Source organism: Oncorhynchus keta, chromosome 27 (genome assembly GCF_023373465.1).
Source record: "Oncorhynchus keta strain PuntledgeMale-10-30-2019 chromosome 27, Oket_V2, whole genome shotgun sequence".
In the NCBI taxonomy this organism is placed as follows: Eukaryota; Metazoa; Chordata; class Actinopteri; order Salmoniformes; family Salmonidae; genus Oncorhynchus; species Oncorhynchus keta.
This window is the reverse complement of record NC_068447.1, coordinates 8439644-8511732: the sequence shown is the minus strand read 5'-3', so window position 1 is coordinate 8511732 and position 72089 is coordinate 8439644. Positions and strand designations below refer to the sequence as shown.

The 72089-nt window shown below is 41.5% G+C and overlaps 12 non-coding genes across 12 annotated transcripts; all 12 read right to left on the bottom strand.

The window, feature by feature from the left end:
- Window positions 1-732: 732 nt before the first annotated feature.
- Window positions 733-806, bottom strand: trnat-agu (transfer RNA threonine (anticodon AGU)). The gene has a single exon. It is a non-coding gene; the product is annotated as a tRNA-Thr (tRNA).
- Window positions 807-17189: 16383 nt separating this feature from the next.
- On the bottom strand, window positions 17190-17263 carry trnat-agu (transfer RNA threonine (anticodon AGU)). The gene has a single exon. It is a non-coding gene; the product is annotated as a tRNA-Thr (tRNA).
- Window positions 17264-22089: 4826 nt separating this feature from the next.
- Window positions 22090-22163, bottom strand: trnat-agu (transfer RNA threonine (anticodon AGU)). The gene has a single exon. It is a non-coding gene; the product is annotated as a tRNA-Thr (tRNA).
- Window positions 22164-23356: 1193 nt separating this feature from the next.
- On the bottom strand, window positions 23357-23430 carry trnat-agu (transfer RNA threonine (anticodon AGU)). The gene has a single exon. It is a non-coding gene; the product is annotated as a tRNA-Thr (tRNA).
- A 1142-nt stretch (window positions 23431-24572) lies between these two features.
- Window positions 24573-24646, bottom strand: trnat-agu (transfer RNA threonine (anticodon AGU)). Its single transcript has one exon. It is a non-coding gene; the product is annotated as a tRNA-Thr (tRNA).
- A 1191-nt stretch (window positions 24647-25837) lies between these two features.
- trnat-agu (transfer RNA threonine (anticodon AGU)) lies at window positions 25838-25911 on the bottom strand. The gene has a single exon. It is a non-coding gene; the product is annotated as a tRNA-Thr (tRNA).
- A 1204-nt stretch (window positions 25912-27115) lies between these two features.
- On the bottom strand, window positions 27116-27189 carry trnat-agu (transfer RNA threonine (anticodon AGU)). The gene has a single exon. It is a non-coding gene; the product is annotated as a tRNA-Thr (tRNA).
- A 1203-nt stretch (window positions 27190-28392) lies between these two features.
- On the bottom strand, window positions 28393-28466 carry trnat-agu (transfer RNA threonine (anticodon AGU)). Its single transcript has one exon. It is a non-coding gene; the product is annotated as a tRNA-Thr (tRNA).
- A 4812-nt stretch (window positions 28467-33278) lies between these two features.
- Window positions 33279-33352, bottom strand: trnat-agu (transfer RNA threonine (anticodon AGU)). The gene has a single exon. It is a non-coding gene; the product is annotated as a tRNA-Thr (tRNA).
- A 1212-nt stretch (window positions 33353-34564) lies between these two features.
- trnat-agu (transfer RNA threonine (anticodon AGU)) lies at window positions 34565-34638 on the bottom strand. Its single transcript has one exon. It is a non-coding gene; the product is annotated as a tRNA-Thr (tRNA).
- Window positions 34639-35563: 925 nt separating this feature from the next.
- Window positions 35564-35635, bottom strand: trnah-gug (transfer RNA histidin (anticodon GUG)). The gene has a single exon. It is a non-coding gene; the product is annotated as a tRNA-His (tRNA).
- Window positions 35636-35909: 274 nt separating this feature from the next.
- trnat-ugu (transfer RNA threonine (anticodon UGU)) lies at window positions 35910-35983 on the bottom strand. The gene has a single exon. It is a non-coding gene; the product is annotated as a tRNA-Thr (tRNA).
- Window positions 35984-72089: the final 36106 nt, after the last annotated feature.

Genomic DNA, 72089 nt, shown 5'->3' with positions numbered 1-72089 from the left:
GTTGGCAACACTGGTGAGACGTGGGTAGCGAGATATCAGTAATCAATTGTAATCACATACTATTTCTTCTTAATTATGGTCATTCGAGGACAGTACATTTTTCATTTGGGTCTCGAGATGAATAAACTCAAGAACCTCTGACATGGATTCTTAAACTATGATTTGGGACCCAAAGCGGTTATTAACATGTCATAGGTGGGTCACAGATGATATGAGTAAACATTCAGAATCATACACTATTTCTTCATAATGTTGAGATCGAGGACACTGCATTTCTCATTTGGCTCTCGAGCTTAAAAATTGAGTTTAAAAATGTCTGAAACAGCATAGTAAGTCTTAACTCGTTAAAAAAACTTCTAAAATTACATTGCAGTGCCGTGACCCGGGATTCAGAACCGGGGTTGCTGCGACCACAACGCAGAGTACTAACCACTATACAATCACGGCTGGCTTCAAGAGCTGGCTTTGTAAAGCCTACATAGGCTGTGAAAGTGACCTGCACAAGCTGGCTAAACTCTTTTCATTTTGGTCTCGATAATGAATAAACTGAAGAAACAGTGGAGCTTTACACAGTCGGTAGGTTTTTTCTCATTCGAAAAGTGACCTTTTTCCGTGACATTGGAATATCTCAATTGCATCCTCCTCACGTCATCTCTAATTCTCTAAACCCATTGGTTGAAAAAACCTGAGAACCCTCCCCTCTGACCTTCTCCACCAATATGAACAATAAAAAGGTACTGCTGAGATTCGAACTCAGGATCTCCTGTTTACTAGACAGGCACTTTAACCAACTAAGCCACAGCACCCATAAATGTCATATATGTCGCAGATGTGAACACCCACACCTATTTGAATCAAACCAGTCTCATTAATTTAACCCACATCTCTGTCTTGCAAAATCGCATCACAAAAGAGATGTATTTTACTAATATTGGAAACAATACAGACAACTTCAATTGTCTAGCAACAGGGTTTCTTAAGCTACGTTTTGGGACGCAAAGTGGGCCTGAGCATGTGAGAGGTAGTGTTGCCAAATCCTCATCAGGAAAGTAGCTATTGGTTCCTAAAAGTAGCTAGAAGCGCTAAATGACGTCATCACATAATTTTCATAATTGGCCAAGTGGATGTAATTGTGATTGACGCTGTAGGACAGTACATTTTCAAGGGAGAGACAAAAAGTGAGAATAAACCCTAAGTATGTTTAGAACTAAATTGAACTTTCTTCTGTCGATTCTTGTCTTTTTTCTAAATACTACTGGTTTGGGTGACAAAGTCGCTAAGTTGGCAACACTGGTGAGATGTGGGTAGATATCAGTAATCAATTGTAATCACATACTATTTCTTCATAATTATGGTCATTCGAGGACAGTACATTTTTCATTTGGGTCTCGAGATGAATAAACTCAAGAACCTCTGACATGGATTCTTAAACTATGATTTGGGACCCAAAGCGGTTATTAACATGTCATAGGTTAAGATATGAGTAAACATTCAGAATCATACACTATTTCTTCATAATGTTGGGGAGGACACTGCATTTCTCATTTGGAAGAGCTTAAAATTGTAAAAATGTCTGAAACAGCATAGTAAGTCTTAAACTCATTCAAAAAAAAACTTTTAAAATTACATTGCAGTGCCGTGACCCGATTCAGACCGGGGTTGCTGCGACCACAACGCAGAGTACTAACCACTATAGGATCACAGCTGGCTACCAAAGCTGGCTTTGTAAAGCCTACTCATGCTCTGACAGTGATGTGCACAAGCTGGCTAAACTCTTTTCATTTTGGTCTCGATAATGAATAAACTGAAGAAACAGTGAGCTTGAGACAGTTGGTAGGTTTTTCTTTGAAAAGTGCCCTTTTCCGTGACATTGGAATATCTCAATTGCATCCTCCTCTCATCATCCAAATTCTCAAACCCATTGGTTGAGAAAAAGAACCCTCCCCTCTGACCTTTCCACCAATATGAACAATGACAAAAGGTCTGCTGAGATTCGAACTCAGGATCTCCTGTTTACTAGACAGGCACTTTAACCAACTAAGCCACAGCGCCTGTAAATGTCATATATGTTGCAGGTAAGAACACCCTACACCTATTTGAATCAAACAGTCTCATTAATTTAACCCATATCTCTGTCTAGCAAAATCACATCACAAAACAGATGTTATTTACTAATATTGGAAACAATGGACTCCTTCAATTGTCTAGCAACAGGGTTGGTTAAGCTATGTTTGGGACCCAAAGTGGGCCTGAGCATGTGAGAGGTGTGTTGCCAAATATCAGTAAACATTTTGTGGTCCTAAAAAGCTATTTCTTCACATAATTTTCGGTCATCCAAGACAGTACATTTTTCATTTGAAGTCTCGGGAGAGACAAAAAGTGAGAATAAACTCAAGATACTAAATTGAACTTTCATGGATTCTTAAACTACTGGTTTGGGACCCAAAGCAACACTGGGAATATAGCGAGATATCAGTAAACATTCAGAATCACATACTATTTCTTCATCATTTTGGTGTTTCGAGGAAACTACATTTTTCATTTGGATCTCGAGATTAAAAATGGTAAAAACCTATGATTTGGGAAAAGCAGATGAATGTCAGTTAATGTAAGTAAACATTTAACACTATTTCTTCATAATGAGATGGGGACTTTGTCAATTTGGAAGAGTTATTGAAAAATTTCTTAAACAGCAGTAAGTTTAAACTCATTCAAAATACAACCCTTTTGAAATTACATTCTTTGCCGTGACCCGATTCAGACCGGGGTTCCTGCGGCCACAAGGCAGAGTACTAAACACTATAGGATCACAGCTGAGCTACCAAAGCTGGCTTGTAAAGCCTACTCATGCTCTGACAGAGACCTGTGCACAAGCTGGCTGAACTCTTTTCATTTTGGTCTCATAATGAATAAACTGAAGAAACAGCTGAACTTGAGACAGTTGGTAGGTTTTTCTTTGAAAAAGTTCCCTTTTTCCGTGACATTGGAATATCTCAATTGCATCCTCCTCACATCTTTTCTCCTCTCATCATCCAAATTCTCAAGACTCATTGGTTGAAAACCAGAACACTCTCCACTCTGACCACCAATATGTTCAATGACATGTTTGAAAAGGCTCTGCTGAGATTCGAACTCAGGATCTCCTGTTTACTAGACAGGCGCTTTAACCAACTAAGCCACAGCGCCTGTAAATGCCAAGTATGTTGCAGGTAAGAACACCCTACACCTATTTATTTCAAACATGTCTCATTCATTTAACCCATATCTCTGTCTTGCAAAATCACATCACAAAACAGATGTTATTTACTAATATTGGAAACGATATGGACTCCTTCAATTGTCTAGCAACAGGGTTGGTTAAGCTATGTTTTGGGACCCAAAGTGGGCCTGAGCATGTGAGAGGTGGTTGCCAAATCCTCAGTAAACATTTTGTGGTCAGCAAGCTAAATTTCTTCATAATTTTCATCCAAGTGGACAGTACATTTTTCATTTGAGTCTCGGGAGAACAAAAAGTGAGAATAAACTCAAGATACTCTGACATGGATTCTGTCTTTTTCTAAACTATGGTTTGGGACCCAAAGTGGGAATAGGTGGGTAGCGAGATATCAGTAAACATTGAATCACATATTATTTCTTCATCATTTTGGTGTTTCGAGGACAGTACATTTTCATTTGGGTCTCGAGATGAATTAGAAAATGGTAAAAACCTATGATTTGGGAAAAAGCAGATAAATGTCAGTTAATGTAAACATTAATTAACCTATTTCCATGAGATGGGGACTTTGTCAATTTGGAAGAGTTATTGTAAAAATTTCTTAAACAGCATAGTAAGTCTTAAACTCATTCAAAAAAACCCTTTTGAAATGTACATTCTTTGCCGTGACCCGGATTCAGACCGGGGTTGCTGCGACCACAACGCAGAGTACTAAACACTATAGGATCACAGCTGAGCTACCAAAGCTGGCTTGTAAAGCCTACATGCTCTGACAGAGACCTGTACAAGCTGGCTGAACTCTTTTCATTTGGTCTCGAAATGAATAAACTGAAGAACCAGTGGAGCTTGAGACAGTTGGTAGGTTTTTCTTTGAAAAAGTTCCCTTTTTCCGTGACATTGGAATATCTCAATTGCATCCTCCTCACATCTTTTCTCCTCTCATCACTCCAAATTCTCAAGACTCATTGGTTGAAAAAGCAGAACACTCTCCCCTCTGACCTTTCCACCAATATGTTCAATGACATGTTTGAAAAGGCTCTGCTGAGATTCGAACTCAGGATCTCCTGTTTACTAGACAGGCACTTTAACCAACTAAGCCACAGCGCCTGTAAATGCCAATATGTTGCAGGTAAGAACACCGCTACACCTATTTATTTCAAACATGTCTCATTCATTTAACCCATATCTCTGTCTTGCAAAATCACATCACAAAACAGATGTTATTTACTAATATTGGAAACAATATGGACTCCTTCAATTGTCTAGCAACAGGGTTGGTTAAGCTATGTTTTGGGACCCAAAGTGGGCCTGAGTATGTGAGAGGTGGGCAGCCGATATCAGTAAACATTTTGAGTCAAAAGCTATTTCTTCTTAATTTCGGTCATCCAAGTGGATGTACATTTTTCATTTGAGTCTCAAAACTGAGAATAAACTCAAGATAGAACTCTGAACATGGATTCTTTTTTAAACTTACTGGTTTGGGACCGCAAAGTTGGGAATACTGGTGAGATATGAGTAAACATTCATTGTAATCACATACTATTTCTTCATCATTTTGGTCATTCGAGGAAACTACATTTTTCATTTGGGTCTCGAGATGAATAAAAATGGATTCTAAAAACTATGATTTGGGAAAAGCAGATTAACATCAGTTAATGTATGAGTAAACATTCAGAATAACACTATTTCTTCATAATGAGATGGGGACTTTGTCATTTGGAAGAGTTAAAAATTGTAAAAATGTCTGAAACAGCATAGTAAGTCTTAACTCATTCAAAATACAACCCTTTAAAATTACATTTTGCCGTGACCGGGATTCAGACCGGGGTTCCTGCGACCACAAGGCAGAGTACTAACCACTATAGGATCACGGCTGGCTACCAAAGAGCTGCTTGTAAAGCCTACTCATAGGCTCTGACAGTGATGTGCACAAGCTGGCTAAACTCTTTTCATTTTGGTCTCGATAATGAATAAACTGAAGAACCAGCTGAACTTGAGACAGTCGGTAGGTTTTTTCATTGAAAAAGTGCCCTTTTTCCGTGACATTGGAATATCTCAATTGCATCCTCCTCACATCATCTCTAATTCAAATTCTCAAACTCATTGGTTGAAAAAACCTGAGTGCCTCTCCCCTCTGACCTTTCCACCAATATGTTCAATGACATGTTTGAAAAGGCTCTGCTGAGATTCGAACTCAGGATCTCCTGTTTACTAGACAGGCACTTTAACCAACTAAGCCACAGCGCCTGTAAATGTCATATATGTTGCAGGTAAGAACACCCTACACCTATTTGATTTCAAACCATGTCTCATTAATTTAACCCATATCTCTGTCTAGCAAAATCACATCACAAAACAGATGTTATTTTACTAATATTGGAAACAATACAGACAACTTCAATTGTCTAGCAACAGGGTTTCTTAAGCTACGTTTTGGGACCCAAAGTGGGCCTGAGCATGTGAGAGGTGTGTTGCCAAATCCTCAGTAAACATTTTGTGGTCAAAGTAGCTATTTCTTCTTAATTTTCATAATTGGCCAAGTGGATGTAATTTTTCATTTGAGTAACTCGGGAGAGACAAAAGTGAGTAAAAAACACCCTAAGTATGTTTAGAACTCTGACATGGATTCTTTCTTTTTTTAAACTATGGTTTGGGACCCAAACTGGGAATATCGTGGATATGAGATATCATAATCAGTAATCACATACTATTTCTTCTTAATTTGGTCATTCATCATTTTTCATTTGGGTCTCGAGATGAATAAACTCAAGAACCTTTGACATGGATTCTTAAACTATGATTTGGGAAAATGGTAAAACCTCAAGAAAAAGCAGATGAATCAGTTAATTCAGAATCATTACACTATTTCTTCATGAGATGGGACTTTGTCAAATGGAAGAGTTATTGAGTTTCTTAACTGTAAAAATGTCTGAAACAGCATAGTAAGTCTTAACTCATTCAAAATACAACCCTTTTGAAATTAAATTTTGCCGTGACCCGGATTCAGACCGGGGTTCCTGCGGCCACAACGCAGAGTACTAAACACTATAGGATCACGGCTGGCTTCAAGAGATTGCTTGTAAAGCCTACTCATGCTCTGACAGTGATGTGCACAAGCTGGCTAAACTCTTTTCATTTGGTCTCAAAATGAATCAACTGAAGAAACAGTGAACTTGAGACAGTTGGTACGTTGTTTTTCTCTTTGAAAAAGTTCCCTTTTTCCGTGACATTGGAATATCTCAATTGCATCCTCCTCACATCTTTTCTCTCTCATTCTCTAAATTCTCCATTGGTTGAAAAACAGAACACCTCCCCTCTGACCTTTCCACCATATGTTGAACATGTTTGAAAAGGCTCTGCTGAGATTCGAACTCAGGATCTCCTGTTTACTAGACAGGCGCTTTAACCAACTAAGCCACAGCGCCTGTAAATGTCATATATGTTGCAGGTAAGAACACCCACACCTATTTGAATTTCAAACCATGTCTCATTCATTTAACCCATATCTCTGTCTTGCAAAATCACATCACAAAACAGATGTTATTTACTAATATTGGAAACAATACAGACAACTTCAATTGTCTAGCAACAGGGTTGGTTAAGCTATGTTTTGGGACCCAAAGTGGGCCTGAGCATGTGAGAGGTGGTGTTGCCAAATCCTCAGTAAAAATTTTGAGTCAAAGTAGCTATTTCTTCACATAATTTTTCGGTCATGGCCAAGTGGATGTACATTTTTCATTTGGGTCTCGCGGGAGAACTGAGAATAAACTCAAGATACTCTGACTTTCATGGATTCTTTTTTAAACTATGGTTTGGGACCCAAAGTTGGGAATATGGTGAGATATGAGTAAACATTCAGAATCATTGTAATCACATACTATTTCTTCATAATTTTGGTTGTTTCGAGGAAACTACATTTTCATTTGGGTCTCGAGATTAAAAACCTCTGACATGGATTAAAAACCTATGATTTGGGAAAAAGCAGATGAACAGTTAATGTAAGTAATTAACCATACCATGAGATGGGGACTATTTCTTCAAATGGAAGAGTTATTGACACTGTTTCTTAACTCGAGCTTAAAAATTGTAAAATGTTAAACTCATTCAAAATACAACCCTTTTGAAATCTAAAATTCATTTGCCGTGACCCGGATTCAGACCGGGGTTCCTGCGGCCACAAGGCAGAGTACTAACCACTATAGGATCACAGCTGAGCTACCAAAGACTGCTTTGTAAAGCCTACTCATGCTCTGACAGTGACCTGTACAAGCTGGCTAAACTTTTCATTTGGTCTCGAAATGAATCAACTGAAGAAACAGCTGAACTTGAGACAGTTGGTACGTTTTTTTCTTTGAAAAAGTGCCCTTTTTCCGTGACATTGGAATATCTCAATTGCATCCTCATCTTTTCTCCTCTCATCTCCAAATTCTCAAGACTCATTGGTTGAGAAAAAAACACTCTCCCTCTGACCTTTCCACCAATATGTTCAATGACATGTTTGAAAAGGCTACTGCTGAGATTCGAACTCAGGATCTCCTGTTTACTAGACAGGCACTTTAACCAACTAAGCCACAGCGCCCATAAATGTCAAGTATGTTGCAGGTAAGAACACCCACACCTATTTATTTCAAACATGTCTCATTCATTTAACCCATATCTCTGTCTTGCAAAATCACATCACAAAACAGATGTTATTTTACTAATATTGGAATCGATATGGACTCCTTCAATTGTCTAGCAACAGGGTTGGTTAAGCTATGTTTGGGACCCAAAGTGGGCCTGAGCATGTGAGAGGTGGGCAGCCGATATCAGTAAACATTTTGAGTCACAAGCTATTTCTTCATAATTTTCATAATCCAAGTGGACAGTACATTTTTCATTTGAGTCTCGGGAGAACAAAAAGTGAGAATAAACTCAAGATACTCTGACATGGATTCTTAAACTATGGTTTGGGACAAAGTGGGAATAACACTGGTGAGATATGAGTAAACATTCAGAATCATACGATTTCTTCATCATTTTGGTCATTCGAGGAAACTACATTTTTCATTTGGGTCTCGAGATGAAAAATGGTAAAAACCTGACAGATTCTTAAACTATGATTTGGGAAAAGCAGATTAAATCAGTTAATGTAAACATTAATTAACCTATTTCCATGAGATGGGGACTTTGTCATTTGGAAGAGTTATTGAGTTTGTAAAAATGTCTGAAACAGCATAGTAAGTTTAACTCATTCAAAATAAACCCTTTGAAATTACATTTTTGCCGTGACCCGGATTCAGACCGGGTTCCTGCGGCCACAAGGCAGAGTACTAAACACTATAGGATCACAGCTGGCTTCACCAAAGCTGCTTTGTAAAGCCTACTCATGCTCTGACAGTGATGTACAAGCTGGCTGAACTCTTTTCATTTTGGTCTCAAAATGAATAAACTGAAGAACCAGCTGAACTTTAGACAGTCGGTAGGTTTTTTCTCATTGAAAAAGTTCCCTTTTTCCGTGAAATTGGAATATCTCAATTGCATCCTCCTCCTCTTTCTCCTCTCATCACTCCAAATTCTCAAACTCATTGGTTGAAAAAACCAGAACCCTCCCCTCTGACCTTTCCACCATATGTTCAATGACATGTTTGAAAAGGCTCTGCTGAGATTCGAACTCAGGATCTCCTGTTTACTAGACAGGCGCTTTAACCAACTAAGCCACAGCCCCATAAATGTCATATATGTTGCAGGTAAGAACACCCACACCTATTTATTTCAAACATGTCTCATTAATTTAACCCATATCTCTGTCTTGCAAAATCACATCACAAAACAGATGTTATTTACTAATATTGGAACAATACATGGACCTTCAATTGTCTAGCAACAGGGTTTCTTAAGCTATGTTTGGGACCCAAAGTGGGCCTGAGCATGTGAGAGGTAGTGTTGCAGCGCGATATCAGTAAACTATTTAAAAGTCACAAGCTATTTCGTCATCACATAATTTTCATAATTGGTCATGGATGAATTGTACATTTTTCATTTGAGTCATAACTGAATAAACTCAAGATACTAAGTATGTTTGAACTAAATGAACTTTCTTAAATTCTGGTTTTTTCTAAATACTTACTAAGTATGGGAAAATCGCTAAGTTGGCAACACTGGTGAAACGTGGGTAGCGAGATATCAGTAATCATTGTAATCACATACTATTTCTTCATAATTTTGGTCATTCGAGGAAACTACATTTTCATTTGGATCTCGAGATGAATAAAAAAATGACATGGAAAAACTATGATTTGGGAAAAAGCAGATAAATGTCAGGTTAATGTAAGTAAACATTCAGAATCAACCTATTTCTTCATGAGATGGGGACTTTGTCATTTGGAAGAGTTATTGTAAAAATTTCTTAAACAGCATAGTAAGTCTTAACTCATTCAAAAAAACCCTTTAAAATTACATTGCAGTGCCGTGACCCGGATTCAGACCGGGGTTCCTGCGGCCACAAGGCAGAGTACTAACCACTATAGGATCACGGCTGGCTACCAAAGACTGCTTGTAAAGCCTACATCATGCTCTGACAGAGACCTGTACAAGCTGGCTAAACTCTTTTCATTTTGGTCTCGATAATGAATAAACTGAAGAACCAGCTGAACTTGAGACAGTCGGTACGTTGTTTTCTCATTGAAAAAGTTCCCTTTTTCCGTGACATTGGAATATCTCAATTGCATCCTCCTCACGTCATCTCTCAATTCAAATTCTCAAACTCATTGGTTGAGAAAACCAGAACACTCTCCTCTGACCTTTCCACCAATATGTTGATGACATGTTTGAAAAGGCTACTGCTGAGATTCGAACTCAGGATCTCCTGTTTACTAGACAGGCACTTTAACCAACTAAGCCACAGCGCCTGTAAATGTCATATATGTTGCAGGTAAGAACACCCTACACCTATTTAATCAAACATGTCTCATTCATTTAACCCATATCTCTGTCTTGCAAAATCACATCACAAAACAGATGTTATTTTACTAATATTGGAAACAATACAGACAACTTCAATTGTCTAGCAACAGGGTTGGTTAAGCTACGTTTTGGGACCCAAAGTGGGCCTGAGCATGTGAGAGGTGGGCCAAATCCTCACGAAGGAAAGTAGCTATTTTTAAAAGTCACAAGCTAAATTTCTTCATAATTTTCATCATTGGCCAAGTGGATGTACATTTTTCATTTAGGAGAAAAGCATCTCAGGAGAGACAAAAAGTGAGAATAAACCCAAGATAGAACTCTGACATGGATGTCTTTTTCTAAACTATGGTTTGGGACCCAAAGTGGGAACTGGTATGGGTAGCGAGATATCAGTAAACATTGTAATCACATACTATTTCTTCATAATTTTGGTCATTCGAGGAAAGTACATTTTTCATTTGGGTCTCGAGATGAATTAGAAAATGGATTAAAAACCTATGATTTGGGAAAAGCAGATTAACATGTCAGTTAATGATATGAGTAAACATTCAGAATCAACACTATTTCTTCATAATGTTGGGTTCGAGGACACTTTCTCATTTGGAAGAGCTTAAAAATTGTAAAAATGTCTGAAACAGCATAGTAAGTCTTAAACTCATTAAAAAAATAAAATTACATTGAAATGTAAATTCTTTGCCGTGACCCGGATTCAGACCGGGGTTGCTGCGACCACAAGGCAGAGTACTAACCACTATAGGATCACGGCTGGCTCAAAGCTGGCTTTGTAAAGCCTACATATGCTCTGACAGTGACCTGTACAAGCTGGCTAAACTCTTTTCATTTTGGTCTCGATAATGAATAAACTGAAGAAACAGCTGAACTTAGACAGTGGTAGGTTTTTTCTCATTGAAAAAGTCCCTTTTTCCGTGACATTGGAATATCTCAATTGCATCCTCCTCACATCTTTTCTCCTCTCTAATTCTCAAACCCATTGGTTGAAAAAACCAGAACCTCCCCTCTGACCTTTCCACCATATGTTCAATGACATGTTTGAAAAGGTCTGCTGAGATTCGAACTCAGGATCTCCTGTTTACTAGACAGGCACTTTAACCAACTAAGCCACAGCGCCCATAAATGTCATATATGTTGCAGATGTAAGAACACCCACACCTATTTGATTTCAAACAGTCTCATTAATTTAACCCATATCTCTGTCTAGCAAAATCACATCACAAAACAGATGTATTTACTAATATTGGAAACAATACAGACAACTTCAATTGTCTAGCAACAGGGTTTCTTAAGCTATGTTTTGGGACCCAAAGTGGGCCTGAGCATGTGAGAGGTGTGTTGCCAAATCCTCAGTAAGGAAAGTAGCTTTGGTGGTCAAAGTAGCTAGAATTTCGTCATCACATAATTTCATCATTGGCCAAGTGGATGTAATTTTTCGCTTAGGAGAGAGGAATAACTCGGGAGAGACAAAAAGTGAGAAAAAAACCCAAGTATGTTTAGAACTAAAATTGAACTTTCTTCTGTCGATTCTTGTCTTTTTTTAATACTACTGGTTTGGGACCTAAGTTGGCAACACTGGTGAGATGGGTAGCGAGATATCAGTAATCAATTGTAATCACATACTATTTCTTCTTAATTTTGGTCATTCGAGGACAGTACATTTTTCATTTGGGTCTCGAGATGAATTAGAACCTCTGAATGGATTCTAAAAACTATGATTTGGGAAAAGCAGTTATTAACATGTTAGGTGGGTAAGATATGAGTAAACATTCAGAATCATACACTATTTCTTCATAATGGGGACTTTGTCAAAGGAACTGCATTTTATTGAGCTTTTTAAAAATGTCTGAAACAGCATAGTAAGTCTTAACTCATTCAAAAAAAAACTTTAAAATTACATTGCAGTGCCGTGACCCGGATTCAGACCGGGGTTCCTGCGACCACAAGGCAGAGTACTAAACACTATAGGATCACGGCTGGCTTCAAAGCTGGCTTTGTAAAGCCTACATAGGCTGTGACAGTGATGTGCACAAGCTGGCTAAACTCTTTTCATTTGGTCTCGATAATGAATAAACTGAAGAAACAGTGGAGCTTTAGACAGTGGTAGGTTTTTTCTTTGAAAAGTGCCCTTTTTCCGTGACATTGGAATATCTCAATTGCATCCTCCTCACATCATCTCTAATTCTCTAAACCCATTGGTGAAAAAACCTGAGTGCCCTCCCCTCTGACCTTCTCCACCAATGTTGAACATGTTTGAAAAGGCTACTGCTGAGATTCGAACTCAGGATCTCCTGTTTACTAGACAGGCACTTTAACCAACTAAGCCACAGCGCCTAAATGTCATATATGTCGCAGATGTGAACACCCTACACCTATTTGAATCAAACCAGTCTCATTAATTTAACCCATATCTCTCTTGCAAAATCGCATCACAAAAGAGATGTATTTTACTAATATTGGAAACAATACAGACAACTTCAATTGTCTAGCAACAGGGTTTCTTAAGCTACGTTTGGGACCCAAAGTGGGCCTGAGCATGTGAGAGGTAGTGTTGCCAAATCCTCAGTAAGGAAAGTTTTGTGGTCCTAAAAGTAGCTAGAATTTCTTCATAATTTCGGTCATCCAAGTGGATGTAATTTTTGACGCATTTGAGTCTCAGGAGAGACAAAAAGTGAGAATAAACCAAGATAGAACTAAATTGAACTTTCATGGATTCTTAAACTATGGTTTGGGACGCTAAGTTGGCAACACTGGTGAATATAGCGAGATATCAGTAATCAATTCAGTAATCACATACTATTTCTTCTTAATTATGGTCATTCGAGGACAGTACATTTTCATTTGGGTCTCGAGATGAAAAATGGTAAAACCTCTGACATGGATTCTTAAAATGATTTGGGACCCAAAGATTAACATGTCATAGGTTAATGTATGAGTAAACATTCAGAATCAACACTATTTCTTCATAATGAGATCGGGGACTTTGTCATTTGGGAAGAGCTTAAAAATTGTAAAAATGTCTAAACAGCATAGTAAGTCTTAACTCATTCAAAAAAACCCTTTAAAATTACATTGCAGTGCCGTGACCCGGGATTCAGACCGGGGTTGCTGGACCACAAGGCAGAGTACTAAACACTATACAATCACGGCTGGCTACCAAAGAGCTGGCTTTGTAAAGCCTACTCATGGCTGAAAGTGATGTACAAGCTGGCTAAACTCTTTTCATTTTGGTCTCGATAATGAATAAACTGAAGAAACAGTGAACTTTACACAGTTGGTAGTTTTTTCTCATTGAAAAGTGCCCTTTTCCGTGACATTGGAATATCTCAATTGCATCCTCATCTCTCCGTCATCTCCAAATTCTCAAACCCATTGGTTGAAAAAACCAGAACCCTCCCCTCTGACCTTTCCACCAAATGTTCAATGAATGTTTGAAAAGGCTCTGCTGAGATTCGAACTCAGGATCTCCTGTTTACTAGACAGGCACTTTAACCAACTAAGCCACAGCGCCCATAAATGTCATATATGTTGCAGATAAGAACACCCACACCTATTTATTTCAAACCATGTCTCATTAATTTAACCCATATCTCTGTCTTGCAAAATCACATCACAAAACAGATGTATTTTACTAATATTGGAAACAATACAGACAACTTCAATTGTCTAGCAACAGGGTTTCTTAAGCTATGTTTCGGGACCCAAAGTGGGCCTGAGCATGTGAGAGGTGGGCAGCCAAATCCTCAGTAAAAATTTTGTGGTCTAAAAGTAGCTAGAATTTCTTCTCACATAATTTTCATAATTGGCCAAGTGGATGTACATTTTTCATTTGAAGTCTCAGGAGAGACAAAAAGTGAGAATAAACACCCAAGTATGTTTAGAACTAAATTGAACTTTCATGGATTCTTTTTTCTAAACTATGGTTTGGGACCCTAAAGCAACACTGGTGAATATAGCGAGATATCAGTAATCAATTGTAATCACATACTATTTCTTCATCATTTGGTCATTCGAGGAAACTACATTTTCATTTGGGTCTCGAGATGAATAAATGGTGACAAAAACTATGATTTGGGAAAAGCAGATTAACATGTCAGTTAATGTAAACATTCAGAATCAACACTATTTCTTCATAATGAGATCGGGGACACTTTGTCATTTGGAAGCTTAAAGTTATTGAGTTTCTTAAACAGCATAGTAAGTCTTAAACTCATTCAAAAAAAAAACTTTAAAATTACATTGCAGTGCCGTGACCCGGATTCAGACCGGGTTTGCTGCGACCACAAGGCAGAGTACTAACCACTATAGGATCACGGCTGGCTACCAAAGATGGCTTTGTAAAGCCTACTCATGCTCTGACAGTGATGTGCACAAGCTGGCTAAACTCTTTTCATTTGGTCTCATAATGAATCAACTGAAGAAACAGTGAAGCTTGAGACAGTTGGTACGTTTTTTCTCATTCTTTGAAAAGTGCCCTTTTCCGTGACATTGGAATATCTCAATTGCATCCTCCTCACATCATCTCTCAATTCAAATTCTCAAGACTCATTGGTTGAAAAAACCAGAACCCTCTCCACTCTGACCTTTCCACCAATATGTTCAATGACATGTTTGAAAAGGCTCTGCTGAGATTCGAACTCAGGATCTCCTGTTTACTAGACAGGCACTTTAACCAACTAAGCCACAGCGCCTGTAAATGTCATATATGTTGCAGGTAAGAACACCGCACACCTATTTGATTTCAAACCAGTCTCATTAATTTAACCCATATCTCTGTCTTGCAAAATCACATCACAAAACAGATGTTATTTACTAATATTGGAAACAATACAGACTCCTTCAATTGTCTAGCAACAGGGTTTCTTAAGCTACGTTTTGGGACCCAAAGTGGGCCTGAGCATGTGAGAGGTAGGGCAGCCAAATATCAGTAAAAAGTTTTGTGGTCAAAGTAGCTATTTCTTCATAATTTTCATAATTGGCCAAGTGGAGTACATTTTTCATTTGAGTCTCGGGAGAGACTGAGAATAAACTCAAGATGTTTAGAACTCTGAACTTTCATGGATTCTTGTCTATTTTTTAAATACCCTAAATATGGGAAAATCGCTAAGTTGGCAACACTGAGTAAACATTCAGTAATCAATTGTAATCACATACTATTTCTTCATAATTTTGGTCATTCGAGGACAGTACATTTTCATTTGGGTCTCGAGATGAATAAACTCAAAACCTCTGACATGGATTCTTAAACTATGATTTGGGAAAAGCAGATAACATGTCATAGGTTAATGTATGAGTAAACATTCAGAATCAACACTATTTCTTCATAATGAGATGTTCGGGACACTGCATTTGTCATTTGGAAGAGCTTATTGTAAAAGTTTCTGAAACAGCATAGTAAGTCTTAACTCGTTCAAAAAAAAACTTTTAAAATGTACATTGCTTTGCCGTGACCCGGATTCAGACCGGGGTTCCTGCGACCACAAGGCAGAGTACTAACCACTATAGGATCACGGCTGGCTTCAAAGATGGCTTTGTAAAGCCTACATAGGCTGACAGTGATGTGCACAAGCTGGCTAAACTCTTTTCATTTTGGTCTCGATAATGAATAAACTGAAGAAACAGCTGAGCTTTACACAGTTGGTAGGTTTTTCTCATTGAAAAAGTGCCCTTTTCCGTGACATTGGAATATCTCAATTGCATCCTCCTCACATCATCTCTAATTCTCTAAACCCATTGGTGAGAAAACCAGAGTGCCCTCCCCTCTGACCTTTCCACCAATGTTGAACAATGAAAAGGCTACTGCTGAGATTCGAACTCAGGATCTCCTGTTTACTAGACAGGCACTTTAACCAACTAAGCCACAGCACCCTAAATGTCATATATGTTGCAGATGTGAACACCCACACCTATTTGAATCAAACCAGTCTCATTAATTTAACCCACATCTCTGTCTAGCAAAATCGCATCACAAAACAGATGTATTTTACTAATATTGGAAACAATACAGACTCCTTCAATTGTCTAGCAACAGGGTTGGTTAAGCTACGTTTTGGGACGCAAAGTGGGCCTGAGCATGTGAGAGGTAGTGTTGCCAAATCCTCACGAAGGAAAGTAGCTATTGGTGGTCCTAAAAGTAGCTAGAAGCTAAATGACGTTCACATAATTTTCATAATTGGCCAAGTGGATGTAATTTGATTGACGCTTTGAGAATCTCGGGAGAGACAAAAGTGAGTAAATAAACCCTAAGTATGTTTAGAACTAAAATTGAACTTTCTTCTGGATTCTTGTCTTTTTTCTAATACTACTGGTTTGGGACCGCAAAGTTGGCAACACTGGTGAGAGGTGGGTAGTAGAACAGTAATCAATTGTAATCACATACTATTTCTTCTTAATTATGGTCATTCGAGGACAGTACATTTTTCATTTGGGTCTCGAGATGAATTCAAGAACCTCTGACATGGATTCTTAAACTATGATTTGGGAAAAAGCAGTTATTAACATGTCAGGTTAATGATATGAGTAAACATTCAGAATCATACACTATTTCTTCATAATGTTGAGATGGGGACACTGCATTTCTCATTTGGAAGAGTTATTTTTTCTGAAACAGCATAGTAAGTCTTAACTCGTTAAAAAAAAACTTTAAAATTACATTGCAGTGCCGTGACCCGGATTCAGACCGGGGTTGCTGCGACCACAACGCAGAGTACTAACCACTATACGATCACGGCTGGCTTCAAAGATTGGCTTTGTAAAGCCTACATCAGGCTCTGAAAGTGATGTGCACAAGCTGGCTAAACTCTTTTCATTTTGGTCTCGATAATGAATAAACTGAAGAAACAGTGGAGCTTTACACAGTCGGTAGGTTTTTCTCATTCGAAAAGTGCCCTTTTCCGTGACATTGGAATATCTCAATTGCATCCTCCTCACGTCATCTCTAATTCTCTAAACCCATTGGTGAGAAAACCAGTGCCCTCTCCCTCTGACCTTCTCCACCAATGTGATGACATGTTTGAAAAGGTACTGCTGAGATTCGAACTCAGGATCTCCTGTTTACTAGACAGGCACTTTAACCAACTAAGCCACAGCACCCATAAATGTCATATATGTTGCAGATGTAAGAACACCGCCACACCTATTTGAATCAAACCATGTCTCATTAATTTAACCCACATCTCTGTCTTGCAAAATCACATCACAAAACAGATGTTTTTACTAATATTGGAAACAATACAGACAACTTCAATTGTCTAGCAACAGGGTTTCTTAAGCTACGTTTGGGACGCAAAGTGGGCCTGAGCATGTGAGAGGTAGTGTTGCCAAATCCTCATCGAAGGAAAGTAGCTATTGGTGGTCCTAAAAGTAGCTAGAAGTCGCTAAATGACGTCATCACATAATTTTCATAATTGGCCAAGTGGATGTAATTTGATTGACGCTGTGAGGAATAACGTCGGGAGAGACAAAAAGTGAGTAAATAACACCCTAAGTATGTTTAGAACTAAAATTGAACTTTCTTCTGGATTCTTGTCTTTTTTCTGAATACTCACTGGTTTGGGACAAAGTCGCAAAGTTGGCAACACTGGTGAGAGGTGGGAGTAAAGATTCAGTAATCAATTGTAATCACATACTATTTCTTCTTAATTATGGTCATTCGAGGACAGTACATTTTTCATTTGGGTCTCGAGATGAATAAACTCAAGAACCTCTGACATGGAAAAACTATGATTTGGGACCCAAAGTTTAACATGTCATAGGTGGGTCAATTAATGAGTAAACATTCAGAATCATACACTATTTCTTCATAATGTTGAAGAGTTAGGACACTGCATTTCTCATTTGGCTCTCAGCTTAAAAATTGTAAAAATGTCTGAAACAGCATAGTAAGTCTTAACCGTTAAAAAAAAAAATCTAAAATTACATTTTGCCGTGACCGGATTCAGACCGGGGTTGCTGCGACCACAACGCAGAGTACTAAACACTATAGGATCACGGCTGGCTTCAAGAGCTGGCTTTGTAAAGCCTACATAGGCTCTGAAAGTGATGTGCACAAGCTGGCTAAACTCTTTTCATTTTGGTCTCATAATGAATAAACTGAAGAAACAGTGGAACTTTGAGACAGTGGTAGGTTTTTCTCATTGAAAAAGTTCCCTTTTCCGTGACATTGGAATATCTCAATTGCATCCTCCTCACATCTTTTCTCTCTCAATTCTCTCAAACTCATTGGTTGAAAAACCAGAACACTCTCCCCTCTGACCTTTCCACCAATATGTTCAATGACATGTTTGAAAAGGCTCTGCTGAGATTCGAACTCAGGATCTCCTGTTTACTAGACAGGCGCTTTAACCAACTAAGCCACAGCGCCTGTAAATGCCAAGTATGTTGCAGGTAAGAACACCGCTACACTATTTATTTCAAACAGTCTCATTAATTTAACCCATATCTCTGTCTTGCAAAATCACATCACAAAACAGATGTATTTTACTAATATTGGAAACAATACAGACAACTTCAATTGTCTAGCAACAGGGTTGGTTAAGCTATGTTTGGGACCCAAAGTGGGCCTGAGTATGTGAGAGGTGGGTGTTGCCAAATATCAGTAAGGAAAGTAGCTTTGGTGGTCAAAAGCTATTTCGTCTCACATAATTTCGGTCATCCAAGTGGATGTACATTTTTCATTTGAGTCTCGCGGGAGAACAAAAAGTGAGAAAAAACCCAAGATACTAAATCTGAACATGGATTCTTTTTTAAACTATGGTTAGGGACAAAGTCGCTAAGGGAATATGGTGAGATATGAGTAAACATTCAGAATCACATACTATTTCTTCATCATTTTGGTCATTCGAGGAAACTACATTTTTCATTTGGGTCTCGAGATGAAAAAATGGTAAAAACTATGATTTGGGAAAAAGCAGATGAATGTCAGTTAATGAGTAAACATTCAGAATCATAACTATTTCTTCATAATGAGATGGGGACTGTCAAATGGAAGAGTTTTGAGTTTTTAACTCTCACTTAAGTTTAAACTCATTCAAAATACAACCCGTTAAAAAAAAAAATCTAAAATTACATTTGCCGTGACCCGGATTCAGACCAGGGGTTCCTGCGGCCACAAGGCAGAGTACTAAACACTATAGGATCACGGCTGGCTTCAAAGATTGCTTGTAAAGCCTACTCATGCTCTGACAGAGACCTGTACAAGCTGGCTGAACTCTTCATTTTGGTCTCGAAAATGAATAAACTGAAGAAACAGCTGAACTTGAGACAGTTGGTAGGTTTTTCTCATTGAAAAGTTCCCTTTTTCCGTGACATTGGAATATCTCAATTGCATCCTCCTCACATCTTTTCTCCTCTCATCTCCAAATTCTCAAGACTCATTGGTTGAGAAAACCAGAACACTCTCCACTCTCTGACCTTTCCACCATATGTTCAATGACATGTTTGAAAAGGCTACTGCTGAGATTCGAACTCAGGATCTCCTGTTTACTAGACAGGCGCTTTAACCAACTAAGCCACAGCGCCTGTAAATGTCATAGTATGTTGCAGGTAAGAACACCGCTACACCTATTTGATTTCAAACATGTCTCATTAATTTAACCCATATCTCTGTCTTGCAAAATCACATCACAAAACAGATGTTATTTACTAATATTGGAAACAATATGGACAACTTCAATTGTCTAGCAACAGGGTTGGTTAAGCTATGTTTTGGGACCCAAAGTGGGCCTGAGCATGTGAGAGGTGTGTTGCCAAATCAGTAAACATTTTGTGGTCTAAAAGTAGCTATTTCTCATCATAATTTTCGGTCATTGGCCAAGTGGACAGTACATTTTTCGCTTTGAGAGGTCTCGGGAGAGACAAAAAGTGAAAAAACCCTAAGTATGTTTAGAACTAAAATTGAACTTTCTTCTGTCGATTCTTGTCTTTTTTCTAAATACTATGGTTAGGGACCCAAAGTGGGAACACTGGTGAGAGGTGGGTGAGTAGAACATAATCATTGTAATCACATACTATTTCTTCTTAATTTTGGTCATTCGAGGACAGTACATTTTTCATTTGGGTCTCAGATGAATAAACTCAAGAACCTCTAAACATGGATTCTTAAACTATGATTTGGGAAAAAGCGGTTATTAACATGTCAAGGTGGGTTAATGAGTAAACATTCAGAATCATACACTATTTCTTCATAAGATGGGGACACTGCATTTCTCATTTGGAAGAGCTTATTGTAAAAATTTCTGAAACAGCATAGTAAGTCTTAAACTCATTCAAAAAAACCCTAAAATTACATTGCAGTGCCGTGACCCGGATTCAGACCGGGGTTGCTGCGACCACAAGGCAGAGTACTAACCACTATAGGATCACGGCTGGCTTCAAAGAGCTGCTTTGTAAAGCCTACATAGGCTCTGACAGTGATGTGCACAAGCTGGCTAAACTCTTTTCATTTTGGTCTCGATAATGAATAAACTGAAGAAACAGTGAGCTTTACACAGTCGGTAGGTTTTTCTCATTGAAAAAGTGCCCTTTTTCCGTGACATTGGAATATCTCAATTGCATCCTCCTCACATCATCTCTAATCCAAATTCTCAAACCCATTGGTGAGAAAACCTGAGAACCCTCTCCCTCTGACCTTTCCACCAATGTGAACAATGAAAAGGCTACTGCTGAGATTCGAACTCAGGATCTCCTGTTTACTAGACAGGCACTTTAACCAACTAAGCCACAGCACCCATAAATGTCATATATGTTGCAGATGTGAACACCGCACACCTATTTGAATCAAACCAGTCTCATTAATTTAACCCATATCTCTGTCTTGCAAAATCACATCACAAAACAGATGTTTTTACTAATATTGGAAACAATACAGACAACTTCAATTGTCTAGCAACAGGGTTTCTTAAGCTACGTTTTGGGACGCAAAGTGGGCCTGAGCATGTGAGAGGTAGTGTTGCCAAATCCTCAGAAAGTAGCTATTTGGTGGTCCTAAAAGTAGCTATTTCTTCTAAATGACGTCATCACATAATTTTCATAATTGGCCAAGTGGATGTTTGTGATTGACGCTTGAGGAATAACTCGGGAGAGACAAAAGTGAGTAAAAAAACACCCTAAGTATGTTTAGAACTAAAATTGAACTTTCTTCTGTCGATTCTTGTCTTTTTTCTGAATACTCACTAAATATAGTGACAAAGTCGCTAAGTTGGCAACACTGGTGAGAGGTTCGAGATATCAGTAATCAATTGTAATCACATACTATTTCTTCTTAATTATGGTCATTCGAGGACAGTACATTTTTCATTTGGGTCTCGAGATGAATAAACTCAAGAACCTCTGACATGGATTCTTAAACTATGATTTGGGACCCAAAGCGGTTATTAACATGTCATAGGTGGGTCACGAGATATGAGTAAACATTCAGAATCATACACTATTTCTTCATAATGTTGTTCGTTCGAGGACACTGCATTTCTCATTTGGCTCTCGAGCTTAAAAATTGTAAAAACGTCTGAAACAGCATAGTAAGTCTTAAACTCGTTAAAAAAAAACTTCTAAAATTACATTGCAGTGCCGTGACCAGGATTCAGAACCGGGGTTGCTGCGACCACAACGCAGAGTACTAACCACTATACGATCACGGCTGGCTTCAAAGAGCTGGCTTTGTAAAGCCTACATAGGCTCTGAAAGTGATGTGCACAAGCTGGCTAAACTCTTTTCATTTTGGTCTCGATAATGAATAAACTGAAGAAACAGTGGAGCTTTACACAGTTGGTAGGTTTTTCTCATTGAAAAAGTGCCCTTTTCCGTGACATTGGAATATCTCAATTGCATCCTCCTCACGTCATCTCTAATTCTCTAAACCCATTGGTGAAAAACCTGAGTGCCCTCCCCTCTGACCTTCTCCACCAATGTGAACAATGAAAAGGTACTGCTGAGATTCGAACTCAGGATCTCCTGTTTACTAGACAGGCACTTTAACCAACTAAGCCACAGCACCCATAAATGTCATATATGTCGCAGATGTGAACACCCACACCTATTTGAATCAAACCAGTCTCATTAATTTAACCCATATCTCTGTGTAGCAAAATCGCATCACAAAAGAGATGTATTTTACTAATATTGGAAACAATACAGACAACTTCAATTGTCTAGCAACAGGGTTTCTTAAGCTACGTTTTGGGACCCAAAGTGGGCCTGAGCATGTGAGAGGTAGTGTTGCCAAATCCTCACGAAGGAAAGTAGCTATTGGTGGTCCTAAAAGTAGCTAGAAGCTATTAAATGACGTCATCACATAATTTTCATAATTGGCCAAGTGGATGTAATTGTGATTCGCTTAGGAGAGAGAATCTCGGGAGAGACAAAAAGTGAGTAAAAACACCCTAAGTATGTTTTAGAACTAAATTGAACTTTCTTCTGTCGATTCTGTCTTTTTTCTAAATACTTACTAAGTATAGCGACAAAGAATAAGTTGGCAACACTGGTGAGACGTGGGTAGCGAGATATCAGTAATCAATTGTAATCACATACTATTTCTTCTTAATTATGGTCATTCGAGGACAGTACATTTTCATTTGGGTCTCGAGATGAAAAACTAAGAACCTCTGACATGGATTCTTAAACATGATTTGGGACCCAGTTTATTAACATGTCATAGGTGGGTCCTAGATATGAGTAAACATTCAGAATCATACACTTTTCTTCATAATGTTGGAAGAGGACACTGCATTTCTCATTTGGCTCTCGAGCTTAAAAATTGTAAAAATGTCTGAAACAGCATAGTAAGTCTTAACTCGTTAAAAAAAAACTTTAAAATTACATTGCAGTGCCGTGACCCGGATTCGAACCGGGGTTGCTGCGGCCACAAGGCAGAGTACTAAACCACTATACGATCACGGCTGGCTTCAAAGAGCTGGCTTTGTAAAGCCTACATAGGCTGTGAAAGTGATGTGCACAAGCTGGCTAAACTCTTTTCATTTTGGTCTCGATAATGAATAAACTGAAGAAACAGTGGAGCTTTAGACAGTTGGTAGGTTTTTTCTCATTCTTTGAAAAAGTTCCCTTTTTCCGTGACATTGGAATATCTCAATTGCATCCTCCTCATCGTCATCTCTAATTCTCTAAACCCATTGGTGAAAAAACCTGAGTGCCCTCTCCCCTCTGACCTTTCCACCAATGTGAACAATAAAAAGGTACTGCTGAGATTCGAACTCAGGATCTCCTGTTTACTAGACAGGCACTTTAACCAACTAAGCCACAGCACCCATAAATGTCATATATGTTGCAGATGTGAACACCCACACCTATTTGAATCAAACCAGTCTCATTAATTTAACCCACATCTCTGTGTAGCAAAATCGCATCACAAAAGAGATGTATTTTACTAATATTGGAAACAATACAGACAACTTCAATTGTCTAGCAACAGGGTTTCTTAAGCTACGTTTTGGGACCCAAAGTGGGCCTGAGCATGTGAGAGGTAGTGTTGCCAAATCCTCATCGAAGGAAAGTAGCTATTTTGGTCTAAAAGTAGCTAGAAGTTAAATGACGTCATCACATAATTTTCATAATGGCCAAGTGGATGTACATTTGATTCTTTGAGGTCGGGAGAGACAAAAGTGAGAAAAAACCCAAGATGTTTAGAACTAAAATTGAACTTTCTTCTGTCGATTTTGTCTTTTTTCTAAATACTTAAAGTAGGGACAAAGTCGCTAAGAGCAACACTGGTGAAACGAGATATCAGTAATCAATTGTAATCACATACTATTTCTTCATAATTTTGGTCATTCGAGGACAGTACATTTTCATTTGGGTCTCGAGATGAATTAAAATCAAGAACCTCTGACATGGAAAACTAGAAAAAGCAGGTTATTAACATGTCATAGGTGGGTATATGAGTAAACATTAATCATACACTATTTCTTCATAATGTTGATGGGGACACTGCATTTCTCAAATGGAAGAGTTATTGTAAAAATGTCTGAAACAGCATAGTAAGTCTTAACTCATTCAAAAAAACCCTTTTAAAATTACATTGCTTTGCCGTGACCCGGATTCAGACCGGGGTTCCTGCGGACCACAAGGCAGAGTACTAACCACTATACGATCACGGCTGGCTTCAAAGCTGGCTTTGTAAAGCCTACTCATGCTCTGACAGAGACCTGCACAAGCTGGCTAAACTCTTTTCATTTTGGTCTCGAAATGAATAAACTGAAGAAACAGTGGAGCTTTAGACAGTTGGTAGTTGTTTTTCTCATTGAAAAAGTTCCTTTTTCCGTGACATTGGAATATCTCAATTGCATCCTCCTCACATCATCTCTAATCCAAATTCTCAAACCCATTGGTGAGAAAACCTGAGAACCTCTCCCTCTGACCTTTCCACCAATGTGTTCAAACATGTTTGAAAAGGTACTGCTGAGATTTGAACTCAGGATCTCCTGTTTACTAGACAGGCACTTTAACCAACTAAGCCACAGCACCCATAAATGTCATATATGTTGCAGATGTAAGAACACCCACACCTATTTGAATCAAACCAGTCTCATTAATTTAACCCATATCTCTGTCTTGCAAAATCGCATCACAAAAGAGATGTATTTTACTAATATTGGAAACAATACAGACAACTTCAATTGTCTAGCAACAGGGTTGGTTAAGCTACGTTTTGGGACGCAAAGTGGGCCTGAGCATGTGAGAGGTAGTGTTGCCAAATCCTCAGTAAGGAAAAGCTATTGGTGGTCCTAAAAGTAGCTATTTCTAAATGACGTCATCACATAATTTTCATAATTGGCCAAGTGGATGTAATTGTGATTGACGCTGTAGGAGAGAGGAATAACGTCGGGAGAGACAAAAAGTGAGTAAAAAACACCCTAAGTATGTTTAGAACTAAAATTGAACTTTCTTCATCGATTCTTGTCTTTTTCTGAATACTACTGGTTAGCGACAAAGGAGTTGGCAACACTGGTGAGAGGTATAGCGAGATATCAGTAATCAATTGTAATCACATACTATTTCTTCATTAATTATGGTCATTCGAGGACAGTACATTTTCATTTGGGTCTCGAGATGAATAAACTCAAGAACCTCTGACATGGATTCTTAAACTATGATTTGGGACCCAGCGGTTATTAACATGTCATAGGTGGGTAACCTACCATATGAGTAAACATTCAGAATCATACACTATTTCTTCATAATGTTGGTCGGAGGACACTGCATTTCTCATTTGGCTCTCGAGCTTAAAAATTGTAAAAACGTCTGAAACAGCATAGTAAGTCTTAACTCGTTAAAAAAAACTTCTAAAATTACATTGCAGTGCCGTGACCCGGATTCAGAACCGGGGTTGCTGCGACCACAAGGCAGAGTACTAACCACTATACGATCACGGCTGGCTTCAAGAGCTGGCTTTGTAAAGCCTACATAGGCTGTGAAAGTGATGTGCACAAGCTGGCTAAACTCTTTTCATTTTGGTCTCGATAATGAACAAACTGAAGAAACAGTGGAGCTTTACACAGTCGGTAGGTTTTTTCTCATTTGAAAAAGTGCCCTTTTTCCGTGAAATTGGAATATCTCAATTGCATCCTCCTCACGTCATCTCTAATTCTCTAAACCCATTGGTGAGAAAACCTGAGTGCCCTCCCTCTGACCTTCTCCACCAATGTGAACAATAAAAGGTACTGCTGAGATTTGAACTCAGGATCTCCTGTTTACTAGACAGGCACTTTAACCAACTAAGCCACAGCACCCATAAATGTCATATATGTTGCAGATGTGAACACCCACACCTATTTGAATCAAACCAGTCTCATTAATTTAACCCACATCTCTGTGTAGCAAAATCGCATCACAAAAGAGATGTTATTTACTAATATTGGAAACAATACAGACAACTTCAATTGTCTAGCAACAGGGTTTCTTAAGCTACGTTTGGGACGCAAAGTGGGCCTGAGCATGTGAGAGGTAGTGTTGCCAAATCCTCATAAGGAAAGTAGCTATTGGTGGTCCTAAAAGTAGCTAGAAGTCGCTAAATGACGTCATCACATAATTTTCATAATTGGCCAAGTGGATGTAATTGTGATTGACGCTGTTGAGGAATAACTCGGGAGAGACAAAAGTGAGTAAAAAACACCCTAAGTATGTTTAGAACTAAAATTGAACTTTCTTCTGTCGATTCTTGTCTTTTTTCTGAATACTCACTAAATATAGCGACAAAGTCGCTAAGTTGGCAACACTGGTGAGAGGTGGGTAGCGAGATATCAGTAATCAATTGTAATCACATACTATTTCTTCTTAATTATGGTCATTCGAGGACAGTACATTTTTCATTTGGGTCTCGAGATGAATAAACTCAAGAACCTCTGACATGGATTCTTAAACTATGATTTGGGACCCAAAGCGGTTATTAACATGTCATAGGTGGGTCACGAGATATGAGTAAACATTCAGAATCATACACTATTTCTTCATAATGTTGGTCTTTTCGAGGACACTGCATTTCTCATTTGGCTCTCGAGCTTAAAAATTGTAAAAACGTCTGAAACAGCATAGTAAGTCTTAACTCGTTCAAAAAAAAAACTTCTAAAATTACATTGCAGTGCCGTGACCCGGATTCGAACCGGGGTTGCTGCGACCACAACGCAGAGTACTAAACACTATACGATCACGGCTGGCTTCAAGAGCTGGCTTTGTAAAGCCTACATAGGCTGTGAAAGTGATGTGCACAAGCTGGCTAAACTCTTTTCATTTTGGTCTCGATAATGAATAAACTGAAGAAACAGTGGAGCTTTACACAGTCGGTAGGTTTTTCTCATTCGAAAAGTGCCCTTTTTCCGTGACATTGGAATATCTCAATTGCATCCTCCTCACGTCATCTCTAATTCTCTAAACCCATTGGTGAGAAAACCTGAGTGCCCTCCCCTCTGACCTTCTCCACCAATGTGAACAATGAAAAGGTACTGCTGAGATTTGAACTCAGGATCTCCTGTTTACTAGACAGGCACTTTAACCAACTAAGCCACAGCACCCATAAAAGTCATATATGTTGCAGATGTGAACACCCACACCTATTTGAATCAAACCAGTCTCATTAATTTAACCCATATCTCTGTGTAGCAAAATCACATCACAAAAGAGATGTATTTTACTAATATTGGAAACAATACAGACAACTTCAATTGTCTAGCAACAGGGTTTCTTAAGCTACGTTTCGGGACGCAAAGTGGGCCTGAGCATGTGAGAGGTAGTGTTGCCAAATCCTCAGTAAGGAAAGTAGCTATTGGTGGTCCTAAAAGTAGCTATTTCGCTAAATGACGTCATCACATAATTTTCATAATTGGCCAAGTGGATGTAATTGTGATTGACGCTGTAGGAGAGAGGAATAACTCGCGGGAGAGACAAAAGTGAGTAAAAACACCCTAAGTATGTTTAGAACTAAAATTGAACTTTCTTCTGTCGATTCTTGTCTTTTTTCTGAATACTCACTAAATATAGCGACAAAGTCGCTAAGTTGGCAACACTGGTGAGAGGTGGGTAGCGAGATAACAGTAATCAATTGTAATCACATACTATTTCTTCTTAATTATGGTCATTCGAGGACAGTACATTTTTCATTTGGGTCTCGAGATGAATAAATGGTAAGAACCTCTGACATGGATTCTTAAACTATGATTTGGGACCCAAAGTAAGTTATTAACATGTCATAGGTGAGACGAGATATGAGTAAACATTCAGAATCATACACTATTTCTTCATAATGTTGGTATTGAGGACACTGCATTTCTCATTTGGCTCTCGAGCTTAAAAGTTTAAAAATGTCTGAAACAGCATAGTAAGTCTTAACCGTTAAAAAAATCTAAAATTACATTGCAGTGCCGTGACCCGGATTCAGACCAGGGGTTGCTGCGACCACAACGCAGAGTACTAACCACTATACGATCACGGCTGGCTTCAAGAGCTGGCTTTGTAAAGCCTACATAGGCTCTGAAAGTGATGTGCACAAGCTGGCTAAACTCTTTTCATTTTGGTCTCAAAATGAATAAACTGAAGAAACAGTGGAGCTTTACACAGTCGGTAGGTTTTTCTCATTCGAAAAGTGCCCTTTTTCCGTGACATTGGAATATCTCAATTGCATCCTCATCTCACTCTCATCTCAAATTCTCAAACCCATTGGTGAAAAAACCTGAGAACCCTCCCCTCTGACCTTTCCACCAATGTGAACATGTTTGAAAAGGTACTGCTGAGATTCGAACTCAGGATCTCCTGTTTACTAGACAGGCACTTTAACCAACTAAGCCACAGCACCCATAAATGTCATATATGTTGCAGGAAGAACACCCACACCTATTTGAATCAAACCAGTCTCATTAATTTAACCCATATCTCTGTCTAGCAAAATCACATCACAAAAGAGATGTATTTTACTAATATTGGAAACAATACAGACAACTTCAATTGTCTAGCAACAGGGTTGGTTAAGCTACGTTTTGGGACCCAAAGTGGGCCTGAGCATGTGAGAGGTGTGTTGCCAAATCCTCACGAAGGAAAGTAGCTATTGGTGGTAAACAGTAGCTTGAAGTCACTAAAGCGTCATCACATAATTTTCATAATTGGCCAAGTGGATGTAATTGTGATTGACGCTGTAGGACAGTACATTTTTCGCGGGAGAGACTGAGTAAAAAACCCTAAGATGTTTAGAACTAAAATTGAACTTTCTTCTGACATGTCTTTTTTTTCTGAATACTACTGGTTAGGGACAAAGTCGGGAATTGGCAACACTGGTGAGAGGTGGGAGTAAACATTCAATTGTAATCACATACTATTTCTTCTTAATTTGGTCATTCGAGGAAAGTACATTTTTCATTTGGGTCTCGAGATGAAAAATGGTAAGAACCTCTGACAAAAAACAGATGGGACCCAGTTACATGTCAAGTAATTAATATGAGTAAACATTGAGATCATACACTTTCTTCAAATGTTGGAAGAGTTAGGACACTGCATTTCTCATTTAACTCACAGCTTAAAAATTTAAAAACTCATTCAAAATACAGTCCCTCGTTAAAAAAAAAAACTTCTAAAATTACATTGCAGTGCCGTGACCCGGATTCAGACCGGGGTTCCTGCGACCACAACGCAGAGTACTAACCACTATAGGATCACAGCGGCTACCAAAGAGCTGGCTTTGTAAAGCCTACATAGGCTCTGACAGTGATGTGTACAAGCTGGCTAAACTCTTTTCATTTTGGTCTCAAAATGAATAAACTGAAGAAACAGTGAACTTGAGACAGTTGGTAGGTTTTTCTCATTGAAAAAGTGCCCTTTTCCGTGACATTGGAATATCTCAATTGCATCCTCCTCACATCTCATCTCCTCTCATCAAATTCTCAAACCCATTGGTGAAAAACCTGAGTGCCCTCCCCTCTGACCTTTCCACCAATATGTTCAATGAATGTTTGAAAAGGTACTGCTGAGATTCGAACTCAGGATCTCCTGTTTACTAGACAGGCGCTTTAACCAACTAAGCCACAGCGCCCATAAATGTCATATATGTTGCAGGTAAGAACACCCACACCTATTTGATTTCAAACAGTCTCATTAATTTAACCCATATCTCTGTCTAGCAAAATCACATCACAAAACAGATGTTATTTTACTAATATTGGAAACAATACAGACAACTTCAATTGTCTAGCAACAGGGTTGGTTAAGCTATACGTTTGGGACCCAAAGTGGGCCTGAGCATGTGAGAGGTGGGTTGCCAAATATCAGTAAAAAGTAGCTATTGTGGTCTAACAAGCTATTTCGTCATCACATAATTTTGGGTCATCCAAGTGGATGTAATTTTTCATTTGAGGTCTCGGGAGAACAAAAAGTGAAAAAACACCCTAAGTATGTTTAGAACTAAAATTGAACTTTCTTCTGACGATTCTTGTCTTTTTCTAATACTATGGTTTGGGGCAACACTGGTGAGATATAGCGAGATATGAGTAAACATTGTAATCACATACTATTTCTTCATAATTTTGGTCATTCGAGGAAACTACATTTTTCATTTGGGTCTCGAGAGAATTCAAGAAAATGGTAAAAACTATGATTTGGGAAAAAGCAGATTAACATGTCATAGGTTAATGATATGAGTAAACATTCAGAATCATAACTATTTCTTCATAATGAGATGGGGACTTTCTCAAATGGAAGAGTTAAAAATTGTAAAAGTTTCTGAAACAGCATAGTAAGTTTAAACTCATTCAAAAAAAAAACTTTGAAATTACATTGCTTTGCCGTGACCCGGATTCAGACCGGGGTTCCTGCGACCACAAGGCAGAGTACTAAACACTATAGGATCACGGCTGGCTACCAGCTGCTTGTAAAGCCTACTCATGCTCTGACAGAGTGATGTACAAGCTGGCTAAACTCTTTTCATTTTGGTCTCGAAATGAATAAACTGAAGAAACAGTGGAACTTAGACAGTTGGTAGGTTTCTCATTGAAAAAGTGCCCTTTTCCGTGAAATTGGAATATCTCAATTGCATCCTCCTCACGTCATCTTTTCTCCTCTCTCACTCCAAATTCTCAAGACTCATTGGTGAAAAACCTGAGAACCTCTCCCCTCTGACCTTTCCACCAATATGTTCAATGACATGTTTGAAAAGGCTACTGCTGAGATTCGAACTCAGGATCTCCTGTTTACTAGACAGGCACTTTAACCAACTAAGCCACAGCGCCATAAATGTCATATATGTTGCAGGTAAGAACACCCACACCTATTTGAATCAAACATGTCTCATTCATTTAACCCATATCTCTGTCTTGCAAAATTGCATCACAAAACAGATGTCTTTTACTAATATTGGAAACAATACAGACAACTTCAATTGTCTAGCAACAGGGTTTCTTAAGCTACGTTTTGGGACCCAAAGTGGGCCTGAGCATGTGAGAGGTAGTGTTGCCAAAGCCGATATCAGAAAAGCTATTGGTGGTCCTAAAAGTAGCTAGAAGCTAAATCTTCATCACATAATTTTCATCCAAGTGGATGTAATTTTTGACGCTTTGAGAATAACGTCGGGAGAGACAAAAGTGAGTAAAAAACACCCTAAGTATGTTTAGAACTAAATTGAACTTTCTTCTGGATTCTTAAACTTTTTCTGAATACTCACTAAATATAGTGACAAAGTCGCTAAGTTGGCAAACATTCAGATATCAGTAATCAATTGTAATCATACTATTTTTCTTAATTATGGTCATTCGAGGACAGTACATTTTTCATTTGGGTCTCGAGATGAATAAAATGGTAAAACCTCTGACATGGATTCTTAAACTATGATTTGGGACCCAGATTAACATGTCAGGTTAATGTATGAGTAAACATTCAGAATCATACACTATTTCTTCATAATGGGACTTTGTCAAATGGACACTGCATTTTCATTTTCGAGCTTAAAAATTGTAAAAATGTCTGAAACAGCATAGTAAGTCTTAACTCATTCAAAAAAACCCTTTAAAATTACATTGCAGTGCCGTGACCCGGATTCAGACAGGGGTTGCTGCGACCACAAGGCAGAGTACTAACCACTATAGGATCACGGCTGGCTACCAAAGATGGCTTTGTAAAGCCTACATAGGCTGTGAAAGTGATGTGCACAAGCTGGCTAAACTCTTTTCATTTTGGTCTCGATAATGAATAAACTGAAGAAACAGTGGACTTTACACAGTCGGTAGGTTTTTCTCCTTCGAAAAGTGCCCTTTTTCCGTGACATTGGAATATCTCAATTGCATCCTCCTCACATCATCTCTAATTCTCTAAACCCATTGGTTGAAAAACCTGAGAACACCTCCACTCTGACCTTTCCACCAATGTTGAACAATGAAAAGCTACTGCTGAGATTCGAACTCAGGATCTCCTGTTTACTAGACAGGCACTTTAACCAACTAAGCCACAGCACCCATAAATGTCATATATGTTGCAGATGTAAGAACACCCACACCTATTTGAATCAAACCAGTCTCATTAATTTAACCCATATCTCTGTGTAGCAAAATCGCATCACAAAAGAGATGTATTTTACTAATATTGGAAACAATACAGACAACTTCAATTGTCTAGCAACAGGGTTTCTTAAGCTATGTTTGGGACGCAAAGTGGGCCTGAGCATGTGAGAGTAGTGTTGCCAAATCCTCACGAAGGAAAGTAGCTATTGGTGGTCCTAAAAGTAGCTAGAAGTCACTAAATGCGTCATCACATAATTTTCATAATTGGCCAAGTGGATGTAATTGTGATTGACGCTTAGGAGAGAGAATAACGTCGGGAGAGACAAAAGTGAAAAAACACCCTAAGTATGTTTAGAACTAAAATTGAACTTTCTTCTGTCGATTCTTGTCTTTTTTCTAAATACTTACTGGTTTAGGACAAAGTCGCAAAGTTGGCAACACTGGTGAGACGTGGGTAGCGAGATATCAGTAATCAATTGTAATCACATACTATTTCTTCTTAATTATGGTCATTCGAGGACAGTACATTTTTCATTTGGGTCTCGAGATGAATAAACTCAAGAACCTCTGACATGGATTCTTAAACTATGATTTGGGACCCAAAGCAGTTATTAACATGTCATAGGTGTAAGTGAGTAAACATTCATGAATGGGGACTTCTTCATAATGGAAGAGGACACTGCATTTTCATTTGGCTCTCGAGCTTAAAAATTGTAAAAATTCTGAAAAGCATAGTAAGTCTTTTAAAAAAAACTTCTAAAATTACATTGCAGTGCCGTGACCCGAATTCTAACCGGGGTTCCTGCGACCACAACGCAGAGTACTAACCACTATACGATCACGGCTGGCTTCAAAGCTGGCTTTGTAAAGCCTACATGCTCTGAAAGTGATGTGCACAAGCTGGCTAAACTCTTTTTCATTTGGTCTCGATAATGAATAAACTGAAGAAACAGTGGAGCTTTACACAGTGGTAGGTTTTTTCTCATTCGAAAAAGTGCCCTTTTTCCGTGACATTGGAATATCTCAATTGCATCCTCCTCACATCATCTCTCACTCCAAATTCTCTAAACCCATTGGTGAAAAACCAGAACCCTCCCTCTGACCTTCTCCACCAATGTTGAACAATAAAAAGGTACTGCTGAGATTCGAACTCAGGATCTCCTGTTTACTAGACAGGCACTTTAACCAACTAAGCCACAGCACCCATAAATGTCATATATGTCGCAGATGTGAACACCCACACCTATTTGAATCAAACCAGTCTCATTAATTTAACCCACATCTCTGTGTAGCAAAATCGCATCACAAAAGAGATGTATTTTACTAATATTGGAAACAATACAGACAACTTCAATTGTCTAGCAACAGGGTTTCTTAAGCTACGTTTCGGGACGCAAAGTGGGCCTGAGCATGTGAGAGGTAGTGTTGCCAAATCCTCACGAAGGAAAGTAGCTATTGGTGGTCCTAAAAGTAGCTAGAAGTCGCTAAATGACGTCATCACATAATTTTCATAATTGGCCAAGTGGATGTAATTGTGATTGACGCTGTAGGAGAGAAGCATAACGTCGCGGGAGAGACAAAAAGTGAGTAAAAAACACCCTAAGTATGTTTAGAACTAAATTGAACTTTCTTCTGTCGATTCTTGTCTTTTTTCTAAATACTTACTAAGTATAGCGACAAAGTCGCTAAGTTGGCAACACTGGTGAGACGTGGGTAGCGAGATATCAGTAATCAATTGTAATCACATACTATTTCTTCTTAATTATGGTCATTCGAGGACAGTACATTTTTCATTTGGGTCTCGAGATGAATAAACTCAAGAACCTCTGACATGGATTCTTAAACTATGATTTGGGACCCAAAGCGGTTATTAACATGTCATAGGTGGGTCACGAGATATGAGTAAACATTCAGAATCATACACTATTTCTTCATAATGTTGGTCGTTCGAGGACACTGCATTTCTCATTTGGCTCTCGAGCTTAAAAATTGTAAAAATGTCTGAAACAGCATAGTAAGTCTTAACTCGTTAAAAAAAAACTTATAAAATTACATTGCAGTGCCGTGACCCGAATTCGAACCAGGGTTGCTGCGACCACAACGCAGAGTACTAACCACTATACAATCACGGCTGGCTTCAAGAGCTGGCTTTGTAAAGCCTACATAGGCTGTGAAAGTGATGTGCACAAGCTGGCTAAACTCTTTTCATTTTGGTCTCGATAATGAATAAACTGAAGAAACAGTGGAGCTTTACACAGTCGGTAGGTTTTTTCTCATTCGAAAAGTGCCCTTTTTCCGTGACATTGGAATATCTCAATTGCATCCTCCTCACGTCATCTCTAATTCTCTAAACCCATTGGTGAAAAAACCTGAGTGCCCTCCCCTCTGACCTTCTCCACCAATGTGAACAATAAAAAGGTACTGCTGAGATTCGAACTCAGGATCTCCTGTTTACTAGACAGGCACTTTAACCAACTAAGCCACAGCACCCAGAAATGTCATATATGTCGCAGATGTGAACACCCACACCTATTTGAATCAAACCAGTCTCATTAATTTAACCCACATCTCTGTGTAGCAAAATCGCATCACAAAAGAGATGTATTTTACTAATATTGGAAACAATACAGACAACTTCAATTGTCTAGCAACAGGGTTTCTTAAGCTACGTTTCGGGACGCAAAGTGGGCCTGAGCATGTGAGAGGTAGTGTTGCCAAATCCTCACGAAGGAAAGTAGCTATTGGTGGTCCTAAAAGTAGCTAGAAGTCGCTAAATGACGTCATCACATAATTTTCATAATTGGCCAAGTGGATGTAATTGTGATTGACGCTGTAGGAGAGAAGCATAACGTCGCGGGAGAGACAAAAAGTGAGTAAAAAACACCCTAAGTATGTTTAGAACTAAATTGAACTTTCTTCTGTCGATTCTTGTCTTTTTTCTAAATACTTACTAAGTATAGCGACAAAGTCGCTAAGTTGGCAACACTGGTGAGACGTGGGTAGCGAGATATCAGTAATCAATTGTAATCACATACTATTTCTTCTTAATTATGGTCATTCGAGGACAGTACATTTTTCATTTGGGTCTCGAGATGAATAAACTCAAGAACCTCTGACATGGATTCTTAAACTATGATTTGGGACCCAAAGCGGTTATTAACATGTCATAGGTGGGTCACGAGATATGAGTCAACATTCAGAATGACTATTTCTTCATAATGTTTGTCGTTTCGAGGACACTGCATTTCTCATTTGGCTCTGGAGCTTAAAAATGGTAAAAACCTCTGAAACAGCAGATGAATCAGTTCGTGTAAGTCAATAACCTGCGATATGCTGGGGAACTTTGTCAAAATGCAGAGTTGCTAAGCAAGTCTTAACCCGTTCATAAATCAAGCCTTCTGAAATTTCATTGCAGTGCCGTGACCCGGATTCAAACCGGGGTTGCTGCGACCACAACGCAGAGTACTAACCACTATACGATCACGGCTGGCTTCAAGAGGTGTCTTTGTAAAGCCAACATAGGCTGTGAAAGTGATGTGCACAAGCTGGCTAAACACTTTTCATCTTGTTCTCGATAATGAATGAAGTGAAGAAACAGTCGAGCTTTACACATTCAAAAAGTGCCCTTTTTCCGTGACATTGGAATATCTCAATTGCATCCTCCTCACATCATCTCTAATTCTCTAAACCGATTGGTGAGAAAACCTGAGTGCCCTCCCCTCTGACCTTCTCCACCAATCTGTACAATAAAATGCTTGAAATGGTACTGCTGAGATTTGAACTCAGGATCTCCTGTTTACAAGACAGGCACTTTAACCAAATAAGCCACAGCACCCATGAAATAGATATATTTTGCAGATGTGAACACATTCGAGGACAGTACATTTTTCATTTGGGTCTCGAGATGAACAAACTCAAGAACCTCTGACATGGATTCTTAAACTATGATAATGAATAAAGTGAAGAAACAGTCGAGCTTTATATGCTGACTTTGGTCGTCATGAGAACGGTGTTTCCTCTGACAAATTGGTGTGGCTGGCTTCCGGGTTAAACACGCATGTTAAGGATTGTGGTCTGGTAGATCATGTTTCGGCGGACGCATGACTCAACCTTTGCCTCACCTCAACCCGTTGGGGAGTTGCAGCAATGAGACAAGATTGTGATTGGATATTATGAAATTGGGGAGAGAAACAGGGTTAAAAAGTAAAAGCTTTTCACCACGAGAGATCTGTGACAGTCTGTAGTTCTGTGCTCGTGATGAACAGAGGAGCTAAGTGGCTTCAGCTACATTACCATTCAAAGGTTTGATCACATCTACTCATTCCATGGTTTTTCTTTATTTGTACTATTTTCTACATTGTAGAATAATAGTGAAGACATCAAAACTACGAAATAACACATATGGAATCATGTAGCAACCGAAAAAGTGTTGGATGGTTGAGGAGCAGCACTTGGGGATCTTGGAGGGCTGGTGCCCTGGTAGTTGGGAGCTCGGGTAAGTAGCTGATTTGGTCACTGGTTCGGGTCCCTGTTTTTGACCTTGTGGGAAATCTGTCGACGTGCCCTTGAGCAGGGCGTTGACCCTGGTTTCTTCTGTGGGTCGCTCTGGATGACTGAATGTAATGGAAATGTTGAGCAGCTTCAATGCAAGTAAATTGTCTGTTTTAATAATCAAAAATAAACGAATACACAACAAAAAGAAAACAGTCCTAATATAATCTCTATCTATATATTTAATCTATAGAAATTACAGGAGGACCAGGCAGGAAGGAAATACATTTCATAATGAAAATGACTCCCTTCATAATATTGTGATAACTATGTCCACTAACTCAAATTGTCCACTAGATGTCAATATATATGACAGGAAAATGTCTCATGTTCCTGTAAAACAGTCCATGGCAATGGAAAACACTACAATATCACCTCCCCCTATGGCAGCTGTGTGAAGATACATCACCTGACAATTATCTCTCTCACACACACACACACACACACACACACACACACACACACACACACACACACACACACACACACACACACACACACACACACACACACACACACAACAGCTTCTAGCCATAAGACTGCTAAATAGCTAACAGAATGGTTAAATGGACTATCTGAGTTGACTCGGGGCTCCCGAGTGGCGCTGCAGTCTAAGGCACAGCATCTCAGTGCAAGAGGCATCACTACAATCCCTGATTTGAATCAAGGCTGTATCACATTGGGAGTCCTGTAGGACAGTGCACTGTTGGTCTATATGGTGTTGGAACTGACCCTGTACAGCTTTTCTTAATTTCTTATTTTTATTTCTCAGTGTGTTTGCTCTACCTTATGTTATGTTTAGTACTACATTGAAATTGATTGCTGCATTGTTGGGTTTGGAGCTGGCAAGCAGCTGGCGCTGTCAAGATTTCACTGTACACTGCAAGTGATATTAAAAATCAAGAAACACACACACCCACACAAAACAGGATGTTCCGGACCCATAGTAATCATTAACAAGTATAATATCCCTAGTGACACACCTATTGCTTTGCTCAGCCTAGGCAGTATTTAACACATTCCAACTGACCAGAACTAGACCCTGATTGCCAGGCCACATTCAGCATGACACAGTGAAATGTTGAGACAGAAATATATTATGCAAAACACAAACATGACATTTTAAGTAAGGAATCACATCTATTGATGATATTTCTGTCTGCAACGTTTCATAACGCTTCCCTACCGAACGTGCCTCAGGATACAAGTAATGTTGATCTGTGTTTTCTGACCTCTGCCCTCAACACTTGCCCTTGTGTCTCAGTGTATACAATTAACACAATAGTGGGCTTAGCATACTACAAAATATGGTATTTTATGAAGATAGCCTAAAACCGCTTCTTCAATAGAAATCCCTAATCACATTTGTAGGCGATGTCATGGGGATATTGGATCGTAGGAAGTGTAGTGTACATTCCTAGGCAGAACTCATGCTTAGAAACATGTCATCGGGTCTAATATTCATCTCAAGCCGAACCGTACATGTGTAGGCCTTCAAATGCGCTCCTTTGATATTAAATTGTTTTTGACGAAAATGTGTCAGTAACATGGTGAACTACTTAACCCTTGTGTGGTGTTCATGTTTTTGTTATTCACCCAATGTTCACGGGTCTAATGGACCAACAACGTTATTTGGTTTTTAAAACAATCCAGCCATATCAATTTACGTAAAAATACTTCATACTTAGAAGTTGACTTATATCAATTACAAGAAATATAGACAGCATACATGGTTAGTATTTGCCAATTACCTCTGCTAGATCACATTTATCAATAAAGGTGCTATTTTCTAAAAAAATATATATATAAAATGTGATTTTTTTCCCCACCTTTATTTAGCCAGGTAGGCAAGTTGAGGACAAGTTCTCATTTACAACTGCGACCTGGCCAAGAATGAAGCAAAGCAGTTCGACACATACAACAACAGAGTTACACATGGAATAAACAAAACATACAGTCAATAATACAGTTGAAGAAAATCTATATACAGTGTGTACAAATAAGGTAAGAAAAGGGAGGTAAGGCAATAAATAGGCCGCAGTGGTGAATTAATTACAATATACCAATTAGACACTAGAGTGATTGATGTGCAGAAGACGAATGTGCAGGTAGAGATACAGGGGTGCAAAGGAGCAAGATAAATAAATACAGTATGGGGATGAGGTAGTTGGATGGGCTAATCAAGAAATGGGTGGAATTAATCATGTTTATCTTGAACAAATATAAATGAAACTGTCAGGGTTTACCAGAATTGGACCCAGAAGCAGACCAGGACAAGGTGAGTATAAAGATGGTGAGTATTTATTAATCAATGAGAACGTGGAGGTAGATAGTTCCGGGTGGAGGAGCGGGCAGCGGAGGTGATGGGGATGGGGTATGTCAGGGATGGGGTATGTCAGGGATGGGGTATGTCAGGGATGGGGTATGACAGGGATGGGGTATGTCAGGGATGGGGTATGTCAGGGATGGGGTATGACAGGGATGGGGTATGACAGGGATGGGGTATGTCAGGGATGGGGTATGTCAGGGATGGGGTATGACAGGGATGGGGTATGACAGGGATGGGGTATGTCAGGGATGGGGTATGGGTTCTGGGTGGAGGAGCGGGAGCGGAGGTGATGGGGATGGGGTATGACAGGGATGGGGTATGACAGGGATGGGGTATGACAGGGATGGGGTATGACAGGGATGGGGTATGACAGGGATGGGGTATGACAGGGATGGGGTATGACAGGGATGGGGTATGACAGGGATGGGGTATGACAGGGATGGGGTATGTCAGGGATGGGGTATGTCAGGGATGGGGTATGTCAGGGATGGGGTATGTCAGGGATGGGGTATGACAGGGATGGGGTATGACAGGGATGGGGTATGTCAGGGATGGGGTATGTCAGGGATGGGGTATGACAGGGATGGGGTATGACAGGGATGGGGTATGTCAGGGATGGGGTATGACAGGGATGGGGTATGACAGGGATGGGGTATGTCAGGGATGGGGTATGACAGGGATGGGGTATGTCAGGGATGGGGTATGACAGGGATGGGGTATGTCAGGGATGGGGTATGTCAGGGATGGGGTATGACAGGGATGGGGTATGTCAGGGATGGGGTATGTCAGGGATGGGGTATGTCAGGGATGGGGTATGACAGGGATGGGGTATGACAGGGATGGGGTATGACAGGGATGGGGTATGTCAGGGATGGGGTATGTCAGGGATGGGGTATGTCAGGGATGGGGTATGTCAGGGGATGGGGTATGTCAGGGATGGGGTATGACAGGGATGGGGTATGACAGGGATGGGGTATGTCAGGGATGGGGTATGTCAGGGATGGGGTATGACAGGGATGGGGTATGACAGGGATGGGGTATGTCAGGGATGGGGTATGTCAGGGATGGGGTATGTCAGGGATGGGGTATGTCAGGGATGGGGTATGACAGGGATGGGTATGTCAGGGATGGGGTATGTCAGGGATGGGGTATGTCAGGGATGGGGTATGACAGGGATGGGGTATGACAGGGATGGGGTATGACAGGGATGGGGTATGACAGGGATGGGGTATGTCAGGGATGGGGTATGTCAGGGATGGGGTATGACAGGGATGGAGTATGACAGGGATGGGGTATGACAGGGATGGGGTATGTCAGGGATGGGGTATGTCAGGGATGGGGTATGTCAGGGGATGGGGTATGTCAGGGATGGGGTATGTCAGGGATGGGGTATGACAGGGATGGGGTATGTCAGGGATGGGGTATGTCAGGGATGGGGTATGACAGGGATGGGGTATGACAGGGATGGGGTATGTCAGGGATGGGGTATGACAGGGATGGGGTATGTCAGGGATGGGGTATGTCAGGGATGGGGTATGACAGGGATGGGGTATGACAGGGATGGGGGATGACAGGGATGGGGTATGACAGGGATGGGGTATGACAGGGATGGGGTATGTCAGGGATGGGGTATGTCAGAGATGGGGATGTCAGGGATGGGGTATGTCAGGGATGGGGTATGTCAGGGATGGGGTATGTCAGGGATGGGGGTATGACAGGGATGGGGTATGACAGGGATGGGGTATGTCAGGGATGGGGTATGTCAGGGATGGGGTATGTCAGGGATATGTCAGGGATGGGGTATGACAGGGATGGGGTATGACAGGGATGGGGTATGTCAGGGATGGGGTATGTCAGGGATGGGGTATGACAGGGATGGGGTATGACAGGGATGGTGTATGTCAGGGATGGGGATGTCAGGGATGGGGTATGTCAGGGATGGGGTATGTCAGGGATGGGGATGACAGGGATGGGGTATGACAGGGATGGGGACAGGGATGGGGTATGTCAGGGATGGGGTATGTCAGGGATGGGGTATGACAGGGATGGGGGTATGACAGGGATGGGGTATGACAGGGATGGGGTATGTCAGGGATGGGGTATGTCAGGGATGGGGGGTATGTCAGGGATGGGGTATGTCAGGGATGGGGTATGTCAGGAATGGGGTATGACAGGGATGGGGATGTCAGGGATGGGGTATGTCAGGGATGGGGTATGACAGGGATGGGGTATGTCAGGGATGGGGTATGTCAGGGATGGGGTATGACAGGGATGGGGTATGTCAGGGATGGGGTATGTCAGGGATGGGGTATGACAGGGATGGGGTATGTCAGGGATGGGGTATGACAGGGATGGGGATGACAGGGATGGGGTATGTCAGGGATGGGGTATGGGTTCTGGGTGGAGGAGCGGGCAGCGGAGGTGATGGGGATGGGGTATGTCAGGGATGGGGTATGTCAGGGATGGGGTATGTCAGGGATGGGGTATGACAGGGATGGGGTATGTCAGGGATGGGGTATGTCAGGGATGGGGTATGTCAGGGATGGGGTATGTCAGGGATGGGGTATGTCAGGGATGGGGTATGTCAGGGATGGGGTATGACAGGGATGGGGTATGACAGGGATGGGGTATGTCAGGGATGGGGTATGTCAGGGATGGGGTATGTCAGCGATGGGGTATGTCAGGGATGGGTATGTCAGGGATGTATGTCAGGGATGGGGGTCAGGGGATGATGTCAGGGATGGGGTATGTCAGGGATGTATGTCAGGGATGGGGGACAGGGATGGGGTATGACAGGGATGGGGTATGACAGGGATGGGGTATGTCAGGGATGGGGTATGTCAGGGATGGGGTATGTCAGGGATGGGGTATGTCAGGGATGGGGTATGTCAGGGATGGGGTATAGGGATGGGGTATGTCAGGGATGGGGTATGTCAGGGATGGGGTATGTCAGGGATGGGGTATGTCATGGGGTATGACAGGGATGGGGTATGTCAGGGATGGGGTATGTCAGGGATGGGGTATGTCAGGGATGGGTATGTCAGGGATGTATCAGGGATGGGGTATGTCAGGGATGGGGTATGACAGGGATGGGGTATGTCAGGGATGGGGTATGACAGGGATGGGGTATGACAGGGATGGGGTATGTCAGGGATGGGGTATGGGTTCTGGGTGGAGGAGCGGGCAGCGGAGGTGATGGGGATGGGGATGTCAGGGATGGGGTATGTCAGGGATGGGGTATGTCAGGGATGGGGTATGACAGGGATGGGTATGTCAGGGATGGGGTATGTCAGGGATGGGGTATGTCAGGGATGGGGTATGTCAGGGATGGGGTATGTCAGGGATGGGGTATGTCAGGGATGGGGTATGTCAGGGATGGGGTATGACTGGGATGGGGTATGACAGGGATGGGGTATGTCAGGGATGGGGTATGTCAGGGATGGGGTATGTCAGGGATGGGGTATGTCAGGGATGGGGTATGACAGGGATGGGGTATGTCAGGGATGGGGTATGTCAGGGATGGGGTATGTCAGGGATGGGGTATGTCAGGGATGATGTCAGGGATGGGGTATGTCAGGGATGGGGGTATGTCAGGGATGGGGTATGACAGGGATGGGGTATGTCAGGGATGGGGATGTCAGGGATGGGGTATGACAGGGATGGGGTATGACAGGGATGGGGTATGTCAGGGATGGGGTATGACAGGGATGGGGTATGTCAGGGATGGGGTATGTCAGGGATGGGGTATGTCAGGGATGGGGTATGACAGGGATGGGGTATGACAGGGATGGGGTATGTCAGGGATGGGGTATGACAGGGATGGGGTATGTCAGGGATGGGGTATGTCAGGGATGGGGTATGACAGGGATGGGGTATGACAGGGATGGGGTATGACAGGGATGGGGTATGACAGGGATGATGTCAGGGATGGGGGTCAGGGATGGGGACAGGGATGGGGTATGACAGGGATGGGGATGTCAGGGATGGGGTATGACAGGGATGGGGTATGTCAGGGATGGGGTATGACAGGGATGGGGTATGTCAGGGATGGGGTATGACAGGGATGGGGTATGACAGGGATGGGGTATGACAGGGATGGGGTATGACAGGGATGGGGTATGTCAGGGATGGGGTATGACAGGGATGGGGTATGACAGGGATGGGGTATGACAGGGATGGGGTATGTCAGGGATGGGGTATGACAGGGATGGGTATGTCAGGGATGGGGTATGACAGGGATGGGGTATGTCAGGGATGGGGTATGTCAGGGATGGGGTATGTCAGGGATGGGGATGTCAGGGATGGGGTATGACAGGGATGGGGTATGTCAGGGATGGGGTATGTCAGGGATGGGGTATGTCAGGGATGGGGTATGACAGGGATGGGGTATGACAGGGATGGGGTATGACAGGGATGGGGTATGACAGGGATGGGGTATGTCAGGGATGGGGTATGTCAGGGATGGGGTATGTCAGGGATGGGGCATGACAGGGATGGGGTATGTATGTCAGGGATGGGGTATGACAGGGATGGGGTATGTCAGGGATGGGGTATGTCAGGGATGGGGTATGTCAGGGATGGGGTATGTCAGGGATGGGGATGACAGGGATGGGGTATGACAGGGATGGGGTATGTCAGGGATGGGGTATGTCAGGGATGGGGTATGACAGGGATGGGGTATGACAGGGATGGGGTATGACAGGGATGGGGTATGTCAGGGATGGGGTATGACAGGGATGGGGTATGTCAGGGATGGGGTATGTCAGGGATGGGGTATGTCAGGGATGGGGTATGTCAGGGATGGGGTATGTCAGGGATGGGGTATGTCAGGGATGGGGTATGACAGGGATGGGGATCAGGGATGGGGTATGACAGGGATGGGGTATGACAGGGATGGGGTATGTCAGGGATGGGGTATGTTCAGGGATGGGATGGAGGTGATGGGGATGGGGTATGTCAGGGATGGGGTATGTCAGGGATGGGGTATGTCAGGGATGGGGTATGACAGGGATGGGGTATGTCCAGGGATGGGGATCAGGGGATGGGGGTCAGGGATGTATGTCAGGGATGGGGATGACAGGGATGGGGTATGTCAGGGATGGGGTATGTCAGGGATGGGGTATGACAGGGATGGGGTATGTCAGGGATGGGGTATGTCAGGGATGGGGTATGACAGGGATGGGGTATGTCAGGGATGGGGTATGTCAGGGATGGGGTATGACAGGGATGGGGTATGTCAGGGATGGGGTATGACAGGGATGGGGTATGACAGGGATGGGGTATGTCAGGATGGGGTATGACAGGGATGGGGTATGACAGGGATATGACAGGGATGGGGATGTCAGGGATGGGGTATGTCAGGGATGGGGTATGTCAGGGATGGGGATCAGGGATGGGGTATGACAGGGATGGGGTATGACAGGGATGGGGTATGACAGGGATGGGGTATGACAGGGATGGGGTATGACAGGGATGGGGTATGGGGTTCCGGGTGAATGGCTGTAGACAAAACAAACGGCGCTAAGTTAAAGGCAAGCAAGACGTACAAAACAATAAAACAAAACAAACTCTATAAACTGGAGGCTGGTTCGTGGGCACAACATACTGTTCATGGCTAACGATCCGGCAGGGAATGGATGTCAGGTCAGAGCTTTTGAAGGGGAGAGGTGATGATCAGGACAGGTGTGCAGATTACTGATGGGATACAGGTGCGGGTGAACATCGATCTCCCAACAAGCTAATTCGCCCGGCAACCAGACAGGGTGCGTTCCAGGACACTGGAAACACACTCCAGGACAGAAACACAGGCAAACACAGACTCAGGAAGCGGGATTCGTGACAGAAACAAGGTTTTCATCACTATTGATGTTTATTGCTTTGAACTGAACAAATTAGAAGGACGATAGTATTTTATGTACAGTATTTTATGGAAATGATAAATGAGCCAAATTGAACACAAATTAAGGCTGGTCTACACACCACATGAGGGACAGAGTTTTACTGTGTGTGTGTTGCAAATGTATTTCTTGCACTTGATCCATGTGTACTGTGTCTTCCTGTCCTTCTTGGGTCCACACACATCGCAGCGCTTCTTCTTGTTGCTACCAGCTACAATCTAGAATGATTGAAACAGTTAGTTCAGGAATTTTACTAACATGTCACTCACTCACTCACGCACATATGTAGTTACAGCAGGCCAAGGTAGGAGAGTCAGACACACACATGCAACAACATCACTCACACTTAGTTCCGGTATTGAAGTTGTTGGTTCTGTGGTTTCTGGCAAATGGGGCACCAGCATCCTCCTCCTGATTCCTCCATACAATGGCTGCAGAAGCTGGGGTCCTTGGGATATGTTGCCTCCTCTTTCCAATGCCTTACCCAGCTCCTCGAGAAAAAGCTGTCTCCTCTGGAGCTTCCCTCTGTTCCAATCTGGGTTCAGCGCCATCCAGATGACAAACACGTTATGTACCAAGATGTCCAAGATGTTGAAGCATATCACAAGTGGCCAGCGTAGGGTTCTTCTTTTGCAGCTGTAGTCAGTCACCAGCTTGTCTAAATTGTCCACCCTTTCTTTTGTGGCATTGTAATCCATTACGATTTCTGGTTTTTGATATTCCTGGCCACAGATTCCCCAGTCTCTATTCAGCCTACTCATTTGCTATTTTCTTTGGAAAGTAGGATATTAGGGACATGTTGGCCATGAACAAACTTAAAGGAATTGATAGGCCTGTTCCTTGTATTTTTTATATATTTTTTTAACTAACCTTTATTTAAGGTAAGCAAGTCAGTTAAGAGCTCATTCTTATTTACAATGACGGCCTACCACAGCCAAACACAGACAACGCTGGGCCAATTGTGAGCTGCCCTATGGGACTCACCATCACAGCCGGATGTGATACAGCCTGGAATCAAAGCAGGGACTGTAGTGACACCTCTTACACTGAGATGCAGTGCCTTAGACCCCTGCGCCACTCGGGAGCCTCAGGAGCCTCAGGAGCCACCAATATTCAACTGCTGAGGTGGGAGCTCTGGCTTGTTTTTTCGTACTGTTCCTACCATCGTCAACTTCCCCTTGAGGAGCTCCTGTCCCAGCTTGTGCAAAGTAAAAAAGTTATTGCATGTGATGTTGTGGCCACGGAGTCCCTGTGTCACGTCCAGGAGAACCTGCATTCGTTGGTCCTTCTCAGGAGCTCCTCCATCTGCCTTCCCCGTATACATTTGCAAGTTCCATGAATATAATGAAGCAGCATCACAGGCAGCCAAGATCTTGATTCCATATTTGGTTGGTTTAGACGGTATGTATTGCCTGAAGGGGCAGAAGCCCTTGGCATAAGCTGCTCATCAACAGTAACTTTGGGCCCGGGGTTGTAAAACGCGGGAAGGCGGTCCACTCAATTGTCACACACTAACCTGATTGCAGCTAGCTTGTCTCTCTGCACTGACCTGATAGCAGCTAGCTTGTCTCTCTGCACTGACCTGATAGCAGCTAGCTTGTCTCTCTGCACTGACCTGATAGCAGCTAGCTTGTCTCTCTGCACTGACCTGATAGCAGCTAGCTTGTCTCTCTGCACTGACCTGATAGCAGCTAGCTTGTCTCTGCACTGACCTGATAGCAGCTAGCTTGTCTCTCTGCACTGACCTGATAGCAGCTAGCTTGTCTCTCTGCACTGACCTGATAGCAGCTAGCTTGTCTCTCTGCACTGACCTGATTGCAGCTAGCTTGTCTCTCTGCACTGACCTGATTGCAGCTAGCTTGTCTCTCTGCACTGACCTGATTGCAGCTAGCTTGTCTCTCTGCACTGACCTGATTGCAGCTAGCTTGTCTCTCTGCACTGACCTGATTGCAGCTAGCTTGTCTCTCTGCCGCCGAGCTGGTCTGGTGTCTCGGTTATCGAAGCGGATAATCCTGGAGACATTGTTGAATGTTTCATTTTTACTTGTTTTCACCTACACACAAACACACTTTTATTACCGTCGGGTCCAGCGGACCTGAAACACACATATGTAATATAAATGTATATGTAATATGTAATATAAATATGTACATATGTAATATAAATGTATATGTAATATATATGTACAGTGTGCATTCAATGAAAATGTGTTATTTTACATGTTCTTCACAGAAAATTAGCCAAGGCCAACGAGTGAGTCTCAGGTTGAATTTCTTTTTCATTTTTCTGTTAGTAAACATTGAAAATGGGTCCCACAGAACCGAACACCACAAGAGGTTTAAGATATTGGCTCAAATCTAGTTTGTGCCTTTTTAGATTTTGAGAAATTGAATTTACTTGTTGAACCCCAAACCCAATAAAAATATCCAGTAAGTCTGCAGTTTTAAATTAAAATAGTTTATGCCTATTATTTCTCAGTAGTTTTTATGAAGCATTTAATGTTGACAAGGTATCGGTCAACTTTGTCACACTTTGATTATGTGTTCAATTAATTTGTTTTACAAACATTCATATTTCAACTAAATGTAATACATTTCACACAGAATTTGAAATAAAGTGTTTGAACTAAAACAACCAATAGCGGCCTGCGTTTCAAGTTCCTGCTACTGCGCCAATATGTCTTCACAACACACTCTCAGAGTAGAAGAAAAATATTTCTTAAAGATATAACAGGCCATGAAATATTGATGTCGCCCTGATTTTGTATGGCACTGCAGTGAATAATTGATTGTTTTGGGGTACGTGGGAAATACGTATTTTCAGCATCCAACTGTTCCCTTTATTGGAGAACAGATTCACATGCTGCTTTGACTGTCATCCAATCGGTCGTTGTTTCACAAGAGTCCCGCCACTGAATTAAATAGAACAGAAATTATATTAGGCTATGACATGTATCATATTGTATCTCTATGGCCTTTGCTTATATGTTTGCTGGACCCCAGGAAGAGTAGCTGTTGCCTTGGCAGGAACTAATGGGGATCCATAATAAACCCCAGGAACAGTAGCTGCTGCCTTGTCAGGAACTAATGGGGATCCATAATAAACCCCAGGAACAGTAGCTGCTGCCTTGGCATGAACTATTGACGATCCTCAATAAACCCCAGGAAGAGTAGCTGCTGCCTTGGCAGGAACTATTGACGATCCTTAATAAACCCCAGGAAGAGTAGCTGCTGCCTTGGCATGAACTATTGACGATCCTCAATAAACCCCAGGAACAGTAGCTGCTGCCTTGGCATGAACTATTGACGATCCTCAATAAACCCCAGGAAGAGTAGCTGCTGCCTTGGCAGGAACTATTGACGATCCTTAATAAACCCCAGGAAGAGTAGCTGCTGCCTTGGCAGGAACTATTGACGATCCTTAATAAACCCCAGGAAGAGTAGCTGCTGCCTTGGCAGGAACTATTGACGATCCTTAATAAACCCCAGGAAGAGTAGCTGCTGCCTTGGCAGGAACTATTGACGATCCTTAATAAACCCCAGGAAGAGTAGCTGCTGCTTTGGCAGGAACTATTGAGGAGACATAATGAATTGAATTTGTTCAACTCCTGCGTCCTCTGTCTTCCATCATCTCTCGCCTCCTTTTGAAAAAGGTCAAGAGGTGGCGAGGAGCGGGAACGTGGACGAAAATGCACTTATATGAAATGAGTCTCCATCTCCACTCGAGCATTTCACATTTACAGGGGTGGATCCAAAAAAATGTATAAAGTTATAAATACAAATTAAGTTAGCTGTGCGAGACGTTTTCTAGATTTAAAAAAAGATAAGTAACATTATTGTTTTTAAATGTGTGCATTCCTTTCTCCGCCGACAAAACAAACGCTGATTCAAAGAGGGCGTGGCAGTTTTCCAAACGCTTCCACAAAGGATGAAAGGTGGCTATTCAGGACGGGAGGACACTCTTCTGTTCGCCTACTAACAAAATGACATCTCCTCGACTACTTATCGGTTTTCAGGACCCAGAGGAGAGAGGAAGGACTTTTTTCCCAGATTAGAAAAGGGTTATGGGTTCAACAACAATTACAAGAGGCTTGAAATGTTGACTGTTGCTTATTATGAGGATCGTCAATCAGCCCATGTAAAAAAGATTACTTTAACAGTTGTTTCGATTTTTCCACACACACACACACACACACACACACACACACACACACACACACACACACACACACACACACACACACACACACACACACACACACACACACACACACACACACACACACACACACACACACACACACACACACACACACACACACACATCAAATCAAATGTATTTATATAGCCCTTCGTACATCAGCTGATATCTCAAACTGCTGTACAGAAACCCAGCCTAAAACCCCAAACAGTAAGCAATGCAGGTGTAGAAGCACGGTGGCTAGGAAAAACTCCCTAGAAAGGCCAAAACCTAGGAAGAAACCTAGAGAGGAACCAGGCTATGTGGGGTGGCCAGTCCTCTTCTGTCTGTGCCGGGTGGAGATTATAACAGAACACACACACACACACACACACACACACACACACAGAGAGAGAGATAACACAACAAACAGAACAGACACAACAAATACAAAGAATCACAAATGCGACCCTGTTCCCTATTGCACTACTGTTGAATAGAGCCATATGTGCTATGGTGTACACTTGGTTGGCTGATTACCTTGCTTTTTTGTGCTCTGTTAGACTTCTTCTGTTTAGCAGCTGTGAATTTGTGTGTGTGCATGTGCGGAAAGGAGGGAATATGTCAATGTGCTCTACTCAACACTTCACATTTCTCTGTCTCTCTCTGTCTCTCTCTCTGTTAGTGAAACTGTCATGTATTTTTGGTAAAGCAGTTCTAGACCAAACCGGTACTGTCCTATGGAGATGAGTTTAGGGCCCAGCAGTGTTTCCTGTGGCTGTGGCAGCAGGGGCAGAATATACACACACACACACACACACCTGGGTCAGGACACGCTCTATGCTTTATTTATGACTCCTCCGGACCAAATCAAAGGCCTTACTGAGGTAGATCAGACAAGCACCTAAACCAATTTAGTGGTGCATTAATATCATAGCATGAATTTTCACTTCATCCTGCCCAGCTCAAGGCATATTATCCTGGTAGGATATAGGGGTGGATGGAGGGATGTTGGATGTCCTTCAAATGGGCAGGGATGAAGGGAATTGTAAAGCAAGGAGGGATGGAGGTAGGAGCTCCTTCAAAGGGAAGAAATATTGATTGAATCATATGACCGGCCAGGGAAGTTGAAAGACAAACTTAAAAGAGAGCTCTTATGTCTACCACAGGCAAGGTATTCATCCCATAATGCTGTAAGTGAGGATAGAAATACTATTATTATTGTATTAACAGCAGCATACCACCCTGCATACCACTGCTTGCTTGCTTCTGAAGCTAAGCAGGGTTGGTCCTGGTCAGTCCCTGGATAGGAGACCAGATGCTGCTGGAAGTGGTGTTGGAGGGCCAGTAGAGGGCACTCTTTGCTCTGGTCCAAAAAAAATGCCCCAGGGCACCTTACACTGCCCTGTGTAGGGTGCTGTCTTTCAAATGGGATGTTAGACGGGTGTCCTTACTCTCTGAGGTCATTAAAGATCCCATGGCACTTATCGTAAGTGTAGGGGTGTTAACCGCGGTGTCCAGGCTAAATTCCCAATTTGGCCCTCAAACCATCACAGTCACCTAATAATCCCCAGTTTACAATTGGCTCATTCATCCCTCTCCCCTGTAACTATTCCCCAGGTTGTTGCTGTAAATGAGAATGTGTTCTCAGTCAACTTACCTGGTAAAAAATAAGAAAATTTGTATTATTTTAAAGCTGATATTTGTGTGTCAGAATGAACAAAAGCTCAGGAATCATTGCACTGTCGTGAGCAATGCCGAAGCCCAAAATAACACACAATTATGTAACTGTTTAGTTTGACATGAAGATTGAGGTGAGTACAGCCTTTTCCTTGGTGTTTAGCAACTAAAACAACAAGATGGTAGAAAAAACACAGACACAAAGGTTATTTAGGTGTGCAGGTCAGAAGGCCATTGACTTTGACCTGACAGCGCTACAGATCCATTGACTTTGACATGACAGCGCTACAGATCCATTGACTTTGACATGACAGCGCTACAGATCCATTGACTTTGACATGACAGCACTACAGATCCATTGACTTTGACATGACAGCGCTACAGATCCATTGACTTTGACATGACAGCACTACAGATCCATTGACTTTGACATGACAGCACTACAGATCCATTGACTTTGACCTGACAGCGCTACAGATCCATTGACTTTGACATGACAGCGCTACAGATCCATTGACATGATAGAGCTAACAGATCCATTGACTTTGACCTGACAGCGCTACAGATCCATTGACTTTGACATGACAGCGCTACAGATCCATTGACATGATAGAGCTAACAGATCCATTGACTTTGACACGACAGCACTACAGATCCATTGACTTTGACATGACAGCACTACAGATCCATTGACTTTGACATGACAGCACTACAGATCCATTGACTTTGACATGACAGCACTACAGATCCATTGACTTTGACCTGACAGCGCTACAGATCCATTGACTTTGACATGACAGCACTACAGATCCATTGACTTTGACCTGACAGCGCTACAGATCCATTGACTTTGACCTGACAGCACTACAGATCCATTGACTTTGACCTGACAGCACTACAGATCCATTGACTTTGACCTGACAGCACTACAGATCCATTGACTTTGACATGACAGCGCTACAGATCCATTGACATGATCCATTGACATCTTTATATATATATATATATGCCTGTTTTTTGACTGCTCCAACACCTGTTTACCACGACGTCGTCATTTAAACAAAAATCCTGGGTAAGATATTGTTGGATTCCTGTCCTTGTTGTTGAGCACCCCTCATTTTGAGCACTTTCTGTTGTTTGCCAGTGCGCGACGGCCAACCTGAACTCAATTTTCTCTTGTGTTTACATGCTTTAACGCTTCAATGCTTTGAACACTGAGGAAGTAGCTGAAAACTTTATCCTGTTGAAAATCATGCTCACTGGTGTGATGATGAATAGACTGTTTTGCAACTCTTGTTCATATTTTGTAATTACTCGTCCCCTTTCATAAATTAGAACAATTGGACCCATCATGGTTTTATTCTTCAGCTGCTATCACCTCTTATTGATCCTCAGTGAACTGTGGGTAATGTGAAATATGACGTTCTCTCTCTCCCTATACATAACTCATGGAGAGGAAGTCATTAGAATGTGTGAAATGCATTATTCCTGCTAGGGTTGGATGCGTACGTGGAGAAAGCACAGAGGATGATTAATATGCATTGATGTGATGTATGTTCAGTACCAGTCAAAAGTTTGGACATGGTTTTTATTTATTTTTTACTCCTTTTCTACATTGTAGAATAATAGTGAAGACATCAAAACTATGAAATAACACATATGGAATCATGTAGTAACCGAAAAAGTGTTCAACAAATCAAAATATATTTTATATTTGAGATTTTTCAAATAGCCACCCTTTGCCTGGATGACATCAGTGGTACCAGCAGGTTACTATCTAATACCTGTGTTGACACTAACATAGCCTTGACCTTGTGGAATGCCTGCTCCTGTGGGTCGCCCCACATCCACTCTGGCTCTTCTTTTCAACAGCTCAGTGATGGGGTGTGGCACTGATGATATAACCGGCAAGAATTTGGCAAAGCTCAGTGATGTTAGTTGGACTGGGCATCTCGGAGACGGCTTTCACTTTGCTGTCATCCGGCTTTATCCCATCCAGTCCGATCACATGACCGAAGTACTGGATCTCCGACTTCCCAAAGTGACACTTGTCTTTGTTCAGCTTTAGTCATGACTCTTTGATGGTCTGTAGCACTTTGCTCAGATTCCTGTTGGGTTCTTCCTTGTTTGCACCGTAGACCAGTATGTCAACCATCACAACGACTGTGCCCTTATGTCCTCTCAGGAGCTTGCTCATCTCCCTCTGAAAGGTTCTCTGGCACGCTGATTATTCCAGAAGCAGAATCTTCCCACAGCAATAATGAGAGTTGTCAGTACTCTGCAGTTCTGTTCAAGCGGTATCTGCCAAAAACAGCTAGATGCATCGAATGGGGTGAAGACACTCGCCCCAGATAGGTTTGGTGCTATATCCTCCAAGGTAGGTAAAATAAACCTATCCCGTTTTGGTGCTTCGTTGAGTCGTTTTAAGTCTACACATGTTCTCACTTTGCCATTTTTCTTCCAACACCAGCATCATGGGAGCAATCCGGTCTTTAGGCTTGGTTACTCCCTCGATGAGGCAATTTTTTTCCATTCTGTCTAGTTCTTCCTCCGCTTTTGGAAAGAGTGGAAAAGGAATTCTGCATGGCGAAGTCAGAGAATAGGGGACTGCATCAGGCCTAAGCTCACTCTTGACTGGTTCAGTAGCCCTATCTCCCCAAACACATCTGTGCTGATCTCATCTGCTCTGAGGACCAAACCCATATTTCATGCAACGGTTCTGCTAAGTCGGCTATTAGCATATACTTTTCTCCTTTTCTTTTACTTGTGGCTAGGAATTTCCCCATATAATCAATCCTGCCACCTTGACTGTGACCGTCAGTGTCAATGTTAACCAGCAGGCGGCGCTGTGGAAACTCTAGTAAGTGCTCTGAAACGTCACTATACGTCACTATATTCACTGGGAGCTCAACATGCCACTCTTCTTCAGAATCAGACTGCTTAGTGACTGTCCTCGGGGCCTGATTGGTGTCACAGTTTTGCTCCAGGTCCAGCTAACACATCTGACTCCAATAATCAACTAATCATGATCTTCAGTTTAGAGTACAATTTGATTAATCAGCTGTTTTTGCTAGGGATGGAGAAAGTGTGAGACCAATCAGGCCCTTGAAGACTGGAGATGCCCACCCCTGCGTGGAACACTAATGTTACAGTTGAAAAAGCAGCAGGTTAAAGTGGTTAAAGTCTGTTGGATCTGTAGAACAATGTTTTCTCAAAGGCTGGTTTTGATAACTTTTTTTTTTTGGGGTAGATAGAAGATCAAATCAAATCAAGTAGTATTTGTCACACGCGCCGAATTCAACAGGTGTAGTAGACCTTACCGTGAAATGCTTACTTTACAAGCCCTAAAAAACAACAATGCAGTTTTAAGAAGAATAAACTAAAGTTAAATAATTAACACAATAAAATAACAATAACGAGGCTATGTAGAGGGGATACCGGTACCGACTCAAAGTGCGGGCGTACAGGTCAGACGAGGTAATTGAGGTAATGGACTGAGAGTCTAACGAGGAATCTAACGATCACACAGTGACAACACAGTTTGTTTTACCTCTGCCTTTCTGTTTCCCCCCCTGCATCTCAGCCTGAATGTAACGATGGCCACAATGACTAATGTCTCTCTCTTACTTTACCAATAGTGTTTAGAGAGTTTTCAGACATTGTCCAATAGATGTGGAGATTAGCAATAATAATGCAACAACAGGCTCAGCATTTCCTCTAAGCAGGTCATTTTTTTCAAGAGTAACAAGCACCTATAAATAATGGGGCCATTGTGTGACATTGAGGATTTTCATGCAGTTCCACATAAAAGTTAATATATGAAAATTGACTCATAACTACACCTATACAACACCATGGCATATATTATTTAAACAGGGTTTTTGCAGACATTGGCAGGTCAAATTCAAGCACTTAATAGTCATTTTCAATTACCTCAATGTTATACAATTGTATAATATATATACATTATATATTGCCATTTTAAGAATAGTAAAAATGTTTGGCCTTGCCAATGCACTGATATTTTCTTACATTCTAAAATATGTGAGAATAATGTGGCCATTACCTGACAAAATAGATTGGATACATGCATTAATCTCACCATTTTAATCTCACAGTCACTGTTTTTATAATGAGAATGTGACCAAAAAACAGGTTCCTTTTTTAACTGAAGGGTTTCTTATGGAAAGCCAAGTTGAAGCCATAATTAGATGTCGCGGTCCTCGTAATAACCGAATATGGATTTACTGCAACAACCATTTACAAACGGATAAAACATTTAATCACAGATAATTTATAAGGGAGCAGGAGAATTTATAAATTGGCTAAAATAATTGCAAGGAGTTTTCAAGCACCATTAAAGAAATGTATTTTTCAAGGTCTATTCCAGATTCAAGATCAAGTATGCTAATTTAAGCTCCTTGAATTGTGTAACATTTGTCATCTTATTTCATTACCAGATCATATTGATAAGCCCACTAGACTATGTAATTTCATTAAATCCAGAATAATTCATAGAAATAGCATGGGTGTTGCGCAATAGTCTATCCTACACAATTGCGCACAGTGGACTCGGTGTCCAATACGAGGCACAAAAACATATGAAAACATCAACTCATTACCAAATCAAATTTGATTGATTAGCAGATGTTATTGCGGGTGTAGAGAAATGCTTATCCTTCTTGCTATGACAGTGCAGTAATATCTAACAAGTAATATCTAACAAATTACACAACATATACCCAATACACACAAATCTAAGTAGGAATTCATTAAGACTATACACAAATGGACGAGCGATGTCAGAGCGGAACGGACTAAGATACAGTAGAATAGTATAGAATACAGGATATACATATGAGATTAGTAATGCGAGATATGTAAACATTATTAAAGTGACTAGTGTTCCATTCCTTAAAGTAGCCAGTGATTCCTAGTCTATACCTATAGGCAGCAGCCTCTAATGTCCTAGTGGTGGCTGTTTAACAGTCTGATGGCCTTGAGATAGAAGCTGTTTTTCAGTCTCTCGGTCCCAGCTTTGATGCACTTATACTGACTTCGCCTTCTGGATGATAACGTGGTGAACAGGCAGTGGCTCGGGTGGTTGATGTCCTTGATGATCTTTTTGGCCTTCCTGTGGCCTCCTCTCGCCTCACCTGTCACCCGGGCGTAGGTCGCACCTTGGAGTTCATCCAGCGTAAGTTCTGGTGGCCTACCATAAGAGAAGACGTTGCCACTTTCGTCAATGCCTGCCCCGTGTGCTGCCAGGGCAAATCTTCTCACCTACGCCCGCAAGGACTCCTTCACCCTTTACCTGTTCCCCACAGACCCTGGTCCCATATCTCGTTGGACTTTATTACTGGCCTTCCTCCATCCCATGGCAATACTACTATCCTAGTCATAATCGACAGGTTTTCAAAGGCGGCCAGGTTCGTCCCTCTGACTGAGTTACCTTCTGCTAAGGAAACGGCTGAGTTGGTAATTAATCATGTGTTCCGAGTCTTCGGCATTCCTCAAGATATGGTTTCTGACAGAGGTCCCCAGTTCGCCTCTAGGTTTTGGAAGGCCTTCTGCCAACTCATGGGGGCTTCTGCCAGTCTATCTTCAGGGTACCATCTGGAGTCCAACGGCCAAACAGAGGATGAATCAAGAGCTGGAAACCACCCTCCGATGTATGACTCGTAACAACCCGTCCACATGGTCGTCCTTCATTGATTGGGCCGAATACGCGCACAACACCTTGCGCTCCTCCTCCACTGGTATGTCCCCGCACGAGTGTCAGTTTGGCTATGCCCCTCCATTGTTCCCGGACCAGGAGGCAGAAGTCAGAGTGCCTTCAGCCTTGAAGTTCGTCAGACGCTGTCGGCTTATGTGGAGGAAGACCCGTCTTAATCTTATGCGTTCCTCACAGAGGTACCAAGAACAAGCCAACAGATGTCGCCGTCCCGGGCCTACCCTGCGCCCGGCCAGAGAGTCTGGCTCTCCACAAGAGACTTACCATTACGGGTGGAGTCTCGCAAGCTGTCCCAAAAATACATCGGTCCCTTTAAGGTTGCCAGGAGAGTTAACCCAGTTTCTTATCGCCTACACTTACCCAGATCCCTTAAGATTAATCCCACGTTTCACATTTCCTTATTAAAACCTGTTGTTTTTTCTCCCCTTGTCCCGGCAGACAGACCTCCCCCTCCGCCTCGTGTCATTGGAGGCCAGCCGGCTTATACCATCCATCGGATACTGGATTCCCGCCGGGTGCAGCGGTCCTGGCAGTATCTGGTGGACTGGGAAGGCTACGGTCCCGAGGAGCGCTCCTGGGTTCCTGCCAAAGACATACTGGATCATGACCTCATTCGTCAGTTCAGGGCCCTCCACCCTGAGAGAGCTGGTAGGAACGTCAGGAGCCGTTCCTAGGGGGGGGATTCTGTCAGGATTTGGCCAGGGTTGTTCCGGTTTTTGGTCACTAGATGCCCCCATTGTGCCTTTTGACCTTTTGTTTTCCCTTGATCCCCATTATTATTTGCACCTGTGCCTCGTTTCCCCTGATTGTATTTAAACCCTTTGTTTTCCTCTGTTCTTTGCTCTGTGTTTGTATGTTAGCACCCAGCCCTAGTACTCTGAGAACTCTTGTTGATCCCGGTGGACTCTCTTGTGGAATTCTGTTTTTTTGTTCTTGTTTGTTTTTTTTTAGTATCTTTTGAGGCTTTTTGTGCTTTACCTTTCACCTTGTGGATTTACCTTTTTTGTCTTGGAGGATTACCTTTGTTCTTGTAGGATTCCTTTTGAGGTTGTGGAGTTACATGTTTTCCTGAAGAACTTCATTTTTTACTTCATTAAATACACCGTCTCAAGTACTGCTGTGTCTGCCTCATCTTCTGGGTTCTGCCGACTATTCGTGGCTCAGTTGGTTAAGTGACTGTTTCTCACTCCGGAGACCCGGGTTCGCAACCGGGTCCTGACATCTTAGTATAAAGTCACACGATTTTGGACAAATCCGTCAAGACACCAACCATGAGAAAGGGTTAACCTTTTACTGTAGTGGGGTAAATCAGGGTCACACAGTGTTTCTTGGTAGTCTTAAAAAAATCTACTAGGAAACAAAAGTATACACCTGACACACATGGGCTTAAGACAAGAAGACACCTGCACCATGTCAGATATAGATTTGAAATGTATTCCATCACAGAAGATAGGTTCCTTCCCCAGGCAGTATTGTATCTGTCGTTCATGTCTAGATGCTACTCCTACGTTGTATCGTTCTATATTATTTGTTATATTAAACTTACCACCTGCACTTGCTTCTCGACTTCCAGTGTCTACATTAAATTGTTACGGTACAGCCTTATTCTAAAATGTATTGAATATTTGTTTCCCTCAGCAATGTACACACAATACCTCATAATGACAAAGCAACATTTTAGCAAATGTATTAAAAATAGAAACCACAATACCTTAATTATTTAAGTATTCAGACCCTTTTCTATGAGACTTGAAATTGAGCTCAGATGTATCCTGTTTCCATGGATCATCCTTGAGATGTTTCTACCACTTGATTGGAGTCCACCTGTGGTAAATTCAATTAATTGGACATGATTTGGAAAGGTACACACGTGTCTATATAAGGTCCCACGGTTGACAGTGTATGTCAGAGCAAAAACCAAGCCATGAAGTCGAAGTAGTTGTCCCTAGAGCTCCGATACAGGATTGTGTCGAGGCACAGATCTGGGTAAGGGTACCAAAACATTTCTGCAGCATTGAAGGTCCCCAAGAACACAGTGTCCTCCATCATTCTCAAATGAAATACGTGACCAAGAACCTGATTTTCACTCTGACAGAGCTCTAGTGTTCCTCTGTGGAGATGGGAGAACCTTCCAGAAGAGCCACCATCTCTGCAGCAATCTACCAATCAGGCCTTTATGGTAGAGTGGCTAGATGGAAGCCACGCATCAGTAAAAGGCACATGACAGCCCGCTTGGAGTTTGCCAAAAGGTACCTAAAGACTCTCAGACCATGAGAAACAAGATTCTCTGGTCTGATGAAACCAAGATTGAACTCTTTGGCCTGAATGCCAAGCATCACGTCTGGAGGTAACCTGGTACCATCCCTACGGTAAAGCATGGTGGTGGTAGTATCATGCTGTGGGAATGTTTTTCAGTAGCAGGGACTGGGAGACTAGTCAGTATCGAAGCAAAGATGAATGAAGCAATGTACAGAGAGATCCTTGATGAAAAACTGCTCCAGAGCGCTCAGGACCACAGACTGGGGCTAAGGTTCACCTTCCAACAGGACAACGACCCTAAGCACACAGCGAAGACAAAGCAATAGTGGTTTCTGAATGTCCTTGAGTGACCCAGCCAGAGCCCAGATTTTAACCTAATCGAACATCTCTGGAGAGACCGGAAAATAGCTGTGCAGCAACGCTCCCCATCCTAACTGACAGAGCTTGAGAGGATCTGCGGAGAAGAATGGGAGAATACAGGTGTGCCAAGCTTGTTGCGTCCTGTCCAAGAAGACTCGAGGATGTAATCAGTGCAAAAGGTGCTTTGACAAAGTACTGAGTAAAGAGTCTTATGCAAATGTGATATTTCAGTTTTTTATTTTTAATACATTTGCAAAAATGTCTAAAAACCTGTTTTTGCTTTGTCATTATGGGGTATTGTGTGTAGCTTGATGAAGAAAAAAACTATTTCATCCATTTTAGAATAAGGCTGTAACGTAACAAAATGTGGAAAAATCAACGGGTCTGAAAACTTTCCTAATGCACTGTAGCTATGATCCCCCCTAATATCTTATTGTAATGACATGACATTTTTTGGCAGATTATTATCAATGACTTCTCAACAACTGTTACAAGTTGTCCAGTGTAGTAAATCCTCACTGGTACTCTAGTTTATAGAAATACCCATATACAGGTTATCTTCTATTGGTTCACAGTGCTTCTACATCTGCATTGCTTGCTGTTTGGGGGTTTAGGCTGGGTTTCCGTACAGCACTTTGTGACATCGGCTGATGTAAAAAGGGCTTTATAAATACATGTGATTTGATTGATTGATTGGTTACCAGGATAAGAGACTTAGCAGCATGGCGTCGAACAAACATGCATGTGTAATCACTTACATGTAATCAGATTTTTTTTAAAAATAACTATTGAGTTACCAGCAAAAAAATATTGTAATCAGATTACAAATACTTTTGAAAAACTAGATTATTACTTATTGGATTACTTTTAACTTCAGAAAGGATGTTTGTGAAAAAATACATTGATACCTTTCTGTTTTCGCAATGGGATTCAATTCAGCATTGAACACAGGCGCAAGTTTAAGTTCGTTCCACCTGAGCGAGTCTGACCACAAGTCAGAGACCACTATGATGACACACCAAATGATGACCACCAATCAGAGACCACTATGATGACACACCAAATGAGTTTGATGGATCCTTTTTGTCTTCTTCTAATGCCTCTTATTAAGCGAAAGTAATCCAAAAGTAACACAAAAAAGTAATCAGACTACTTTACTCAGTTTGTGTTATCCAAAAATTACATTACAGATTAAATTTAGAAAGTGGCCGAGCCAAACCCGAGCTGAGGCATCAGCCGAAAATCCTGTTACTGTTACAGTATGACTGCTTCCAACTGACACAGTACGGGTGACTGATTTCTTAATCTAACCACTTCTCATCTTTTCATTTAGAGAAGAAACATGTGACGTGTGACCTGAGTCAGAAACATGAACTTCTGTTGTTCATCTTCAGAGGGTTCGAGTCATTCATCTTGAGCGGGTTCAAATGATTAATCTTCAGAGGGTTCAAGTTATTCATCTTGAGCGGGTTCAAATGATTAATCTTCAGAGGGTTCAAGTCATTCATCTTGAGCGGGTTCAAATGATTAATCTTCAGAGGGTTCAAGTCATTCATCTTGAGCGGGTTCAAATGATTAATCTTCAGAGGGTTCAAGTCATTCATCTTGAGCGGGTTCAAATGATTAATCTTCAGAGGGTTCAAGTCATTCATCTTGAGCGGGTTCAAATGATTAATCTTCAGAGGGTTCAAGTCATTCATCTTGAGCGGGTTCAAATGATTAATCTTCAGAGGGTTCAAGGGAAATAATAACTTTATGTATGAGAACTCACTTTGAGTGTAATACTCTTCGCAACATAGGGTATCACTTATCTGGGATACATAGCTGTACATTGCTTTGGTCGATTTTCTTTGTTCGGGTACCGAAGAAATTTTCTCTGGTGACACACGCACGCACGCACGCACGCACGCACGCACGCACGCACGCACGCACGCACGCACGCACACACACACACACACACACACACACACACACACACACACACACACACACACACACACACACACACACACACACACACACACACACACACACAGCTGTAAGGTTATCTATGGATAACAGTAGTACGAGGCTGGATCTCTCCGAGGCAGCTGTCCAACACAGATCTCCTAATCTGAGGATAATACGGTAATCTGTTGTTGGTGAGATATCTGATGAGAGCGAATCTGATTTGGTCACGTCTGGATTATGCCATCTGTCTTGGTCCTCAGATCCTGCCCATGATAAACTCATTGCGTAATGACAGACTTGAATCAAATTCATCTGGGGTTTCCGGACTCCATAATCTTATATTCACTGAATTCAAATGGGATGGCTGGAATCAAGTAAATGTCACAGCAATTTTTTTTTAAATATTGTTATGCTGACAATGTTTATTTTCTGCTGAAATAGACAATGTTTCTGATCTCATGGGAACATTTCTAGAACATATTTACACACCATCCACACTGATGATAACCACTATTCCACTACTACTTATACTGTAGTACTACAGTCATATAACGTATAGGTATAGTGTTACCCTGTTGATAGATGCAGGAGGATGGCACCCACACTGCCGACAATAAAATCTCATAGACTCCCACCAGTCATCGCCAAGGTTTCCTATACAATCCATTTGAATCATTCCCATTGTATGAGTGAAACAGGAGACAAGTGGAACTGAAAGACTAGCTCTCATGCATACCAACCAATCACTGGTCACCCATAAAGTTGTCCTTCTATTGCCTCATCAAAAATGCCTCATCAAAAAATCTAAAAGCAACTGCATGGTGCAGGGCACGTTTTGGATAATTTGACTGATCTTCTGACCAATGTACATACTTTTTACTTTATGATCACGGATTATGATGTTCATGTGCTTCTACTGATAGGGTGGCGGGTAGCCTAGTGGATAAAGCGTTGGGCCAGTAACCCGAATGGTTGCTGGTTTGAATACCCAAGGTGAAAAATCTGTCAAAGTGCCTTTGATCAAGACACCTAACCCTAATTTGCTCCAGCTGACCCTGTTAAACACCACATGTCACTGCACCTTTCATACTACTATGACTGAACCTGTTAAAACACCACATGTCACTGCACCTTTCATACTACTATGACTGAACCTGTTAAACACCACATGTCACTGCACCTTTCATACTACTATGACTGAACCTGTTAAACACCACATGTCACTGCACCTTTCATACTACTATGACTGAACCTGTTAAACACCACATGTCACTGCACCTATCATACTATTATCAAGACACAAGGCGATTCCCAAATGCAGACACAGGAGGCAGATGGTTGGAGTCTCACAATGTTTATTAAGCCAAAGGTGCTAGGCAAGATAATGGTTGTGGACAGGCAAAAAGGTCAAAACCAGATCAGAGTCCAGGAGGTACAGAGTGACAGACAGGCTCATGGTCAAGGCAGGCAGAATGGTCAGGGCAGACGGGTACGCAGTCCAGAAAACAGGCAAGGGTCAAAAACCGGGAGGACTGGCAAAATAGAATAGAAGCAGGAGTACGGAAAAAACACTGGTTGACTTGAAAAGCATACAAGACGAACTGGCACAGAGAGACAGGAAACTCAGGGATAAATACACTGGGGAAAATAAGCGACACCTGGAGGGGGTGGAGACAATCACAAGGACAGGTGAAACAGATCAGGGCGTGACAACTATGGCTGACAATGTTAAACAACACATTTCACTGCACCTATCATACTACTATGGCTGACAATGTTAAACAACACATTTCACTGCACCTATCTGGTGTATGTGGCAATAATTCAGTGTTTTGTGCTACAAATAGACAAGCACATGTCACATAAATGTTGTTATTATCATTAAATGTTATTATTACAATGTTATTATTATTATTGTTGTTGTTGTTGTTGTTGTTGTTGTTGTTGTTGTTGTTGTTGTTATTATTATTATTATGTGTTGTTATCATTGTTATTATTATGTTATCAGTATTATTATTATGATATTATTATTGTTGTTATTGTTGTTATTAATTTTGATATTATTATTATTATGATGCTATTATTATTATTATTGTTGTTATTACTATGTTATTATTGTTATTATATTATTATGCTATGATTATTATTATTATTATTATTATTGTGCGTGAAGAGGAGACAAGAGAGCACACAAATCTACCATGATGCTCAATGGGACAAGCTATCCCTAAATAATAAATTATTTGGACAACTTGAAGTGCATGAAGGCACTCTTAATTGAGGGGGAAGAAAGAAAGGCAGAGAGAGAGAGATGGAGGGGGAGTTATTTTAGAGAGTGTGAGAGAGACTTAAGAAAGTGGGAGACAGAGAGAGAGAAAGACAGAGAGAGAGAGAGAGAGAGAGTATGGGAGAAGAGAGAAAAAGATGGAGGGAGAGTTATTCTAGAGAGCGTGAGAGAGAGACAGAGGGAAAGAGTGAAAGTGAGAAAGATACATATTTTGAGAGAGGAGGTAACAGCGGGATAGAGATACATTTTTAATCACAATGTGTCACTCTGATAAGGAGGGAGTAAGAGAGCGAGGGAGCAGAGGAGAGGAGATGTACGCCTGTCTTCTTCCTCTGCGGCGTGTGTGTGCACCTTTAAAGATTAACCACTGGGCACAGACGTCAGTTCAAAGTCTCATTTTGATTTACATTTGGTTGAATTGAATTTAAGTCCCTTTCTCTAGCCTTGATCTCTGTGTCTCTCTCCAACTGTCTGTCATGCTGCCTGTCTGTGTCAGTCTCGCTCTCTCTCTCTCCTTCGCTCCTTTCCTGTCCCTAATATATCTTCTCCCTCCATCCCTCTTCAGACACATTCAGACACATTCCTGCCTAAGCTTTAACATGACCCTGTGACATGAGTGTTATTAACTTCTTGGTGACAGGGGGCAGTATTTTCACATCCGGATGAAATGCATGCCCGAATTCAACTGCCTGCTACTCATCCCCAGAAGATAAGATATGCATATTATTAGTAGATTTGGATGGAAAACACTCTGAAGTTTCTAGAACTGTTTGAATCATGTATGTGAGTATAACATAACTTATTTAGCAGGCAAAACCCAGAGGACAAACCATTCAGATTTTAAAAAAAAAATGTTTTTAGGTCACTCTTTTCAATGGGGTTTCATTGGGAATCCAGATTTCTAAGGGACCTTCTTGCAGTTCCTATCGCTTCCACTGGATGTCAACAGTCTTTAGAAATTGGTTGAGGTTATTCCTTTGTGTAATGAAGAAGTACGGCCATCTTGAATGAAGGTCACTTGAAGTGTACTGTTAGATAGAGGCGTGACCAGAAAGCTAGCTCCAGTTTGTTTTCCTCCTGTATTGAACACCGATCATCCAGTCTTCAATTTTATTGATTATTTACGTTAAAAAATACCCCAAAGTTGTATTACAAAAGTAGTTTGAAATGTTTTGGAAAAGTTACAGGTAACTTTTGAGATGTGTTGTAGTTGCAAGTTGGAACCAGTGTTTTTCTGGATCAAACGCGCCAAATACATGGACATTTTGGATATATATCAATGGAATTAATCGAACAAAAGGACCATTTGTGATGTTTATGGGACATATTGGAGTGCCATCAAAAGAAGCTTGCCAAAGGTAAGGCATGAATCATATTTTTACTCCTTCGTTGTGTGTCACGCCTGCAGGGTTGAAATATGTTTTCTCTCTTTGTTTACAGAGGTGCTATCCTCAGATAATAGCATTGTTTGCTTTTGCCGAAAAGCCTTTTTGAAATCTGACATGTTGGCTGGATTCACAACAAGTGTATCTTTAATTTGCTATCTTGCATGTGTAATTTAATGAAAGTTTGATTTTTATAGTCATTTATTTGAATTTGGCGCTCTGAATTTTCCTTGGCTTTTAGCCAGGTGGGACGCGTACCACATATCCCAGAGAGGTTAATTAGGCTGAAGGCCACTGAAGCCACTGAGACACAGGCTGCTGGGTCTGAAATTACACCCTATTCTCACATGGTCTCAGGTCAAAAGTAGTGCACTATATAGGGTATATGGTGTCATTTCAGACACAACCACTGAGTAGAACAGTGACTATTATTCTTACTGAGAAACAAAAAAGTAATTACAATCTTAAAGCAAATGAGAACAAGAGGTCCTACATAATCCCTGCCCCCACCCAGTCATACGGTCGCACAATTTGAAGTTAAATCTCAGCGCCAGCATTATCTTCTTCATATTTCTTTGGAATTATCCCAGCATGCCGTAGTCATTTTGTTTGTTTGCTTGTCTTACCATGACTGTGGGTCTGGTAATAGCTGTCAGACAATGTAGGCTGACATTATTCCATTCTAACTCAGTGAGATTTACAGAGAAGCAGCAGCATTTCTAACTGGCAGTGTTCGTCAGACTCTGGCCCCTCACTTCCTTCCCTCCTGCCTTCGTTCAGGTAATCACTGATCTATAAATGTGTTTACAGGGTAAAACACAATTTCCACCCCATTGCTTCCACCAATCAAACCTTGTCTGATCAGCAATTTCCTCATAGATGGATGGGAAGGAAGGGGCGTGTTTAAAGTATTCCTCAGAGACCTTGTCCTGGCTGTCTAAGACCCTTCAGTTCCAGCTCTCTGAGGTGCCTGCCTGCCTGCTGACTGGCTCTCTACAGCGATTGTCTCACATGCAGGGAGAAACCAAGTGTTAAAAACCAGCAAGCTCTAGGGTGAGAGAGATATGACATCTCAGATGTGGTGGAAAAATTACAGAAGGCAATAATCGCGTCTAGCGACTTGCATGGGCCGAGGCCCAGCGTGATGACTCAATTACGATATAGGACATTGTTTGGATGGCTGAACAAATGTGAGCTGTCACAAGAGTCAAACACACCTTATCTATGGCTTTCTCCGGGGCGTGACGTTCCCACAGAATCCTTGGAGCACGGATACCGTAGGAGATGTGAAGACTGAGGAAACATGAACCGACAAAATTCATATTACTGTCACGGCTGATTAAAGGAGCGGACCAAGGTGCAGCGTGGTCAGCGTACATGTTCTCTAATTAAGAAAAGAAGCCGAACAATACACACTACAAAACAAAACCGTGAATCTTAAGGCTAAGTGCCATAAAGAAAGTCAACTTCCCACAAACACAGGTGGGGAAAAAGGTTATGGTTCCCAATCAGAGACAACGATAGACAGCTATCCCTGATTGAGAACCATACCCGGCCAAAACATAGAGATAGAAAATCATAGAAACACAAAATATAGAAATGCCCACCCCAACTCACGCCCTGACCAAACCAAAATAGAGACATAAAAAGGATCTCCAAGGTCGTGACAATTACTGTGAATTAAATTGTCCTGTTTGGGTTGTTTCAAGAGTTCATAAAGAGCTGCAAAATGTTGATATGTCTTATTGCATTGTATCTTTTCTGGTTGATGTATTTCAAAGTGACTGAATTTAAATGAAATGTTTTGTTTATGGGTTATCAGGCACATTCCTGTTGTCCAGTCATTCAAATTGAGTTGATTAGATTGGAATCTGAGTGTGTTGTTCTTGACTTTTTGTTTTCACTAGCAAAGTGAGTTCCCGTTTTGAATTTGCTGAAAAGAGCAGTGAATTCGCTCATACTTTGAGGACTTGTTAGAAAACATTTGTTTTTTCTTTTAGAGATGATTCTGATCTGAAGACACGTGTAAACATGTTAAGTCTTAGTTAGTTGATAGTAATTTACTCTGTATTATTCTGTAGTGTGTCATGTATTTCATATACATTGAAACTGTTTTGAGTGTCAAATGTTTTGAGACTAATAAATGCTATTAATTGAATTGAGTTAAATGCATTCTTAGTTTTAAATAATAATTATTTGATTTACTATACATTCATAATTTAGTCAGTTGGACAATATTATTGTCACGTTCTGACCCTAGTTATTGTGCTAATTGTTTGTTTTAGTTGGTCAGGACATGAGTTGGGTGGGCATTCTATATTTTGTGTTTCTAGGTTGGTTTTCTGTGTTCGGCCTAGTATGGTTCTCAATCATAGGCAGGTGTCGTTAGTTGTCTCTGATTGAGAATCATACTTAGGTAGCCTGGGTTTCACTGTTGTTTTGTTGGTGATTGTTTCCGTGTCTGTGTTTTACACCACATGGTACTGTTTTCGGTTATTCACGTTACGTTTATTGTTTTTGTATGGAGTGTTCAGTTTGTGTTTAAATAAACAACCATGGACACTTGCCACGCCGCATATTGGTCCCCTGATCCTTCTCGCCTCGCCTCTCCTCTTCAGACGAAGAGGAGGAAAACCATTACAATTATTCACACCATCATCATCACCACATCATATCATATATGACCGACCGACTTGATTCGGCCTTTCAGGCAATTGAGAAATCTGTGTGTAAAACTAGTTGAATGTACAGGGAACCCAGATAAATTATGGAAAGCTGTTAAATCACTGAAGGGTTTGTGTCTCCTCTTCTCTCCCCAATAAATTAATGCAGATTCTGGCCCTATTACTGACTAAATTAATATCATTAATGTATTTAATCACCCTTTTATCTCTGCAGGCTTTATATTTGAATGTATTTCAAAGCCAACTCTTGAAAAGGGTAGATTGGATGTAGATGGTTAAAATCTATTGAATGATACTGAAAATGCTGGTCAGGAGTTTTCTTTTTGGAAATTCACTGATAAAGAAGTCCTGCATGCTTTGTTAACATGAGACAAAAACAATCCATAGGTGCTGATAATTTGGAACCTGTCTGCTTAAGTGTGCAGCACCCATTAATGTTGGCTCAGTAGCCCACATTTTTTATTTCACATTGTTATCAGTAAGTATTCAAAAAGCCTGGAAATCTGCGTATGTGCTTGTCTCAGGATGGTAAGTTGGTGGTTGAAGATATCCCTCTAGTGGTGTGGAGGCTGTGCTTTGGCAAAGTCTGTGGGGTTATATCTGTCCTGTTTGGCCCTGTCCGGCGGTATCATCGGATGGGGCCACAGTGTCTCCTGACCACTCCTGTCTCAGCCTCCCGTATTTATGCTGCAGTAGTTTATGTGTCGGTGGGCTAGGGTCAGTTTGTTATATCTGGAGTACCTCTCCTGTCTTATCTGGTGTCCTGTGTGAATTTAAGTATGCTCTCTCTAATTCTCTCTTTCTTTCTCTCTCTCAGAGGACCTGAGCCCTAGGACCATGCCTCAGGACTACCTGGCATGATGCCTCCTTGCTGTCCCCAGTCCACCTGGCCGTGCTGCTGCTCCAGTTTCAACTGTTCTGCCTGTGGCTATGGAATCCTGACCTGTTCACCGGACGTGCTAACTGTCCCAGACCTCAACTCTCTAGAGACAGCAGGAGTGGTAGAGATACTCTTAATGATCGGCTATGAAAAGCCAACTGACATTTACTCCTGAGGTGCTGACTTGCTGCACCCTCGACAACTACTGTGATTATTATTATCTGACCATGCTGATAATTTATGAACATTAGAACATCTTGGCCATGTTCTGTTATTACCTCCACCCGGCACAACCAGAAGAGGACTGGCCACCCCTCATAGCCTGGTTCCTCTCTAGGTTTCTTCCTAGGTTTTGGCCTTTCTATGGAGTTTTTCCTAGCCACCGTGCTTCTACACCTGCATTGCTTGCTGTTTGGGGTTTTAGGCTGGGTTTCTGTACAGCACTTTGAGATATGAGCTGATGTACGAAGGGCTATATAAATACATTCGATTTGATTTGATGTGCTGCCACTCCATAAGGTTGGGGATACAAATGGTCTTGACAACTATCGCTCCATTTCAAGACTAGCGTTCAGAGCCACACTGGACCCCGTTTGCCGAGGAGTAGGGTTGATCCGAGTGTTCCGTCCTAAAAACAGCATTCAAGCATCCAAGCTAACTGGCCAACGTTGGCTACCTTTGCTAGCTACTTCCAAACACAAATGAGAGAATAGCTCACTCTGACCATTTTACTCGCCATAGCAGAGCTGGTTACACTGTTTTTATGTTATCGAGAGCATGCGTGACTTCAACAGTGCTGCAGGCAACAATTTAATTACGTTTAATATTTCCAAAGTTTACTTACACCGGCCATATTCAACGGGTGAGGAGGGTAAGTAAATTCATCAGTTATTCTGCGCTCTGAATCAGACCAGAGCGCTCTGAAATCGGAGTAGATTGCCAGAGTGAATTTACCAGTTAAGTCTATCTCCAGTTGTCGCAGTCACATCATAAACATTCTACTGAAATAGTTTGTTGCATAGTGGAGTATTTTGTTTAGACATGTAGTTACCTAGCTAAACAATGAACCATAATCTCAAGGTTACAACCCTGCATGAATCTGCAGGTAGCTAACCAAGCAGGTTCAATGTTAGCTAGCGAGCTCACAGTACATTTTAACTTGAAATTAAAACAACTTTCTGACTAAATTAGTTTATATGAGTTATATGTAAAAATGTAGCTAGCTAGACTATGGTACCCGTACATGAAAGGATGCTTCTCCCTCTCTGTCACAGATGGTTGTCCTTAGTTATAAGATGTAATCCGGAGACAGCAGCCTTCTGTGTGTTCTCTTTTCAACTCCGTCTGCATATTTGCAATCAAACGCCTGAATTTTCTCCATCTCCTTAGCTATCATACTCTAATTCCACTGATTTCATAACTCGGTCCTTCAGAAAGTGGAAAGCAACACTTATGCAGTTCTACTACAGATTATATTTCAAAACATCTGTGTTAGTAAGGATTACCGACACATACTGACCAGCTCATATTATAGACTGAAGCGTGCTATATGGCAGACCAATCCGAACTCATCTCTCGGCATGTCCAGCCCACTCATTTTCTCAGCCAATCATGGCTAGTCCTTTTCTGTGGCTAAACCAACCTTGAGGCCTATTAGAGACAGAATCGAAAGAAAGCTCTAGCAAAGAAAGTCTTAGCAAATTGCTTGGCTGTGAGAGCACTTATCTTAAGCAGAGAGACAGGTGTATTTAATATACCTTATTAGGTCTACCTAGAGGGCCATTAGACAGCATGTGTCCAGTCTGGCCTGAAGGAAAACATTACAGTCAAAGTAGAGCTGTGATTAGACTAAGGGCTCGATTCAATCTGAATCGCTGAAGTTCAGTTGCAGCGTAATCATAATTTAAAGGCAATGTTCCCGCCTTAGTGTAGACTACATTCACGGAAAACGCTGCACATGTCTCATCAGAAATTACCATTACATTTAGATTGCTAAATCTGTAACGCTACACCAATACAATAAAGACGGAGCAGAGCCCTACGAGAAGCTGAGTCATTCGTGGTGGACTGATTCATGACACACACACACACACACACACACACACACACACACACACACACACACACACACACACACACACACACACACACACACACACACACACACACACACACACACACACACACACACACACACACACACACACACACACACACACACACACACTGCTCTCCTCCCTGGTGGACTGACTTCTCACAGACCTTAATTACAGCGTCACTCTTATACTGGTTCAATGTGTGTATGTATGTGTGTGTGTGTGTGTGTGTGGGTGGGTGTTATATCTGACTGGCATTGGTAAACCAAAGAGAGCGGAACGTTCAGCACCACTCAGCTAGTCAGCCACAGAGTGAGATTTATCTCTGCTGCATATTTGAATAAGTTGCCCCGGAGCATTCACACAACAGTCTCTACAAATACAAAGTCATCTCTGTTTCCCTGTTTGCTTCCAACTCCTCACTTTTACTTGTCTGTTGGAATAAACCATAGTTGTGCTTCTGTAGCCTTGGTACTCTAGTTAGCAAGCACTAATCAGACCACTGCTGGCCATATGATGCAACTCACCATTCGGCTAGCTGATATCAGACCAGTGTCTGCAGCCGATGTGGTGGTATTTCGGGCAGCAGTCCAACAGGGGACCGACAATGGCAGTCCAACAGTCGGTATGCTGCTTTCATGTCGCCCCACAGCTGTTATCCACTCTAAAGCCAATGAGACAAATGAGAAGTGGGGTGCAGTCTTTACTGATGATGGGCCGGTGCTAGCTTGCTATCAGGGTTTTGGAAACCGGGGGAGATAATGGTTACATCTGTTGATAAGCATTACTGATGTCATAGGTTCTCATTCTCATATCCCCATTTTATACCCAGTCCTCCAAGTGGCCTGGCCTTATACTATGATTGGTTTTAGAGCTCATTTTCTTTACTTTCACATTGTTTTCGATTTTCCTGTTTAAAATCGATAGAAACCAAATCTGTTTTGTGAAAGTGTCTTTTTTTTTGTAGATTAAGAACGAGAACCCAATGTGTTACTGCTTTATGCTAGAGTGCAAGGTGCAATGCATCTATTTTGTATGCATTTGGAAAACATTTAACCTTTATTTATACAGAACTTTTTCTTGTTGACAAAAAATATCTTTGCGGCCTCCCGGGTGGCGCAGTGTGTAAGGGCGCTGTACTGCAGCGCCAGCTGTGCCATCAGAGTCCCTGGGTTCGCGCCCAGGCTCTGTTGTAACCAGCCGCGACCGGGAGGTCCGTGAAGTGACGCACAATTGGCCTAGCGTCGCCCGGATTAAAGAGGGCTTGTTCGGTAGGGGTGTCCTTGTCTAATCGCGCACCAGCGACTCCTGTGGCGGGCTGGGCGCAGTGTGCGCTAGCCAAGGTGGCCAGGTGCACAGTGTTTCCTCCGGCGCATTGGTGCGGCTGGCTTCCGGGTTGGATGCGCACTGTGTTAAGAAGCAGTGCGGCTTGGTTGGGTTGTGTATCGGAGGACGCATGACTTTCAACCTTCGTCTCTTCCGAGCCCGTACGGGAGTTGTAGCGATGAGACAAGATAGTAGCTACTACAACAATTGGATACCATGAAATGGGGGAGAAAAAGGGGTCAAATTCAAAACAAAACAAAAAAAATAAAAAATAAATATCTTTGCAAGAGAGACGTAGCTGCTCAAGACTTGCAGACAGACATGTTTGAGTGAAAAGCTGGACT